Source organism: Hippoglossus hippoglossus, chromosome 22, assembly GCF_009819705.1.
Source record: "Hippoglossus hippoglossus isolate fHipHip1 chromosome 22, fHipHip1.pri, whole genome shotgun sequence".
Classification (NCBI taxonomy): Eukaryota; Metazoa; Chordata; class Actinopteri; order Pleuronectiformes; family Pleuronectidae; genus Hippoglossus; species Hippoglossus hippoglossus.
In genome coordinates this window covers 7,800,891-7,872,979 of record NC_047172.1, presented here as the reverse complement: position 1 = coordinate 7,872,979, position 72,089 = coordinate 7,800,891, and the positions used below count along the sequence as shown (strand labels likewise).

The following is a 72,089-nucleotide window of genomic DNA, read 5'->3' as shown; positions in this document are numbered from 1 at the left end:
GAGGGAGACAAATGAAGAGCGCTGACAAAGACCTCACACGTCCGTGGGAGCTCCGCCGGTTTCCAAAAAGACGCCGGCAGAGCAGGTGAAAAGAGTTGTTGCTCGCTGCTCCACCGCCAGGGCCCATATAATGTTTTAACACACTGACCTTAACCCTGCAGGGACCTAACTACAATAATGCTGTCATCACCTGGTTTGAGAGTTGAGGCTTGATGGTGTGACACAAGCGTCCAGTGTCCATGGGAGAGTGACCAAAGCAAACACCAGGCAGAGAACATTCAGACTCATTATTAACTGGTACCTCTGGATTTCCTGGTCCATTGTCTGACTTTTTATCACTTCATGGAGTTGTCACAGTGAACATGTTAGCAGAGAGTTACTTATTTGCACACAGTGACATCCAGTGGTCACAGAAGTTAGGACCCCAGACATGTTATAACAATAACATATATTTGGAGTTAAAAACTCAGCTCTTGTGGTTAATTTCCAGCAAATTCTAAGGAAATGCATATGTCGTTAGCTGCTGGATGTTTTACGTCCTTGGCTTTGCTTGTTGCTTACTCTGTCTGTCTGGAAACAGCTGGCTGCTGCAGCTGGAAACAAAGCGTGTATTTTCAGATTTCGGCAAAGCAAACAAACTATAAGCTATAAGAGGAGAAGCCGTGCAGAGCCGAGGGGAACTGAAGTTAGAATCTGTGGGTTCTTCACTAAGAGAAAAATCTTTACGTCAAAATGTTTTCTCACATGCAGAACTGAAGATGTAAGAAGATGACTTAGCGATAGATTTATCACAATCTGCACAAATAAAACCAGAAGAATGTACAGCAGTGGCAAAGTAATTGGCCATTTTATTTCTTTAAAAGTACAAACAAAAAGACAAAAGATATACTCAAGTAAAAGTAAAAGTAAGTATTACATCATTAACTGTACCTACTATATATTTTGTTTAATAAGAATGATATGAACTATGTCATATTAATACAAAATGCTGTAGATGATGCTACTGAAAACACTTTGGCTTCTTCTGATTCATTTCAGGTGATTCTTCTTCTTCAGTGAGGGTGACTGCTGCAGGAGGCGGGGTCTAATGTTACCTGCCTGCTCTGATTGGATCAATGGACCAATGCCCCTCTCGTTATTGATTACTTAAAAAAAATGTTGTGGGGTAGAAAGTACAGATATTTGCTGATAGTGAAGATAAAGTGAAAAGTAATAATTCTAATTAAGTAAAATACAAATACATGATAATGGTACTATAGAACCGTAGTGGAGTAAATGTGCATTGTTACATCCCACCCCTGATGTGATGGTTCTGTTTGACCTTTACTCCCTCACATTATTTGACGTCATACTTATTCCCACTGACACTGGGGCAAAGGGGAAAGTGGTCGTCTCAATAAAAAAGGAAAATACAAATAACTTCTCAGTCTGTGCGAGCTCATGGCTATTTTGGATATGAGTAAACAGCCGTGTTTTGGAAGCAATCATATGGCAAACACATTTGCAACTAGTTGGAGGATGAAGGAGGACTGAGGCTTAGGCAAGAGTTTAAGTGACAGACTTTAAAAAGCCACATTTCTGCAAGTGGCCTCATGTGTTTCTCTGCATCTGGATTTGAAAGACATAATAAAACTGAGTTAATGTATGTTTAATCAACACATTGTTTCCGACAGCAGGAATGACTAATATTGGACCAATATAAATATTTTAACATTTGTGGTTTCCATCAGGCAGGTTGTAATGTTCTGACAGTTGTTTGCGAGCTGCAGCCTTGGTGTGAAAACCGAGCTGTGATTAATCCTGGAAGCAGCGACTGCCGAAGCCTCGTTTTGAGCCGTAATGACTTTAAACACTAAAGGGTAGCCTATCCAAGTTTTCCACTTTCCAGCGAGATAAAATAACCCTGGCCCACTAAATATTTCTATAGCACGGAGATAGGGCCATTAAAATACCTTTCAAAGGTCACAGAGAGCCAACTTCAAGGTTTGTTGTCTCACCAGTTCTGAGTTACACTGGGAGGCGGCGGGGATGTCTTATGGGCTTTGCAAAGAGGGGGGGGGGGGTCCTGCCATTCTACAGGTTCACAGGAAAGATGGCCAAACATGTTTGCTCATGCCATGGGACACAATGTTTTCAGAGGAACAGCAGGAGCGGTGGAGGAGGCTGAAGGGTGTGTGGGGGGGGGGGGAGTTTGGGAAGGCAGAGGGAGGGAGGAGAAGAAGGTCTGAAGGGGTCTGGCGGCCACATGTCGCAGTTGCCGCTCGGCGCTGCAGATACTGCGGGACTTTCGTGCTAAACGTCGATGCAGAGGCTGAAAATAAACCCTGTCCAAATACAGGGGGTTGGGTGGTGGGCCGGTGAGGACAGGCCCCAGACGAAACTTCCACCTCCTCCTCCTGAGCTTCAGCTTCGGTCCCGTCAGGGCCAAACATCGACCCTGACCTTTGGCCCCCCGACTCCCAACTTCTAACACAACCAGCTAAGGGGCCGTATGAAAATTTGTGTTAGCCTATGTAGAGATTGGATTGAGTCCTATATTGTGAAAAAAGCAAGACCCTTTATGCGGTTTGAGTGTTATCAACATTTTCTTTGGACCCTTGACAGCAGTATCTCAGAATAATATATATGTGGGAAACACAACCAAATGGTGAATAAAGAGCTGCTAAGTAAACAGTTATTAGAGCCACAAAAAAAACGAAGGATCCCTCCCCTTCTCTGACAGCCTGTCCTCCCCTAATAATTTTTCCACGGCCCCTAAGGCTGTGTGAATTATTTCTCTGTTCTTGTTGTGTTTCTGTTTCAAAAAGTTCCTCCACTGTAGCTGCACTGCAATCGAATCATTATCTGTTTTTAAAAACTGCATCAGCAACAATACCCATCCTCTCAGACATGTCTATATTAGAGCCACTGCAGGGGTAGACGTCACATTACAACACAGTAAACCAGGTTAAACACGACCTTAATTGCTTTGTTTGCTGCCTTTTGAAAAGCTCGCTTGTCCTTGGAAGAAGAAAAAAAAAAAACCTTACAAAAGCAGACGAGCTGAGGTCAAAGCAGAAGGAGAGAGCCACATCAAAAGAGGAGTGTGCGTGAACCTGTCAGCAATGAAGGGCCATTACTACAGTAGCAGCACCCTGCCTCAGGAAACATGCTGTCAGCTTTCTCATTAAAAAACACTGACCTGGGCAGGAGCCTCGGGTTAGCTCACATCTTCAGGTTGAAACTGTTGCTGTTTTTCCACTAATTTCTTTAAAAAAAGAAATCTACTCAATACAATAGAAAAAGTAGATAACACAGGATTTTGATATATAGTGCAATGCTGTTCTAAGACTACATCCATGCTATTACGTTTCTATTTAAAAACTGAATTTTAGCTCTGTATCAGTTTTACTCCTTGTCCATATTAACATGACTGAAATCGCATGTCACGTGACCACTCTGACAAAACATAGTTTTTTGTTGTTGTACCGATGTAGCCTCAGGACCCTGAACTGGAGAATTGCTGTTGCCGTTGTCATGAACGTGTCACATACGTTGTTGAGTCCAAAGTCAAAGTTTAAAAATATTGAATGTATCTCCATTTTGCACCAAATTGGACACTGCACTTCCTGTGGCCCTTAACAATACACATGTCAAGTATGAAGGTGATAAAAAGGACGGTTGTTGATATATGGGAACCACATACAGATTTTGTTTAATTTCAAGCAGAATGTTTACACGTGTGTGTGCGTGTGGCGGAGGGAGGGAGAGAGGCCAGGAGTGTGATAAACTGTGTGTGTGTGTGTGTGTGTGTGTGTGTGTGTGTGTGTGTGTGTGTGTGTGTGTGTGTGTGCATCCTGTCTGTGAAATTAGAAACACAAACACATTAGATCCTAAACAAGCTCACCACATCCAACTTCTGTGAGCAATTAGAAAAGCATCAGCACCATTACACAGGGACTCTGACATGCTATACCCAAACCCTTCACCTTAACCCGATGAGTAAACACACACATCGGTGATGAAGCTAATGGAGAGAGAGAGAGCGAGAGAGAGAGAGAGAGCGAGAGAGAGAGAGAGAGAGAGAGAGAGAGAGAGAGAGAGAGAGAGAGAGAGAGAGAGAGATCCATCTCCATAGTGGGAAACCATCACCTGAGTCTGGCCCCGGAGACAGAAGAACGCACCACACAAGGTTGTGCGGTAGTTAGTGAACCTGTCTGTCTCCTGTCAGACGGCTGTGACACACACATCGAACCGCAGGCATCAATACACACCGGCCTCCCCCCCCCCCCCTTTTGGTTTTCCAGGTCTATATGCACTGAACGCACATGTTTTGATGGCTGACGGCCATGTCAGGAGTCAAGTAGAGCCTCTTAAAATGTGGCCTGGGGGCAAGGGTCATCCACTAATGAGTAAAAGCTTTTTTTCCCCCCCTTTGTTGGCAGGCAGGGAGCAAGGAAATGTGCTCACTAGGTGGTAGGGAGGTGAGTAGGGGGAGGCAGTTGGGGGGGAGAACGTGTGAAGGGATGGGCAGTGGCAGGGGAGAGGAAGGGTGAAAGGGCCGGGGGGGTGGCGGGAGGGGGTGTCAGGAAGTGGAGCGAGAGGGGAGCCAAGGGGTGAGGTCTCAGGTGAGAGGGGGTGATAAACGGCGTCTGACAGAGGAACAGAGATGGCGAGAGAGTGAAACTGAAAGAAGAAGAGAAGGACAGGAGGGAGATTGAGTCGACTAATGCAAGTGACTTTATTATTAAGAATTTACATGTGCAGCTTATGTCGTGTTTGCACTTTGCTCACACACATATCACAGACCTGACAAAATCAAATCCTTCTGTACTCAGTGGTTTTAGGAATCAGGAAAGGTCAATATTTACGTCTGAATAATTCATTTAGAGTAAAGGTTCTGTCTCCTCTTCGAGGTCTTTGATGCACATTTCTGCCTCGAGATTTTTACCTGCAAAGATAAGTTGATTTGACAAATTTAATGGCCGTTACAATGTTGCAGAATGTAAAAGAGTAATATACGTTATTTAACAATCAGGGGTCTTTACCTCTGGATTTGGGTTTTTAAAAAACTGGCAATTTGTTTATAATAATTTTCTATATTTGTTCAAATTTGCTGAGCAGTGACCAGAAATTCCAATTTGCGATACAACCAACCTTTATTTACAGCTTCATAGTGGATGAATCAAATCCCAGAAATGGAATAATATCACCTGCAGTGTGTATGCATGAGGTACATTTTCTATACTTGTATAGATTTTCCCCTGAAATTCAGTCAAGCTGCACCAAATTGCACACACTATACATCAGCTGTCTAAACATGCCCGATTTTTAAAATGAAATCCATCAGTTAATATAGAAGAAAACTATCTATCTCGCAATGTTAAAGAAAGTGATGGAAGAAAATCCTGGATCTGCAATCCTGTATTTTTCCCTGCTGATATTAAACCATGAGACATTTTTAAATCCCTTCACTTTGGTGTTTAAAAAACAAAAGATTTATAGCCTTGGATTTTAAGTTTTTTTGGGAAAATCTATTTTCTTCTCTGTCTGTGGGTTTGTCAGTAGCTGCATCATGTCTTTGAAACACCTGAGTTTCACATAGATCCCCATGCAGTGTATTGGTTTTCCCTCCCTGTTGCACTCTGGGTGTCGTAGGAGCTTGTCAGGGGCCAGACGGCCTGACCCTTACATGCTGAAATTATTTCACAAGGAGTAACTTATGGCCCCTGGCTTTCTCTGTGTCCTGGTGGGCCCCGGGCCCCTGGCAGCGCGGTACACACACGAGAAAGTGCAGATGAGACACTGGCAGAGAAGAAAGCGAGCCCTTGTGTTCGGAGAGTTAACCTTAAACGATGCAATAACGGCGAGCGCAAAGAGACGCTCTTTGTTCCCTCGGCTCATCTGATCTTGGCCTTTACCTCGTGTGGCCAAGAGGTGTGTGTGTGTGTTTGCGTTAGACGTGGCGGGCTGTTTGAAGCCGCTCTGATGGTTCTTTTGGTTCTCTCCAGGAAACATTTGTCTGTGCATTGGATGAGCTCCTCCAGATGTTCCCATAATTCCTCTGGATGTGTACGTGCATGCCGGGCTGTGTGTCTGAATGTGTGAGCGTACATGCGTGTGCGCGTGCAGGCCTATGTGTTTAGATAGAAAGAGGAGGGGAGGGGGGCATGTTCCAATTAGAGATGGGTAAACTGTTGATGTAAAAGAAACTAAAGCTAACATTTACAGGCCGTGACTCTGTGATGTCTCCCATTGTGACTTCAATGCGCGCTGTGGCATTGAGCCTAGAGCGCTGTCCGGACGAGCGGGAGAGCGGCCTGGAGGATTGTTTTAAATTCCACATTATAGTTTCCAAAGTGCACTCCACTGCTCTAAACACATTTTAATGTACAATCACTGTAGAAAACACTTAAAGGGTAGTATTTTTCCTGTGTGAACTTCAGCTGCCCTGCTGAAGTTTCAATGAGCAAGACACAAAAGTCCCATCCAGCTCGAGGCACGCTGATCTGTGGCTGACCTGGGACTTTAACCTCCCCGTGGATGGGAGAGCGAGTTAATATATGATTTTCCTTTGTGAAAACAGAGCGCTGCAAAACAGCCATAAAATCACTCACAGCTTAATGGCCAATAGGAGACGAACCTGAAAGCACAGAAGGTGCACAGAGACGGCCTCGGAGGCGAGAGGGACAGTGAGAAACCTCGCTTCTGGAGTACGTTAAGTGTAAAAAACACTGTGGATGAAGGTGGAAAAAAATTCTCATGAATGTCACTTTAGCAGAATACAAATTTATCAACATGAAGTATGCATGGAGCGTTGTTTCTGAGCTTGAAAACAGCAGCTGACAAAACAATCTAAACTCCAGACCCACTTAAGCTGCTTTCAGCCGGCCCTGAACTCCGAGTCCGAGTGAGAGCCTGCAGACTTTCTGAAGAGTTTCTCCGTTCAGCTCCCTGGTAATAAGGAGAATGTCCGAGAATGTTTTTAACAAGTGACAGAAGTAAAAAAAAAAAAAGAAGCTGTTCCACACCTCGCCTGAGTGATCCAGAGATTTCTGAGCGTAGAACCTCCTGCTGCGTTGTTCATGTGTGAAAGACAAACTCGGGAGAGGGTCGGGACCCAATTCTGCGGACATTCTCCGGAGTTCATTTCTGAAAAGGGTTTTACAGACTTGTTCCCTCCTGATTTTATTAACACATGTTTCTCTTACTACTCATTTCAGTTGGGTTTCTTTCATTATATATATATATATATATATATATATATATATATATATATTGAAATCAGAGCTGGGTCAATGGGACGTGTTTTCTTTTTTTGGACAATAATATGGGGAAATGTACATTTTTGTAAGACAATGAAATTTCCTATGTTTTGAGTTGACCTTGAACGTTTCAGGTGCGTTTGTCTTCCTGTATTGGTCAGACAGGTGTCAATCAGTCAGTGTCCGTCAATCAGGGTCACGGTGGGATGGATTTTGTAACCTATCACGTCCTGAGAGGGGCGGAGCAGAGAAGCAGGTGCGACGAGAGACGCGGGTGAAGACTGAGATGTGATGCTTTGTTAAATGAGTTCATGAAACCCTGTTCATTCACTGTATTTAGTTCAACTTGAGAACCGGAAGTTTTACAAAACAGGAAGTGTAGCAAGTTTTTTTCGTCAGTAATATTTTTAAATTAGAACAAACCCCATAACCACATGTGGACTGTCATGGCTGTTGTCTGCTAGCTCACCTCTGGTCCTGGTCCTGGTCCTACTGGAGCAAAAGCTGTGTCTCAATTCAGCAGCTGTTTACTTATGAGGCTGCATTTGAAGACTGATTACGTCACTGTGCTGTGTCCGGTCTGTCCCATTTCGAAAGCTCCTTAAAAGGTGGGTGGCAAATGCATCCTTCCATCCCTGAGAAAAGAAGGCTCCCAACATGTGGATACATCCTGGATGAATGTATCCCAGGATTCATTGCGCTTCAGTGACGCACCTTTAATGGCAATATGGCTCTGGCAGGTATTGTGCTGCAACTCACACGAATATCAAACTAACAACTTTCTCATCGTTTAGGCAACAGCAATAAGGGCGGTACGAGCTGGTGAAGCCGATCACGGAAATCTTCAGTTGACCATATACTGTCTCCATCCATGCGGCCCACAAAGACCGCCTCATTCATGGGCCGTGTAGACTGCATCCTCCAAAGTCTCCAGCCCCTGAGCTGAGATACAGCTCAAGTCACGGGTACATATCCCAGGACTTGTAGCTGACGGCGAGGCCTGCTTTCTGGCCAAGGAACAAGCCTCAGGACAGGTTTCTCTAAACCGCTGAACAGAGCGTCCTGTCTTTTTCAAGCACCGGTGAGTAATGATATATTTGTTTGAGGTTTCAAAATGGGCTCCTACATGCGCACCGACCTTATTGTAGCACCCTGGGCATTTTAATGCCGTTGCAAAGTTCTTGTTTATTATTTTTTGTTATTACCGTATTTTTGTGGTCCCCCACCACTATTATTATGTCATGCTTGTGTCACTGTGAACAGGAGAACGCTCACCTGCTGTCACCTTCTGCACCTGCAGGGCAATACTTATTCCCGCCAGTAGATGGTAGTAGCGGGTAGCGTATCTTGAGTGACTGTCAGCTGTAATCCTTTTACGTAAATAAACTGGGTCGTAAAGCAGTTAGCATGCTAGTGGTAGGAGCTGGCAGTAACATGACTGACATGATTGTATATCTGCAGTGTTCTTATGTAAGCTGTTGTATGGGGAAAATACTGGGTTTAACAGCTGGTTGAAACCGTTCTTTGTAAATGAACAGGCTGCATAGTTTGTATTGATGATGACTTTATTTTATAACCACTTTCGTAACATTGTTTACTTAATGACTGTCGGCTGCAATCATTCACGGTGGACGTTTAATCTCAAATATAAAGCGGGACAGTCGTTAAAACTTCGCGTTTCTGATGTGTTTAGTGCAATTAAAGTCAACTTGCACCTGGACAGAGAGCGTCTTCATTCAGTCGGTAACGTTATGGTGCCTTAAACTCTGAGGTAAAATCCTGGGTATTAGTATTCCAATTATATCTCACATTGGGATAAATAAACCGGTTCCATTCGTTGCATTGAATCCCTGTGTTTTGACATTTGTTCCTGTTTAAAAGTTGGGTAATTTCATGCGATATGATGATTTATGGTTGAAATAAGTGCTATAGTTGATTTAAGACTAATGCATGGGAGTTAAAGCTCACTCTAACAGTATAGCTTCTAAATGAGCCACTTCGGAGTCATGCACCTGAAGTTATAAGAGAAGACACATCCTGATTCATGCGTTTTTGTGGCTCTCACCAATTCCCCTCCCATGCAAAACAGTGTATCAAGTATACGGTGTGTATAACAGCATCCTGAATCTAAAATTGAGTGAGTGAGTGTGCTATACTTAGTTATGATGGTATTGTATATGTTAAAGATATCCATTGTTCTGAGCACTTTTAAGAACTTGGCAGTTTATTCTTGACCATAGAATATGCAATGTTTTTATTATATCTTATTTGATTGAATTTCTCTTTGTTTTTATTTATTGTACTGCACTTTGGTCCAAGTTCACCTGTTCTCCATCCATTCGATTCATCTCCAAAATGCATTTTGTTCCAATGACAATATTCCTGTTACTGAAAAATCCACAGACTTCCCAGTGACACATCGGTTTTCTTTGGAACCAACTTCTACTGAAGAAAATCGGATTATTATTTTGATTGTATTATTTTTATAATTTTAAGCAAAATTAGCGGAGAAAACCATCCAACTTCTTCAGAGAAACAACACACTTTCTCGCAATTACTGTGAAAACCTTTCAGTTGTTGCAGCTTGTTGTTGAGTAAAAAACGTGACGTGACTGTAAATACCCACAGATGGAATAAAAAGGGGGATTTCAAGCAGCTTTCAGTGGAGGACGGACACAATCAGTGATTCAAAAGCACAGGAAATATCATAAGGAAAATACCTGCATGAGACTAACAAAAGAACAGTGACAGTAGTGGAGGGGCTTATCTTGCTGTGTGTTCATCTTTCAGTGAGCGTATTTGTGCATCTGTGTGGCTCGTACATACACTATGTTTTGCCACTTCATGCTGCTGGTGGCCATCCTCTTGTTTAATGTAGTGAATACGAATTTTTCACCGTGCATTTGTTCCATTAGGCTTCAAGAGGTCAGTGAAGAAGCAGGTTTTGTTTACTTCTAAAAGGAAGCGCTGCAAACAAACACTTGACATTTTTATTCCTCATTGCTGCTAAAGTTTAGCCAGTGGCTCTGATGCCTTATAATCCAAAACCCTTCATGTCTTACTGAGATTATAAAATCTCAACGTTTGTGCTACTTCCTCCTTTTCATTCCCTTAACACCTTCAAATTCAGATTTGAAGGTGACTTCAAAACTGTTTTAATTAATAGGCAACTCAATCCCAAGTGAGAGCACTTGTACAGATGTTCCCACTAACTGTTCACACGGCGAACTTCACTTTCATCAAACGATACAACTTTCTTTGTCTTTGTTGTGCATTTGTTCACATGTAAAAACCCAGTTAAATCCATTTCCCCCAGGTTTTGGGGATTTTATTTTTCCTGGAAGTTTTAAAAAACAATTTTGGCCAAAAAACAAGTTCAAACATGTTGAATTTGAAACCTTTTTAAACAAATGAGTGTATTTTTTAAAAACGCTTCACATTTGCCACATTTATGCCGTCCACATTCCTTTCGGAGCTCCCTGATTGGTTCTTAATAGTCACAACTTGACTACCAGCAAACCATTGTCAACACTTATTTTCAGAAACATTTCCACCTCATTGTCGGCCCAAGAAAAGAATCCCAGGTCTTACTCTCCACCATTGTTGTTGCTCTTTCCTGGTATTTTCTGTGACTAAGCAACAGACTGCAGAGTAGACAATCTGCTTCCTGTTTACACCTGCACACACATGCCCAATGTACATGAATGCTCACATGATATGCATTTTCAGGTGTGTTATCATGGGCGGGGATTTTGTTTAAAACGCCGCTGTAAAATGAAAACATCTTGGTATGGATGTAGTGTGTGGCAGTACATGTAATTCATTTCAATGTCATACATCGGCTATGACACGTTGTTCTGACTGCATTTAGTTTGCATCTAGTTAAACATTACCAACCTTCATTGACGTGTGCATGGTTGCATGTGTGTGTGTGTTTGTTTCTCATCTGATAGATCACAGACAAAAAAACAAATTCCAACCTTCCTCCATTTCTGAAGAGCCACACTTGAGCTGTGACCTCATTTGGACACCGAGCACCTGCGGAGCGCAAACAATTATCCCATTAGTGCTAAGAGGGGGCTGCTCCCGCTCACCTTCAGGAGCCCTTCATCCCCACCCACAACTGCTGCACCTATACTGCATCGCCCTCCTCCTCCGCCGCTACCCCTCCGCTCGCCACACAGCTTTGGTTTCTCGCAGCTCCCACATCTGAGGCCGGGGAGTATCTCGGAGGTGTGGTAGCACTCTAAGGAGGGGAGGTGGGGGGGTTGGGGGGGGGTCACGGGGATCAGCGGTGTTCTCCTGGTTGACAAAGCTCAGACAAAAAGGGCCTTCTCTCGCTGAGACAGACGGGGCCAGCCCACACACACCTGGATGGCCAGGGGAATTATAAGAAGGCTCGCAGTGCTTCAAAGGCACTCTGCCACCTGTGCTCATTGCTGGGAATAAGGATGGGTGTGTGTGTGTGTGTGTCTGTGTGTGTGTGTGTGTGTGTGTGTGTGTGTGTCACATCCTCACATGCACACACACACACCAAAGGGTTTAAATGTTAAGTCTCAGCGACTGAAGTCCTACTTATCTCAAAGTGATAGATACACACAGACACCGATACAAGCACCCATGCATCCACATGTACAGACCAAACAAACTCTCAGCCACCCTCACACACACACACACACACACACACATTTATATATATATATATATATATATATATATATATATAGAACCATCCGCACGCACACACAGATACAAACACACACACAGCTCCATGGTGAGGCTGGGAACCTGGGTGCAGGGCTGCTGTAGGAGCTGTTTGAAGCCAGCTGTCACAACCTGACAGCCTGTTGTTTTAGAGGCCTTTGGTATGGCCGAGGGGCCGAGGGGAGAAAAACAACACCAGGAATGTGTACAAGTCAGGACCCAACAGTAAATCCTTCGTCCGTTTCCTTTCTCCCAACGCAGACAGAGGGGAGCAGGGTCGTCCAAAGGAGAGAGCGGAGGGACGTGGGAGCGCCTCGAGTCTCTCAGACGAGCCACTGTAGTGATCTGCGTCTTTCCTTCATGTACCCTGCTTCCTCTCCAACGCTTTTCCACTCGCTTTTTGTCATCTCTCGTTGTGTCTTTTCTCTCGGCCTCTCTCCGCTCTCCATCTCTTGCCTCGCTCTCTGCCCTATGCATCACATATGTGCCCCGACCGTAATTGTTTTATCGTGCAGCTGTTTATCCCGTGGCTGTGTTCATTAAGAGCAGACACACACACACAACCGCTTAAAAGAAGAAAGAAAGAAAAGTGTGTGGGGGGGATTTAGAGACACACAAATGCATTCAACACATATTCTTTGAGTAATGGAAGCGAAACCCGTGAAACTTCAGCCAGAGCAATAGAGAACACAAAAACATACGTAGCGGTCGCTCACAGATGTGCACGCATGACCTGCCACTTTCTCATATGGGGAAAAACAGTTCCTGCTGCAGTGGCACTCAAAAATAAGGCAATAACATGCGTGGTCACAACACACAAGAGCATGCACACACACGACTCGGCACAACAAAAGGACCACGTCTCATGAAAGCGTCCTGGGAATTGGAGAGTGATGTTCTCAAGGTTGACGTTCCCTGAAATGGTTGTTTACAGACACCATTTGGAGGAAAAGTTGAAATGCTGCAGTGGTTTTGAACTCCGCAGAGAAGCTTCTCCATTCCTCTTGTGGTGCGTCTTCGTGCAAACGCCTCATGATATATTCAAGCCTCGTATCCTGGTTTGATTTTACGAGACAGACCTCATATCCTAAAATCTTTCTTCACTCAGTGTTGTTGTTCTGCTCTCAGTTTTTGGTCACTGCTTTTATCTCGGGTATTACCGTAGTCTCTTAATGCACCCCCGCTGGTGTATAGTGTAAATAAATAAACAAAGCCACAGTGAGTGTAGACAAAGTTTCACATGACACCCAGTTTCTGTTTTGGTCAAGTTGAAGAACAGCTTCCTGAAAAAAGCCCTCAACCACATTTTACACATGAATTTTATTTAACTTGTGTTACTCAGCCAGTGAAAACAGGTGAATAATATCAAGTGTGGCTGTGGTGGGGATTTCCAAGTCTGAAGAATTCACACTGGTGTCACTAGAGTTATGTTTGAGATATGAACAATTTAACAGGAAGTCTGGGTCACAAACTAGGGGCCACGAAAAAAAATTAAGATAAACAAAATAGTTTATATTATATGTTGATCAATTATGTTAGATGACAAATATGTCATTTAAAGGTGAAGCCTGGTGTCATAAGCCATTATGAAACGTCAACTCCGGAAATTGGGTCCAGACATTTTCTGGCGTTTACCTTTCACAGAAGAAGATCTCAGCAGAACATTGTTCGGGTCAGACACGTTCACAACAACAGGAACATCTCTGAAGCGTTCTGACGAGAGCTATCGAATATCGTTGTCTTGCCAATTTCACACCTTCATGCATCTTCTTCGTGCATGGCTCCTTGTTTTCATCCTGAGATATTTGGATTCTTTTAGTTTTTCTCGTGTGTTAGAAACATCAACCCGCCCACTCGCTCGTGGTGAATCTTCTGGACATTTTCCTGCCATATTCTCATTGGCTCACTCCGATATATTCTGGATATTTGACTCGAGGCCTGGCAGGAAAAGTTCAGGGAAACGTTCGTAGCAACTGACTCAGACATTTGCCTTCTCACATACAGCCCCTTGAAGATTTTCATGAGAATGTACAGACTTCAGTGCTTGTATGAAAGCGGCTATATAGAGAGGCATTATAACTGATTAACTAACTTACAGACTTTTGGACAGTCAAGGCGTTTCTGCTTACACTAAAAAACAAAACACTTGAGTGATAAATTCTGAACTGATACATCAATGTAATTTTGCATGAATGTCAGGTTGTCAATTTTGAAAAGTTACAGAAATTGTTGTACAAAATTGTTAAATACAATCCCCCTAATTCCTACTACCTCTGCATGTATGTGTGTGTGCGTATGTGTCAGTTTTGTGAGTTAATACTGCTGTTATACTGCTCACACACACACACACACACACACACACACACACACACACACACACACACACACACAGAGAGAGAAGGGGTACACCAAAGCCCTGACCCTGGTGGTCCAGTCTGCTATACATCATCGTCCTCAACACTCCTCGAACTCCTCTCTGCGCTTTGAACTGAACACGGTTCACTGAACAAGCTGCTGCCTCCCTATAGGGACACACAGAGCGACCCAGAAAATAACCACTAAACTCTGAGGTGAAATTTTATGGGGCTCTCAAAGGAGAGTCCAACAGATGTTCAAAAGAAGCTCTTTTTTTTTTTTTTTTCTGATATGCACTGTCCAGGAAGGTTTCTAGTTTCGGCCGTATACATCTGACCTGCCTTACATGCCTTATATGTTGTATTTTAAAAACAGCCCCAGCTTTGTTTTGTGAAAATAATCGTGGTTGTCATTAGCATTCATTAAATGAGAGCAGATAGAATTGTGGTTCAGCCTCACAGAGTGGTAAATCTCATTTTGGAGCTGCGTCCTCTTCCAACTCTCTCAATGACTAATTAAGTGCCTTGGTAATTACATCATCGCCATGAGAGAGAGAGAGAGGGGAGTGGAGGCGGGGTGGAAGGTCTGAAAGTAATATTGCTGTTTACACAATTAGAGTGATACATCTTGGTTATGTGTGTATGCTGTGTTGTGCTGTGCCGAGTGCGTGTGTGTGGTCGGGCGAACATTTGTTTCCTCCCCAACCCTACATGTAAATACAGTGTAAGTGAGTGTTCTGACAATCAAGCACCTGAGCCAACATTACTCCCTTTTTCTCTCCTCCCGCACTGACTGGACAGAATGAGATATTGAGACAAAGACAGGAGGAGAGTGGGAAGTTGGAAAAAAGAAAGAAAGAGAGGAGGCAGGAGAATTGGTGACAGCTCATTTTCTTACAACATATGAAAGAGGAGATGGAAAGAGATAAAATTATTTTCGGAATTCTCAGGGTACGTTCTTTATTATGCTTATACAGTACTGCGCAATACACAGAATTTCTTATAAGTATTTGTATTTTTCATGTTATATCTACAAACATTGTCTGTCTGTATGTGAAATGCATATCTCGCAAACTGTTCATCTTATTGGCTTTAAACTTGGCATGTGTATTGTTAACGGCCTGAGCAAGTGCAGAGTTTGGTGCGATTTGGACACGTGATACATTCAATATAAATAAAATGTGAATAAACAGGCAACCAGTGCTGCAGTTAGCGGGGGCGTGGCAAAACAGGCATTCTGCAAACCAACTGGAACATGTCTTCTTCTATGTCCTCGGATAAATTACAATTGGCTTTCCTTGGATCAAATCTGTCCCACTAGCAATAATAGACAAAATACCTGTCATCTCGCAATGATAAAGAAAGTAGAAAATCCCATGATCCGCCCCCTGATCCACCGAGTTTCCTGGTAATCCTACTAGTCGACAAGTTTTTGCATAATCCTGCTAACAAACCAAAAAACTAACAAAGATAAAAACATAATCTCATTGGCGGAGGTAAATATATCAATATGCAAACAAAACTCTGTGTGATTACTTTCCGACTGAAATGTTGCTCGAATAGACGCCGGAGTAACTGAAACCAAAGATCTCACAGAAAACTCCTGTCATGAAAAACTTCCACTGAGGAATATTTGTGAATAAATGTAATTCCCAGCCTCCCCTCAAAATGCCAACGACCTGTCTGCAATCTGACCTACATACAAAATGTATTTATTTACAAAGAGCAGGTAGCCAACTATTCCGCAGCCACATTCTTAACCATGATGTCAATCCCTCTGCAGGGACATCGATAATAAACATGTACCACTAGGACGCTGCATACTCTCCTGACAGCTGCTATCGCTTGTTTATGTGCAGCCTGTACATAAATGCGAACACGGGGGTCTCCAAGTTTCCAGTCCCATATCAGAGCCTGACCCTAAATCTGAACCCCCTTCCCCGGCTGCTGCACCGGGCTCGGTCCTGGGAGACGGCCGCTGGCCTTGGGGGCTGCCCCCTGGCCCGAGGTGCACCCCCTCCTCCGCAGGCCTCTACGTTGTCTGGTGCGGCTTCAGTCCTCGGGGAGCCATGTTGACCAACCCCCCTCGTCTGTGGCTCTCTCACCACCAGGAAACAGGGGCCTTCTTCTGCACCTCTTGGCTGCAGCGTTTGACAGCTAATATTTTTCTGCCGAATCCGCGTCTGTAATCCGCACTTCCATGTAGGGATCCCGTTACGACCTGTCTCGAGTAGGCCAGCTGTTCAAACAGGGTGATTAATTAAAGGAATTCTGTTTGTAAAACAATCCCTGACCTTACTCTCTCGTACTCTCTCCTCCTCCATCCCCTCACTCTCTCGCTCTCTCTTCATCATCACTCATTCACACTCTCTCTTTCTCCCTCACCCTCTCTCTCTCTCTCTCTCTCTGGTTTTCTCCCCTCAGACTCTCGATCCAGCCCTGGCCAAGCTCGGCAAGTGGTTAGTCCTTATTAAGACCACAGAGCGCAGAGTTTGTGGTCTCCTTGCATTAAGTCTGATTCTCCCTGTGGTGCTGCACATTAGCAAGACAAACATCTCAAATACAGCGGGCTGAGCTAGCATACGTGTGTGAGCGCGTGTTTGCATGTGTCTGTGTGTATGATAGTGGTGGTTCGGGGGGGTGTATGAGGTGGGTCTGGAGCTCTAATGGAGGCAGGGGGGGTTTAGCAGGGAGGCTGTTTTTTATTGCTCTGCCTTGTAGCAGGTGAGGTCTCTTGTTGCCAATTTCAGAGCCGCACACTCTCTCTCTTTCCTCCTTTCCATCTCTCAATCTCACTGGTTTCCGTGCGTTCTGCAGGTGCCTGCTATTCATCACGGCCCAGACAGATGCCTAAACTCCCATCAGGCCGCGGCGTATGGTGACCTCGCTCGTTCACACCATGCCGCAGCATCGGGGTGAAGGGTCACGTGGTGCTACGAGCAACACCGAGGCGGCTGCTCGTACGTGCACATGTTTTCATAAATGTACAAACACTTCTCTTAGACAGCTGCCTCATCACAGGGTCCCCGGAGCACATAAGCCCCTGACTAAAGCGCTAAACTGGAGAGGCCGGAGTGCTCACAGGACATGTACTATTCTGGTGAAAGCACAGACTGTAAACAGCCTGGGCCGCACCAAGTACACGCGAGACATATATGCACCCGGTGCTCTCAACTGTAGTCTGTCCGCGAATGTGCACAGATGTTTCATCACAAGACACGAAAGAGGCCATAAAACCAATTGGACCAAAACCCCACAGCACACACGACCTTACACATGCCTCACAATTGGTTCTCTCCCTAAAAAGCCAACAGGGAGTATTTGAAACTATTTCTATGAGGAGTCTGGTTTTTTTTGTTCTGTCTAGCAACATCTGTTGTTAAAAAAAAAAAAGGACTTGGTGAAAGAATTAACGCAAGGCCTAGGATGAGGGTCCTCACTACCAGGGTTATTAAACTATCCTGCTTATGAGTGGTGACTGGGTAACTCAGGTCTCTCACACATCAAGCACATGCACAGACTGGGGTTGAGTGTCCGCACCTTCACACCATGTCCCAGTCTTAGGCTACATCCACCCCACTAACGTAATATGGCCTTAGCTGCAAGGCTTGTTTTAATTTACAGCTACATCCACACGACTACATCTTTGTTTAATAACGCATCAACTTTGCTACGGAAACGTCTGCTGTCCACAGTACTCCAGAGTTTTAGAGCTGCTAAACTAGAATGAATGAATTAATTTGAAAACTCCAGGGCTGCATTTCAGTCTGGAGATGTTGGGAAACAATGACGGAGACACTCACAGCCGCTTGCGAATCAATTACTAGCATTGCTGACCCTGTTGTCTTTAGCTAGCCTCGCTCTTTCTGCAACAAAAAAAAGGCCATTTTAAAAACAAAAATGCAGTAGTTTGTATGTAGCGTGAGATTCTGCACCGTACATGCTTCACACCATGTCTCAGTCTGACGACCCGAGGCTGTGCCAAGCGCTTGCTCTAAATTCTTGCATCCGGCCTGTAGTAGAAAAAAAAAAGCTAAAACTTGCTACAAATGAGGATCAAACATGGGAAAAGTATGAATTAAAATGAGGAAGTGCGGAAGTCATATGCTTTGGGATTTTGCTGATTTGTTAAACTGGATAACTCACTTGATCTTTTTATTGTCAGTGAAATCCACTGTTATTTCCTTCATCTAAGCTAAACTGGCAGAGAGAGGGAGAGTTGGAGTCTGAGGCTAAGCTGGCAGAGTTTAATAAGGAGAGATGAAACTTAAAAGTAGAATTACATGGCTGCTGTGTGGCTTATACCAACCAGAGCTCTTCCACAACTCTGGATTCCAAAGCTCTGAGATTCCAGGGAGGTATTAGGTGACTCTAACCGGAAATCCCCTCTCTGTGACCGCTGGCATTTGTTTTCCTTAGCTGAGCTCCGAGATGGGTGGCATTGTGGGCCTCGCTCATTCTCTCTCTCCCACTTCCAGATGCCCAGGAGGGAATCGTTAGAGCTGCCTTCATGCCCAGCCGGCATTGTGTGGACCGGGTCCAGCTTCTAACATGCTGCGCTGCCTGGTTACAGTTTACACTCCTCCCTCTCTGCCTCCCTTCCTTCATCCCTCCCTCTCTCTTTTCCATTTGGCCCCGCGGCCAAGGCTGTACCACCAGAAAGGAGGCTCACCATTCTCTGTGGCCGAGGAGCTGAAAACCTTCCTGCGTAATTACAAACAGACACATATTCACAATTTTGGCAAATTGGTGATCTCACACCTTTGCGTTGCCGACTGCATGACTGTTGCTCGAGAGTGAGCCAAAGGGCAGGCATCATCGAGAGGCTGTGAGTGATAGTTTTGGCAGAGTTTGGGCAGTTGAAGGGGACAGAGTCCTGTTTTGATCAAGGCTATGGACAAACCCTGTGTGGTGGCAGGGAAGGGTGACCTGTTTTTCTCTTTTAAAAAAAAACAAAGCCAGATTTTTCCAGACAAGAAGAAGATATGCAGAATATAGAAATAAATGGGTTAGTATAGAGGAAACATACGTGAAAAATGTGCAACATACATAAGGAAAACAAGGAATTAGAGGATACGAGACGAAAAGGGGAAACAAGAAAGGAGAGGGACGGAGCTGGTTGAGGAAAAAAGAAAAGAGAGGGGAAAAACATCTTGAGCTGGAAGCGTTCCTTTATCCTGGCCAATCTCGGCTGCACCTGTGATGACAACCCCTTGTGTGCAGCGCAGTGATTGTGTAACCTGGAATGAAAGGAAGGGGGAGGCTGTGGATGGTGTAAGGGGCTACAGAGGGGGGAGAAAATGACATAAAGTGTTCCCCCAACTTGTAAATCCATGACAAGACCCAGACAGTCACCCTGAAACCCCCACCCAGTGTCCCCCTGCAGGGCAAAGATGGGAGAACGAAGGGAGGGTACCGGGGCACAAGTCCAACATGCTCCCTCCCTACTCCTGTTACCCATACCCCCCCCCTCCAGCCCTTTTCTTACCCTCCAACACACACACACAAACACACACACATTCTGCGGGGCAGTGCGTTTCTTCTATTCCGCTCAAGCTGTTGTTTTAAATCATAATAGTAACCAGACTGTAATCACATTATTGCACACATGGTGATTTTGACAAGTGGTGGGAGTCATGTGCTGAGGCTTTGGCAGGGTTAGCACACCATTCTCCCAGCTGTGAGCTCAGCCCCAGCCCACCCCCCTACACACTAACACACACACACACACGCACACACACTCCATTACTCTCTACCCCCTCTCAGGCAATATGTTTCTCTGCTCCGTTCCACTGTAACCTGCATGCATTAGTGCAGCCTAATCTAAATCAGATTTCTGTAAATTGTAGTTACACATGTGCCTTGAGACGTCCTCTCCAGAAAAACACGAGAATGTTGTTATGCTTGTGCTCATGTTATGCTTTTTTTCTTATAAGAGTCCTCTTGTGATACCGATAAAAAATACGCTCTTTTAGACGCAAAGGCAGTAATGTGATAACAATGGTATAAAAACAAGTTTTATTTAATACTTGGGTTTTATTTTCATAACTAGGACCACTGGTCATATTGATAATGATAAAACTGCACTCTGTAAAGTAATTGCTGGTTTTCAGATGCAGATCATCACACGTAACATCCCTCGGTTAGCTAATAAGGCTAAACTCTTGGCTCTTCCACAACCCATATGATCATCTAGTGTTTGTTAGAGAAATTGAAACAGTATAGACTGTTTAAAGATGAAGGACACATCTCCACTTTCTAGAAATTAAGTCAAAATATCCCACTTATGAACGCTTCCATCGTGGGCTAATTACTTGTGATCAGAGGATGGGCTCCCACACAAACCACTAATCATGAGTCACTCTCCACTCTCAATCATGAAGTTTCTATAGAATCAAATAAGAACTACCTAAAATGACAGAAACCATATTTGAGAAACATTTATTTGAAGTGTATGTTGACATTTCTGGCTTGATCCATGTCCAATCCCCAACACGGAGGAGGCAGGGTTTATGATCTATAACACAGCCAGCCACCAGGGGAGCTGTCATGGCGTTAATCTTTATATAAAGTCTATAACAGGAAATATGAAAATAAAACCCATTGTAATGACACAACATGACCTGTAGCCTCTATTACTACAACATACACTGTTATAACACACTAACATTTTCTTGTCTCTGTTTTGCATCACGTACTTGAACGTGTTGTGAGTGAACTCGCAGAAAGACCAGAGTTAACTTTGCTCTTAATTGCCACAACAAGTGTGCGTCAGTGGGGGCATGTGAGGATCTGATCTAAAAGAGCTGCTCGAGCGTTGAGGCGTGTTAACAGTCCGACAGAGAATGACACTTCAAGATTCCAACGTTGTGTGGCCTTGCATGAAAAGTCCTTTTGTTTTGACATGCATTACAATACCAACAATGCGTGTTATGTTTACGAAAACAAGGGTTTGACTTTGACACTGATGACCACGGTTCACATCCCATTTCTTACCAACAAGAAATGTTTGTTTCTTTTAATCATGTGCACAATTTTCCAGTAATTTCACCCGAGTAGTTTTAGTTGCCTCAAACTAATCAAACCATAATCATGGGAGTGGTGGATCAGAAAAGACTGATCGTCTGTGTACCTCTCGTATAAACTGTTTTGCACAACATACAAACACTGTTGTTCTGCTGGTAGGAGCGCCAGAAGTGTTTGGGAAAGCAAAGACAACCTTTTTAATCACTTACAATTGATAACGGCTTATTTGGGGACTTTTATGAATAACACGTTTTTTTTGTAAACAAGACGTTCGCTGTTATAATGTTGACAGATTAAGACCTCATTTGATCAAGCGGCAACCTCTGTGCAGATGCATCCTAGGGAACGTGTGTTTGTGCCCACACACGCGGCAAAATGAATAACCGCCGTCACTCTGGACCACAGAGCAGCCGGGTCCAAGTCTCAAGATAACGTGAGAGAGACGAGGGGTCGATCCCAGAGCACTGCTCTCTCTCTCTGTCCCCATCTTTTCCTTCGTTTCTTCTGAGGTGTGGCCGCGCTCTGCACCGCTAACTAGATCAGGCTGCAGGGTGGGCCTCATCCAGCTGGCTCTTTATGTACGTGTGTGTGTGTGTGTGTGTGTGTGTGTGTGTGTGTGTGTGTGTGTGTGTGTGTGTGTGTGTGTGTGTGTGTGTGTGTGTGTGTGTGTGTGTGTGTGTGTGTGTGTGTGTGTGTGTGTGTGTGTGTGTGTGTGTGTGTGTGTGTGTGTTTTGAATAGACTTAGTTATTGAAAATAGTTGTAAGAGAAACTATACTGAAAACAGCATGGTGTGTGTGTGTGAGTGAGAGAGAGAGGGGGGGAAAAGGGGAACTGCCAGCGTAATAGCTTACCCAATCTTTCCACAGTTTTAATACCAATCAGGCAGTGCATGGGAAAACGCTTCAAAGTTAGAGAGAAGGAATGGGAAAGAGTAAATTGATGATATCCACCGCAATTTCCCCAAAACATTTGAGGGTGGATTTAATCATTTATTCTAACAAGGACATGCTAATACTCTTCATCCCTCTTCAGTGGGCTCTTCCTGATGATAAAGACGACCTCAAATGATGGACAGCTGAGGCTGACAGACAGACAGACAAGGATTCATCCGTGTATGAGAGCATAAACACAGACGTTGCTCTCGCTAGTGAGATGTACAACAGAGCTGTGCTTGTCCCTGACTTTTATTCATCGTGCCATTGTGGTCTCTGATTTATAGCGGAAGAAAAAGATGAGAGAGAGAACATTTCTCTTTATAAAAAAAACAAAGAAAGCAGATGTACTTTATAAACCCACAGCACTAAAAAACATACCGTTCCCTAACTTGTTAAGGGTTGTTGCTTGACACGTCAAACACATTTTGTGCAGCTCCAACTGCTTAGATGTTCAGACCCCATCTTTAAAAGATTGAAGGTCGCCTCCTTTCCTTTCCACTCATGGACGGTGGTCCAAGCAGCAGATAATACTCAGAGCCCAGGAATCCCTGGAATGGTTTTGTTTAACTTCGCCTCCAGGGAGAAATCCTATTGTGACGATCCTTAGAAATATGATTCCCACATTTGCCCAAAGTGAAACAATCACTCCATCAAAATTTAAGAACCAAAACGAGATAGTGACGGTTTGTGTGTAGCCGTTAACACTTTGAACTCTCACAGGCTGTTATCTGGTCGCCTGCATGCAAGAATGGCAATGTGCATGTTGAGGGGAAAAGAGCGTGACGGAAGGAACATCTTCTCATCTGCACATGTGGGTATCTTATCCCAGCACAACATTGTGAGCATAATCTGAAATTATCTATCTAATAACTCCAGAAATCTTTTGTCTGTGTCTACGTGGAATGCATATCTCAAGAGAACCGTTCATCTTATCGCCTTCACACTATTTTTAAGAGCCCAATGAAGTGCAGTGTCGAATTAAGTGCGATTTGGACATGAAATATGTTCAATATTAATAAAAATGTGAATAAACAGAGGACCAGCACTCAGTAGCAACAGCAGCTGGGACTCATCAACATAAGTGACGTTGTTGACTGCAACAAACAGCGCGTTCACGCCAACAACAAGTGATTCTCTGGGGTTCTTCACGGTTCCGCGTAATGAGTCGAGCTTCACTGCACTTTGAATAAACAGGTGAACAGCTCTTTGTGCAGCGGCGGCGGCGCGGCTTCAGGGTTCTGCAGACTCAGTCCCACTGTCGGTCTTTACTCGCCACGGCTCAATTACCACAGGTCACATACAGTTTCAGAAAGAAGGCTGCAACCGGCTGCACCACAGGCCAAACAAACAGCCCCATTCCAAACAGGCAGGTTTTGAACAGGCACTGCACCAGTACATAAAACTGCAACAAGCGTGTACAGCACTAATGAGAAAAAGGCTTGCGCATTCTACGGCCATAGCGATATTTCACCAAAGATTTGCCTCAGATATGAAAGAAGAAAAGAAAACAATGGCTACGGACTGCAAGAAAAACATGTGTTTCATCGGTTTTCGTATTTGCCTGTTTTGTATTTGTGGGTGTATTTATTTCAGATGAAGGAGAACCAAGGAGAGAGCCAAGCCGAGTATGCCAGGCCCCAGTTAGTACGCAGGCTATAATTTCTGCTCCCTTTGAAGTCTATGTATGTGTGTGTGGTGTGTGTGTGTGTGTCCATTGTGGTGTTGTTGTATGTCGCGTAGCTGCTCTAAAATATAGTTTCCTTACATTAGCGTAGCGTGCGTTCTGCTTCACTTATTTGAGTTCGACAAATTGTGCTGTTGTCAATTTAACTTTCGGCGACTTTGTAGCTACGCAGGGATGATAATGTAAAAGTTCACCTGTAACACAATCTAATACAACAGCAGACGGTGGCCTCAAACGTTACCATAGCGACAGAGTATCAGCATCACAAGCTTCACAGAGGGGGTAGTCGAGGTGGATCGCATTAGATTGTACAGGTGGTCATGATTTTGCGTCCACCCCACTGTGTGTTTACCCATATTCTGTCCAATTTATCATATCAATAAAGCACACACAGAACTGAACTGTGGTGAATTGACAAACCGGCTGTTATTAATATTAAATAACAAAAACAGCCCCGAAAGAAAACAACTCACGTCCTCTAGTCAGCACCAGCAGCAAAACTACTTTAGCAGATGGGCCAGTTCTTCCTGTCTGCAGCCACTCCGCCTGCGATGATGGAACCAAAATCTCTGCTCTCAGCACCTCGGAGATAGAGGTGCACGAAGGGGACGGAGTTGTGTGTGTGTGTGTGTGTGTGTGTGTGTGTGTGTGTGTGTGTGTGTGTGTGTGTGTGTGTGTGTGTGTGTGTGTGTGTGTGTGTGTGTGTGTGTGTGTGTGTGTGTGTGTGTGTGTTTTGAATAGACTTAGTTATTGAAAATAGTTGTAAGAGAAACTTGTGTGTGTGTGTGTGTGAGGGTACAACTATGGATGACTCAGGCCGTGTCCTCAGTAACCTGACTACATTTTGAGAACTCATGTTTTCCCCCCTCTGTTTTCGGGCTTCAATCCACATTAGGCAACCACTCTTCACACCCAATAAAAGAGTTAGTCCGAAACACTGGAGTGGATACAGTTTGGTGATCATATTACTATTTTGTACTTGTTCAGTTGAAAAACATGAGTGAGAACATATAAACTACTAAAACTCATAAAAAGGGGGATTATGCACAGTGTCGTTCGGCGCCTGTTCAGATGAAGGTTATATCAGTCAGTGAGTAGATAACACTGTTTTGGCAGTAATTCATATCAAAGTGACTGTTTTCGACAGCATACAAACACTTTTTTCAGTAATGAAGTTGAATCATTGTTGAATTGAAATTCAGTTATTAATTTATAAGTACTAATCTGACAACGCTCCATCTGGGTGTCGGCTTGTTCCATCTCTTACCAGGAGTTTGATGGAGGGGTGGAATCAGTTTGGTTCCGTGGACAGTGGATATACCAAAAGAGGAGAAACATGGCTCCTTCAAAGTTTGCACATTCACTCAGGAGTCAACCCCTTTTCAGAGCTTGGAGAGCATATGACCTTGCTTCTGAGGTAGGGCCTTTCAGGTTCAATTTTCTGTCTCTGTTTTTTGTTTACAAAAGAAGCTACATGTGGGTGTGGAGAATTTGAAGTTGCTTAAAGGCACATTTAAAAGGGCTGACAGCTGAGTAACAGAAGTAACGTAACAAGTAATCTGAAGCAGTATACACTTTCTGCTGAATTAGTGACGTAAAGTAATAATCTTTAATGGCTAATGTGTAAGTCTGATGTAACTGGTGAATATGTGCCCAATATTCATCCATCCGTCCATCATCTATGCTTATCCTTTAAGGGTTGCAGGCAGGCTGGAGCTAATCCCAGTTGACACTGGATGAGATGCACTCAGGAAAGTTCACCATCACGTCTCAGCTCTGACATCTAGAGACAAACAACCATTAGCACTTAATCTCGCACCCACGGGCAAACTCCACATACAAAGGCCCTGGTTCGAAATCCAGAACATGGTAAATGGGCAATATTTATACGCCAATATTCTAGACTTATTGACCAGTCAAACTGCTTCACACACTGCAAGTCACATTCACCCATTCACACACTGCTGGAACGTGAGGAGCAATTTGGGGTATTAGCTTTGCCCAAGGATGCTTTGGCATACAGACTGGGGGAGCTGGGGATGGGACCATGGAACCATTGGTTTATGGACAACCCCCCTGCACCACCATGCCGCCCCCATTCAACATACGTTCTTTAATTAAAGACAACTCAATAAGTACATTTCTAGAGTTTAGGCAGGGAACCTTTAAAAAAAACACATTGACAACATGGGATGGAAATAATTTCCTCTCTGAAACAAGGTTTCCAGATTTATCCACCTTGGTGTGGATGTGGCCTTAGTGACTGTTTACTTACTCACTTGGCTTACTAACAGGCCCTGGAGCACTCATCCAATGAATGTTGTGACTTTGTCCCTGTGGCTTTGGGATCCCATAAGATTTGTTTTTTAAAAAGGGTAGCACTTGTATTGAGGAGAACACCACCCCCATCAGGAGTGAGAGAGATTGTCATTAGTTCATGTCGCCTGCTGAGTGACGCAACACAGACTAAACCTTTAACTGCAAACATGAAAGAGGGGTCAATTAGGGGAGTTATTCTGTCCAAACAGTGGGTGCATAAAATAAGAAGAAACCCAGCGAGAAAGTCACTTTGCGGGAAATGTAATGGTTTGTCCCGGTGACTCACGGAGAACAAGGACCCATAAAGTGAGTCACAAACACTTATTGACTCACAATTGAAATTGACTCAGCCTCTAAGGACCCTGAGAGGGAAACTACTGCTGCAAGCCAGTGTTGCATAGTAATTCGGTTGAAAGCTGTTATTAAATGAAGACAGGTTTTTTTGTAAATATCATACCAGATCCGTGACACATTTATTGCACGAAAACAGATAGTGATGGTGTAACAGTTCTTTCGTTTGGATCTAAATTGCTAACACAAGCCAGGGGTCAGGAAAAGGATTTAAAGGCAATTTATTCTAAGACATTTGCAGATGGGATTGGTGGCTCAGCTGGCAGGTTCTCAGAGTCCGATTTGGTTGAGGGAGCGTAATGGTGGAACAGAGCAGAGCGGTGGGTCGGCGCAGCCCATGGGACCTGAGACTGGACCGGGTGTACAAGGAAACTGATATCCAAACAGGCTGTTTGTAGACAGACTGGATGCCAGAGTATGGGATGAGCGAACAGTAGAAAACAAACTTTCCAAAAAGGAGAGAACTTGACGTCTGCACCACACAGGTTACTGAATCGTCTCGAGATCTTAGCGAACTGACTCTTCACACTGCTCGAGCTTAAGAGTAGGAAAATGTCCAGGCCAACGTCTATATGCGTTCTGGAGTTCACGTCTGAAAACGGCTTATGAGACGCAATCCATTTGGGAGAAACTCATTTGAAATAGGAAAATCTCAGCACAAAGTCCACTTACCTGCTTTTTCTTAAGCTTTCGGACATATCTCATAATTTTCCTCAGCAGATGTAGATTTGAATTCCTCTCAAGATATTACTAAAATGTAGAAAAAGACAACATGTTTGTAAAGTATATATAATGAGACAAATGAGAGTTAGTGACCAGCTGGTAAATATGTTGGTGTGTCTAGCCACTACAGAGCCAAATATTTGTCTTGGGAGTTGGTGGAGACCAAAAATAGAGCTGAAAGATAGTGAATATGGGTTTTACATTCACCAGGTGGCCAGAAACATGAGTCCAACAACAAGAACAAAACTCAGGCATTCCTGCTGTTTTATATGCGATTCTCTACATAACATGTCATAGGTTGAATGATTTTATCTGCTTGTGTTTGGTGTTTTCAGGATCTGGAATTTTAAACAGGTCATAAAGTAAAATCATCTTTTCTCAAGTACTCTGAAAACATGAGGTGTTAAAAACCCAAATATGTTCTGCGTCAAAGCAAAACGTCTCGATTTCATTTTGTTTTGCCTCCCTCCTCTGCCTCAGAGCGATGCCTGCCTGCTTCCTCACATGTTCCATATCTCCAATCTGCTCATCTGTAATCTCCTGAGGTTTGCAACATCGCCTTAGACGAGGGGCATCGTGGTGTTGCTCAGCGCTGTCTGATCTTGCGAGCTGTGGACATGTCCGCCCTCTGGCCCACATGTGAAGATAGCTGCTCAGCTCCAGTCCAGATAGTGGCCCCTGAGCTGTGAAACCCCACGCTTGGCAGGATGCGCAGGCTGCTGCGATAACTCACCTGGGTACTGATAGAAGGGAGAGACAATGTCCCAAACAGATTAAAAGCAAAGATGATTGCAAAACAAGATGCATAGTTTTGCTGCAGGGATAAACACGAGATGGAAAAACCCTAAACAAACCAGATGAAAGAGGCAGTTGGAAGTTTTTATCTCGATGCCTTGATTCATTACAGGATTTGCGTGACCATGAGCGCATGCACATGCTTGTCATTTATACAGAATATCAGGGACCATTCATGTTTGGTTTGAAAATCCTGAGCAACTGAAAAAAGAAACACATTCAGATCTGTTTTCCACAGCTCGGCTTCAGAACCACAATGTCGGTGGGACATTTTCAAAACCGCATTCGGACATGATATAAAACACTTGACAAAATGTCAACACTGATAGAAGATGGGAGCAGAGCAGCTGCACGTCTGATCTCAATCTCCTCTCCTCTCTCCTCCCCGCCTGCTCCAGCCTTCGGGAGATGCTCTGTTGTCACGTAAAGGTCTTTACAGTCTGCTGGCAAAAATGTCATTTCCAAAGACCTATCTCCCTCGTCTTGTCAGAGCAGGCAGGAGATAGTCTGGCTAATCTCTGACACCGGGGAGCGTGTGATGTGTTTACCAGTTTTTGGGCAGGACGATGTGTGAATATTTGTGTTTATCTCACTGATAAATTCCAGGTGTTGCGAGTCAGATAGCATCACTGGAGGTTTCTGACGTTCCTCTGTCACGATCAAGTCCAAGTTAGTGTCTACAGAGATTTTGTCAGCTTAAGTGGTAGATACATCTGCTGATATTCCGTATAGTTGTTATTGTGAATTTAAATCAAATTACAAACCTAAACCAACAGTAACTTGATTCTACTGACAAAATATTTGTTCTGAAACCTTTAACCCTGTAGAATAAAAACATCTACTGTAAGTTCTAGATTTTACAATAGTTATTAATGCACACTGTGCCTGAACATGTGCATGTAATCATGATCAAACACAAATTATGCACACTGTATATATTGTATACAGACACAAATAGACAGACATGCATAATCTTGGCCTCTGTCTCCTGGTGGCATTCTCTTCCCAGACCTGCCATTCTCCCTCCGGCCACTAGAGGTTTTTTGATAGGATTGGTTGTTAATGACAAAAGTATTGTCAATCAGATCATTCTGATTTATTGTACCTATAACTGAAATCTTTATTTCGAGGTGAAATGCAAAGTGAGCGTACCTGACTTGTGGTTAATTGCACAAGAGCACTTCGGCAAGTACAATAGGTCAAAATTGAACTAGTAAATTAATCTATGACCTGATTTTAATCTGATACTACCCCTGCTGAGTTAAAATCTGAGATAAGCGATAACTTTGAAGTTAAATTAATCTTTGATGCCCAGAACTCTATTTTAGTTGTTACCAATTGGCCAGGAGCTATAGGCCAAGGCACCATCTACTATCCAATGCTCCTAATTTACAAAAACACGTAATATTTTCAGTAGATATCCGAACATTGTTTTTCTTTCTAAGGCTGTTGCACTGAGTTTGCATAATAATTTTACAAGAAACTTTTATCTAGTATTGTTTAACTTCCTGAAAGATTTATATAAAAACTTAATGATTAAAAATGACTCGTGTCTCTTGCCCTTTCTAACCACTTGTAGGACATTGTATTCACAGATCTCTGTAATTAAATGGGTGAGTACAACCTTATTTTTACCCGTAGAAACTCCTCTAAAACTACAAGGTAAGATCCAAGCAGTGCATTATCCCTAAAGTGCTGGTCACATAATGGTTTAACTGTCAGAATGTGTTCATCGTTTTATTATTCATTCCTCAGTTTAATGTTCGCTCACATTAAAAGTGACATCAGTGAGAACACAAACAAATAACACGGAGCACTCTGACATTTGTAATCACACAACATCCTCTTCAGAGTCGTACTCAACCAATCGCTGTGTTGCACTGCAGTCAAATTAGCTTGAGGTCATTCAATGAGTTAAAGGAATATGTCAGCTCCACCCTTGCAGTGTACATGAGTTTTATGGTATTTAACATAACGCACAACATAATCGCACAAGATTGCGTGACATCATTGTCCAGAGGCGTGGGACTTGTAGCTTTGGAGATCGTACAAACTCATGAAGCCGTCCTGACGGGCAAACTCTTCACGGAGGTAAAGCTCACCGCAGGTCTAACCACTGCCGGAAAACTCGACGAGTTACAGTAAAAAGCTTCAGGTTTAATACGTGAATGTTGCCACACACACATGATGTTAGCACGGCTCCTAGGGTGGCTCGAAAAGACTTAGCTAAATCTCATAAAACGGGCAGCCAAATAAACAGCACTGAACCAATGCGTAAACAAACAAACAGATTCCTATTAAGACGGGAATTAAGGAAACTAGCTAAGTGACTGCAGCCTCTGCGGAGGAGAAATCATGCAGCCGACCAGCCTGAGCTCTGAGAGTGTGTCTCTGTGCATCTGAGAGTGTTTATGGACTGGCTCTAAGTGGAAGTCATTATGGGACGTTTGAGTACACTTGTGCTGATAGCAATGGGTTCTGGATCCACCCAAGGCTTCTAACGTAGGTGGTCCGGGCCTGGGTGGAAGATGAGCGACAGAAGGAAGGAGTGGAAGAGAGAGAGAGAGAGAGAGAGATAGAGAGAAAGAGGGAGAGCAGATGTAAAAAGGAAGAGAAAGATCCAGAGAGAGGAGAAAGAGAGAGAACCAGAAAGTTTGGCCTCCACCCTTCCTCGACTATTTGCCTCTGCTGCAGATGTGGTCGTTAGGAAGGGAGGGAAAAAATCTCCATAAAGTTATAATTATCCACATGAATGCAGACCAAATTCTGGAAAACTGCATACACACACACTCAGGCAGGTCACACACTCAATCCCCGCTCATTATACACTGTTTTGCAAAGAATGGTTTCACCCTTGCACATCTTGAAGAAATACAAAAAAAATCCCTTATTTCTATAAAAATTAAGGAATTGTGCATTATATAACAAGTCTTGTCATAAAGGTACAATGGGTTTGGGAGAATTGTTACACACAAAAAGCAGAGAACCTGTAAAAGCTCAGATCCCACATGCCTGGAGGCAAAAGCCAATCTAAAGTTCTTGAGCATTATGAGAAAAACCTGCTGTTTCTGATGTTGCACAGTGGAGGCAGACAGTGTGCAGCACACCACTCCGATGCAAGCAGCGACCATTTCATGAGCCGGTTACAATATGTTTACTATTGCATGCCTACAACTGGTTTGCATCAGCTAAGTTTACTCAACAGTATATTTCACCTCAGGACATTTGAAGAGATAACCAAATAAACCTTTCAAGGCAGGAATATTCCCCCGAGCTGCCAGGTTCAAAGCGAGGCCCTCTGCCGCCCCTGAGCAGCGCGCGGTGGGTGCCTGCACTCAGGGTGGACATGTTTTACTGAGGTCTCACTGGTCACTGAGACGCGGCGGTGTAACGTGGAACAGGAAGTACATTTACCATTGAAAGAAGTGCATGAGGGTGGTGGGATGGAGGGGAGGCAGCAGCAGCAGCAGCCACCCCGGCTTTGACACTTCGCCCAGAAGAGCACACTGAGAATTCAAACATGGTCTCTCAGATGTTCCACTTCCTCTTGTAAATTGCAGGAATTCTTTCATGTTACAAGTGCTTTTGTTTTATGGCCACGGCCCTGGAGAGTGGCTCTGCAGAGCCCCACAGCTCGCAAATTTCTCCACCCGGATGGCCACCGCAGGTTTTTGAGTCCAGTGTGTGTGTGTGCGCGTGTGTGTGTGTGTGTCTGTGTGCGTGTGTGTGTGTGTGTGTGTGTGTGTGTGTGTGTGTGTGTGTGTGTGTGTGTGTGTGTGTGTGTGTGTGTGTGTGTGTGTGTGTGTGTGTGTGTGTGTGTGTGTGTGTGTGTGTGTACTGACTGAGGGCATGAAGGGAAAGAGTGCAGAGGAGGAGGTGAGTGTGTGGGCATATCCCTTCCTCACTAGCCGCCCCATTCATCACTTTGTTATCCCAGCTGCAGACTCGACCGCAGTGTGGTGCATCCCTTTTGAAAAGTCAACATGATAAGAATTCCAGGATTGAAGTGGCACAGCCCACGTTTCCTTGGCACATGAGCGACTTCCTCCTGAGGCTGGTCTGCGTGGCGGACTGGGACCGTAACAGGACTCTTGAGGTCGGCTCAGTCACTCCCCGAGCACATCAGCTCCTGCACGATCATGTCAGTGATAGGGTGTCCTGGCACCCAGACTGTGATGTCATACTGTGACACACAGGAAAAAGGGAAGAACCCTGTCTGGCCTTGGCAAACGGTCGTCTGGGTCCCCAAAACATCTAATTAGGAGAGCGTATACATGCGTCAACGTGACGATAGCCATGAACCACCAGAATGGGCGGAGATGATACCAGCTGGTGGGGCTGCAATCAAAAGAGACAAAAAAATACACAAACCTCTTGAAAAATAAGTGAATGTCAAATATGAAATACCAACTTGTACAGCATCCAAATCCACATCAGGGGAACTTTCTCTAGCATATAAACAACAAGAATCTGCAGCCGTCTCCCACTTTTGGGATTTCCTAAACTTACTGACCTCAGCCATTTTGTGTTTTGGCATCTTTTCCCCGATAGAATCCATCATATGTCCCACAGACGGCTAAGGCCAGACAACTGCCAGATGGCATATCTATTTGCTCCTCTTTAACTCGAGTCTTTACACCAGATAGATAGATGCAGGCCGGCGGAGAGAGGAGCTTTGGCACAGCACGAAAAAGCCTGCGCAGTGAATTTGCTCTCTGAGTTTTTATGCACTGGAGTTCAGAGAAATGGGGGCTTGATTCAGCTCCAGGCTAACAGGTGGGACCGTGTCAAAGGTGATCTCAGGGCAGACTGACATATGGTCCGCTCTCTCTCTCTTGCTATTCTTTTCTCTGTTGGACTCTGCTGTTCGCTCTTGTTTCTTCTTCTGTGTGCCAGTGCACCTGTGCTCAGCAGGGGGAGGTTCAGAAACGAAAGGCATTAACACAGACTTCCAGAAACTCTGCTTTCATGATTGATCTTTCAACCAAGTCATTTGTAAAACTTGTAAAGTACAGCGCGTGTGTGTGTGTGTGTGTGTGTGTGTGTGTGTGTCTGTGAGAGAGAGAGACAGACTTGTGTGATGCGGACATGCTTGTCTTCTTGGCAGTGCATGTAAAAAAGCTGGGCGCTGGAATCCATCCACTGCCAACTACCCAAACACAATAAATCAAAACAGGTGTTTCAATATGTCGACTGCTGTAACATGAAGGCCAGACGCTTGCCAGGCCATTCCTTTCCTCTTCGGTCTCTAAATCAAAAAACCAGAGGACCGGGGATGAAGTTATGATTTCAAAGACGATGCCTTAAATGGCGGCTCCCAGCTCTGATTCTCTCATAAGTTTTAACTACAGAGTGGAAATGCAAAAAGTGAACAGATAAATCGAGAGAGCTCTCGGTGAACGGAGAAGCTACAACAACATTTGACAGCTGGCTGTACTTCTGAAAAAGGCTTGAATCTCTGCAGATCTATTCACCAAACTCACCGAGCAACAAAATCTGCTTGTATTTTTGTGGTTGAATGATGCACAGCGATGACTCATATGATTATTTTTTTCTTCTTCAGACCCAAAAAGCAACACTACAGATTTGTTTTACTGGGGACAGAGACCAATGAATTAAAGGACACAAATGCTGGCCTGGAAAAGTTCGCCTTGTGGGAGGGCCATGGGTGTGAACTGTGACCTCCCAGCTGTGCTGTGTGGAAGTTTACTTATTGAGTTGGATGAATAAGCATGACACAGTCTTTTATATGGAATCATTCTGGGGTTTAAAACATGTCTGCAGTGGTGCATGTCCACGGTGCCTCCTCTGAACTTCATGGAAACAGCACCTCCCAACGAGTTCCTCTGCCTACTCACCTACTTTTACACGACCACTGAAGTTTTATGATCGTATATTTTTGTAGAAAAACAGTTTCCATGTGTCGTCTGCATTATTATACGAGTCACTATCTTACATTTAGCTTTCCCCTTTGAGACTTCACATACATCTACGCATTGACAGATTCCGACTCCTACTGACGTAAACGTGGTGGTGGGGATCAACTCTGAAGATACCAGTTATTTTAAGGTGTTCCTGTTTACTGACAACTCAATTCTGTGTGGTGCTGGATGCCGGAGATGCTGTTTGATGAGGTCCTCGGAGGAATAGAATTTCAAAGTGGTAATTATACTATGTTTTGACGAGGTGTGTTAAAGGTGTCTGAACCTGCAGAGAGTAACCACTTTGACTTTGCTGCTCCTCTTGGCTTTACGGAGCTTTAAAATGGAGTTTCAGCACATAGTTTATCGGTCTGACCCGCAGCTTTACTGTTTTGGTCCATTCTCCTGGCTCTCATAGTGTCATTTCTGGCCATGGCAAGCCAGCTGTTCTCAAAAGCTGTGAAAATCCACTGCACACCAGCTGCTCAGCACCAAAACAGCAGGCAAATAAGAGTTAGAGACCAGCAGGTAAATACGGTGGAGTATATAGCCACCGCAGAGCCAAATATTGGCCTTGGGAGTTGGTGGAGACCAAAAATAGAGCTCAAAGAGTGAATATTGGCTTAACATTCACCAGGTGGCTAGAAACATGACTCCAAATAAATAATAATATTGCTCTGTAACTGCTGGATGTGTAAATAAGCAGCTGTTTAAGTTCATCATATTAAGTCAGTCTTGTCTATGTCATGTTTTATTGTGTTGAAGACATGACAAGCTGTGATTTAGAAATTGTCACCAAACAGCTATTGGGCGTAAGTGTGGCAAGCGATGGCCGACTTGGAGAACTCTGCACTATGATCATGCATTACAGCGTGTCTGCCCACAGCCCTGCAGAAGGAAAACGGCCAACAAATACCCTAGGTCAGATATTTACTGCTCGTCTTGCACAACAATTTATCAACCACTGAGACCTGCTAGCTCAACATTCAACAAGACCTTCTGTTAGATCTAATTTGGAGGTGCTCAGCAGGTGCCTTTCAACAAAGCCTTGTATATTTACTTGTGTTTATGTCAGTTTAACTCTGGTCTTTCTTCCTCGTGTCTTTCAGCCCTCGAGTCTCTTGCCTGCATGGAACACCATACATCATTTTATTTAATTTTCCTTCGTGTTTCACTCTCTTTGTATGATCTGGACTGAATAATGTCCATCTGATGAAAGCTACATAAAACCACTGGAAGCACTAATTTGACATAAAGCGCCAGAACCTGTCAAATTGTTGAGACCTGTTGTCAAAACCTCAGCTGTTGCGTACGTCAGCACAGCACTGATTCATCCTGGAAACTGTCTCATGATCCTTTTGTCCAAGCAACATCCCATACATCTATCCACACATCCAGTCCCATGCTCTGCTCCTCAGCTCTCCTTTGTCTTTTACTTGGGTTTCTCTCCATCCATTGTTTTTCTTGTCCACATGCAAATCTTAGAGCATGTTGTTGGGCACGTTTACACCCACCTTGTTTGGCCCGGACGTTCAGGCCTTCCAGTTTAGTCCGAATCAACGGAAACGCCCTTAACCTTGTTTGACAGGACAGTTTTCCACAACTGATATTCAAACAGTTTTCAGCAAATCTGTAAAATGTTTTACTTCTGCATATGTCTAACTATTATGAAGCTGCCACAGTTACTTATATCTATTATCAGACACAGGTATAATCAGCGCCACTACCCCCCATCTCTCTCTCTTGGTCTCTCAATCCCTCCTTCTTCCACTCATCCCTGATTTGATAGCAGCCTGTGCTTGTAAGAGTTACAGTACCCAGCCCATAATGCACTCCAGACGGCCTGACTTCCTAATGACTGGTTGTGCTCCAAGCCTTTCCGGGCACGGCTGTGGCCGCGAGCCTCACACAAACACACATGCAGACATATACACATGTACACACACACACGTTCACCTCACGTGTTGACCAGTCAAACGGAGTGCCTTCGTCATGGGTCTGTCTTTCAACTTTTGTTATCCTGTCCCCATGTGTTGTACCTGTCCCCTTCAGAGCAAACTCACCACATCGCCCAATAACCGTCATCTGTTTTCTCCGACTTCTCTTACATACTATTAAAGTATCTCGGATGGTAGGCTGCCAACATGTGGCAGGAACTTGTGTGAACCCCAGGCAACATGTGCAGCGTGTACCCAAACATAAAGGACAAATTAATGCGAGTGCCTTGGAAACGTTGTGTCCAATAGAACAGACCATTCTCAGGGATAGCCTGGTCTTCATTAGGATGCTGTTCTTCTTCTACCTTTTCCTGGGTATTGTCAGGATAATAAAAAGAAACGCATTCTCAGTCCTCTCGTTTCTAGATATAACACCACCTCTGCATGGAGTTTGTCCATTACCAAGGCAACATGACTGCTTCTGTTGGTGTGACTCTTCCATTCCTATTTTTGGCTAAAATGTTTTATTGAGCAGTTTCACCCTTTTTCCTCTCTTCCATGTCCCCACAGGGTCCAGTCCGGACATTTTCTTGAAACTTTCCAGCGGGGCTGTTTGTGAGAACGCAAATGTCCGAGTCAGTTGCTCCATTGACATTTTACCGAACTTAACACAGACAATTTCCTGCTGTCTTCTTCATATGTGAATAACGAACTCTGGAAAATGTCCGGACCCAATTTTCCAGAGATTTTTTAAGTTCTTGTCTGAAATCAATAAGAGTCACAAGGTTATAACCAAAGACAAGTACACATCGAAGAACAAAATGTTGGTCCACTGGATAGAGCCTGAGGTCTTATTCTCCTAAAACTCCTAATAATACAAATGCATGTTGCCTGATGTGTTTGCTTGCCTATCACCAGCTTAGTTTCTGGTTGAAATGCTTAGTGAACAAGTTTTTTCCACACAGGGAGAGGTAATAATATCTGAAGTATATAATCAGTATTCACTTACACAGCCGGGCCGTCCCCTAGGGCACATGGCTGCAGGCTTTGCTGCCATATGTTAATGATCTCACTCTCGAATGCCCCAGCGTCCACAGCTAAATGTATACAGTTGTGTATGTTCATGCCAAGAGCAACAAACAGCCTCTTGACAATCACTCGCAAAGGAGGGAGTGTCAGGGTTTATTCATGCTTAGGCCTAAATCTGGGGGAAAGAACTGGCTTATTTTCTTTCTGCACTAGCTTGGATGTTCAAATACACACACAGATTCACCGGTGGTGGATACAGTGCTGCTCCATTATTTGAAAATCCATCTTGGATTAGAAAAAGTCTGGCTGCATAAGATATTATAATAATAATGGTCTTGCCACATGTTGATGAATTTGTTGTTTCAGTGACAGTTTCTCTCTGATATTAATGATGTAACAGAATCTCTTCTTTCTTAAATTGACTTAATTCAAAAAACATACAAACGTATAATATGTAATTTTGGCCGCTAGGGGTCTCTCAACTAAAAAGATGACAAAAGACCAATTCCCTCATTTGACGTGAACATGGAAGAGGATGAATTGTAACAATAGTGGAAAGTACAGATGTTTGCCGATACCTGAAAATGATCTGGAAATAAATCTATTTAAGTAAAGATACATGTACAATGTACTCAAGTAGACTAACCAAGTAGATGTACTTTGTTCCATCCCACCACTGCCCTTTATGTCCAGGTGGCTCAGGACCTGTTGAGGGCTCCCGCTCGTCCACTAAAATGAGCAGTGTTGCTTTTGGCCAAAACAAAAACCTCTAACCCTCGTAACCCAGATCTTTTATCGTAGATATGCGAGTGATGCTGGGTGGCCTCCCCACACCAATATACAGTGCTGGGCTCCCACCTGAGGAAGCAAGTTGTTTTACTGTCTCCAGATTGACGCATAGACACACACACACACACACACACACACACACACACACACAAAGGGCAGGTTGTGCTGTTGCATCCTGCCACCAGAGGGTGCAGACAATGTGCCCCCATCACCCCCTGGCTTCAGCCCGAGATTCCACCAGGGACTAAAGAAAGAGCCTCCGGAGGTCGGATCGGCAAAATGAGCCAACGAGACAACAATGATCTGTGTCAGGAAACACACATTCATCTTCCTCTCACACACAATCACATGTTCAAAGATATGACTCTATACTGTATATCTGTGTGAAGATGTGCTGGAAGATATGATCCTTTTCAAACAAGCTCTTCCTGTTTTTCTTTTTCTCGCTGTTTTTTTCTCTCTTGCTATCTCACACACACATGTTCACAGACAAATAACACACGCAAACACACACACACACACACACACACACACAAGTTTACAGAGAATATATTTAACACAAAATCGTGTGGTTGATACTAGTGTATATATAGGATAGTAGGATATTAAATGGCATATTTTACAAGTGATATAAGTTCAGTTGCAAGTTATTCATTTATTTCATTAAAGCTGAACGTATTTGCCCTTCTGTCCTATTAAGCGTCTTTTTCCAATTATCTCCTCTCATCACTCTTTCTTAAGGCCTCTGTTCCCTCTTATCTTTTACTCTATAAACTCCCTATTGCAGTGTTCTGTTGCAATCCCAGGCCCATTTCTGTTGACAATTATGTTTGTTTGCCAAAGCTATTCTGTTTAAAAACAGGGTTTTAATGGTCACACATTAATAATAACAAGAAGAAATTGTGCCTGTAACCTTTTTACACAATGTTCTTTACAATGTCACAACCGGGACCTTTAAAATCATATCTGTACTTTCAATACTAATTAAATGACATTCTGCCAAAAGCCTTAAGAGGTCACTTTAAATGAATATGGAAAATTCATGAGAACAGTTACTACAAGGTCAACTGGAAGTACTGTGTGCTTTAGAGCAGACCACGGGTCATTCTAGCTTGTCTTCTGTTGGATTATTTAAAGCTGCATATAAATATAAAAACTTCCACCAGTGCAGTGAGGACAAAAAAAAATGTTAAACCAACACTCTTCACTTTGGAGAGATGAACAATGTTTTGTCTTTTTTATCTCAAGTTTAAATTCTTGCTCCCTTGGTGAAAGAAAATATCCTCCACAATAACTGAAGAAAGTTAATGAGCCGTAGCCAACGCGTCTGACAGGAGGAGCAGCGGTGGCATTAGCTCAAGACTAACAACCGCAATGGCACAAAATAATACTGACCCTGTCTCAGTATGTTTTCAGGGGCCTTTCAGTGTTGAAAGTAGCTTATCTTGTGACTTTTTAACGTAATCTGCTCGAGGTGAATTTCCTCTGTTTAGCCAAGAGGCTTTGCAGAACATTTTTGTGGAAATTAACTCATGGCCTTGGTAAAGGTTCAGGGCTTAGGTGTCAATTGAATCTTGACCATAGATGGACGGCATGTTTCCACTTCCTCCTGTTGTTAAAACAAATTTTGAAAAGCCAAATTTTTCCGGATACAGGTGCCGCCATTTTGGGCTTTAAACATCATCTAGAGCCACAGTCTGCGCAGTATGATTGGGATGTGGAGCCTCAGGTTTAGGTCGATACATTCGCTTGAACAATCGCGATACAGTCCCGTGACATTTCACCCCATTTTTAAAGCATCAAATAATAAATTAAAACCAAACCTAATAAAGAGAAATGAACACTTGAGCAGACATCAGTGTGATAAGAAATACTTGAAATGACAGAAACCATACTTTGACGTTAGTTTGGTCCCATGTCCCATCTGATAAAATGGAGGAAGCGGGATTATTGACCTATACTGCAGCCAGCCACCAGGGGGGGATTAAGAGTATTTGGCTTCACTTTTGGTAGCTAGTATGTCGTCCATGATTATATACAGTCGATGATCCTGGCCAACACTGCCAGGAAGGCAATTCCCCTGAAAATGGGTTTCAGGACCGTGTAGATATCTGTGACTTATGCCCATGAGATTTGAATAACCTGCAACAGAAACTTCCCAAAACTTCCCAGACTCAGTTGTGCGACGTGGTCCCTGGTATTTGATTTGCCCCGTGTTCCTGTTTTGATGTTTTTCACACAGTGTACACTCTTTCTGTGACATTTCCAACATTTGTTTCACATTTGACTGTCTGTGAACCGTGCGAACATCTGCTCATTGCCTGAGAGAAAGTTTGTGAGCACCGATGTGTCAGCAGCTCTGAATTTTCACCCCCCCGAGTACAGTCATGCAAAACACACACGTATAATTACAGACACAGGAACACGTTACCGTTGCACATTACTCCTGCCCTGCAGCACGTACGCACACTCTTGCATACGCAGGAACGTTCACACACATGCATGCAGCCACACACACACACACCGTCTCTTTGCACATAAGTCTGCAAAGCCACGAGAGACACGTCCTAAGACAACAACACCGACCCATTCCAGTGGTCCCCTCCACCGTCGAATCTTGATAACCTCTGAGGCCCTTGTTAGCTCAGAGCAGAACCAGACAGCCACTTTGAACACACACACACACATGCATGCATGCACACACCACAAATATCCCACCCCCAGCGTCCCTAACTGTGGCTGACACATCAAAGGGCCGTGTCCGAGGAGGGAAGTCGGGGAGGGTCTGGGGAATCATGGGAGACAAAGGAAGCGATTAAGAGATAAGGATCAGTCTAAGATATGACATTTCATCCTGGGCAGATCCGGTAGACACACTCCATTCAGGGAAGGGTATATAGCAACGGAAGGGGAGGAGGGAGAGATGGAGGAGGGTAGGAGCTGCGGGGGTCTCTCTGTTCCAGCCCGCCTTGCACCTTTTTCCCACTTCTTTGCGGTGACAAACCCCCACCGCCCCCCCCCCCAAAAAATGGAGTCCGTTAACTTTGCATCCTCCAGTCCAAGTCCCCTCCCTGCAGGGTAGGACGACGTCAAAGCCGAGGCATGCGTTAGACAAACGTACGACAAACAGACATAATTCAGGCACGAGAATCTGTACCTCTCCGTTATGCTATGTGGTCGTATATTCTCCTCAGCGTCTCTGCCAAAGCAACGAAGGTTCCTCATTTTTATTTGCTCTTAAATAGTATTTAGCGACACAAAAGAAGCGAATGCGAAAAAACGTCTTCATTGTGGGCCTAATTGCCTCGGGGTCGCGTTACCTCTCCGGTTTCACGTTGTTGCTTTCAAACTGTAGCCCGCAGGCCCGAGGCACAATCCACCTGCCTCTCAGAGAGCCGCACAAAGGGTCAGCGTATGAACACAGAGGGAGTCTGTTAGCAAATAAACACTGAGATCTAACTCCGGCCGCTTCTCCAGCCAAACACCAGCTCTCTCCTCTCAGATATTTATGCACCTGAATGGGAGACGCAGCCGGTAGCCGCAAACGGCTTCTGTAACTAACCCCGGGCAAAACAATGAGCTGTCACCAGACGACACCAAACTGTATATCAGCTATTATCGCGCTGAAAGACAAATTGCTTTGTCATCGGGGAGGGAGCCGGAGAATGAGATTGAGCAGTTGTACACAAACAGCTTTGTCTAATTACAGGAGGCTTTTTAACAATGTCTCCGTTTGCCAGGAGCCTCAGAGCAGGATTGTTAAACGAACTAAGTGATACTCGCTCCGCTCACTGTCTTTAATTTCCTGCCATATGTGTAAATAAAGACAAGGGTGTAAAAAACAATATGTGGCCATTTATCTTGCCACTTTTAATTTTACTACAGGCCAGGAAACAAACTGCCTGCAGGGCAATGTCCATTCAGAATTATCGAACTGCTGCTTCCATATGTTTCCTTTTATTCTCAAGTTTGTACATTTGAGTGGATTGATTTCTGTGAATTTCTGTCTCATGAAAAAGTGTTTAAACTTTAGATGAGCTGATTCCAAACCCACAAATTTATTACATCCGCCACACCTATGTTTTCGCTCCTGACTGTTTGTTGGTTGGTTGGTTTTTTTGCTTGTTTGTAAGCAAGATTACACAATAACAACAGATTTCCACAAACCTTGGTAGAAGGATGTGGTATGAGTTAGGGAAGAACTCAATAAACTTTGGTGCAGATCGGAATCAGGGGTGAATCCAGGACAATTTCTTTTTCTTTTTTTAATGTTGTGAGAGAGTATTTTTCAACATTTTCACCATTTTCCCAGGAAAAATTAATCAATCTTGATGAAAAAGAGGCAAATTTTGGGAACTGATATCTATGAGTGCTGCTGCTTGATTGAATTTAAGCGGACTGCTGGGCGTTGGTGGAGGTATGCGCTCGACTGAGTGACATTCTAGTTTAAATATCTAAGATTTCCTCAACTGTTTTAAAACTGTTGCCAAGGTGTTAAAAAGTAGTTACACCCATACAGGCTGATTGCTGGTCAATAATCCAACAAGCTAATATTTAATAAACATGTCAAATTATAAAATACATCAAAAATTCAGGTGGTATAAAATAAAAACTCACTCAGAATGAAAGTGCAAAGTCAATAATACAACACAAATAGCAAATATCTCAAAAATAGCAAAAACATTTTCATAAAAAGTTTCTAAACCTGTACCAAACACAAAAAGGTGAGAAAAACAACTCCCCTCATACTGTATGATAGATAATGAACTAAATTAATGAACAATAAGCTTTACCATAAACACATGTTTTATTTATTATTGCTTCAGACCTTGTATCAATATGAGGAGCAATTAAGTAACGGCACTAAAAGGAATCAGAAGTTGGCACCTGCTTTGTGTTTAGAAAAGAAACAGTTCAGCAGTAGTAAAAAAAATGCTGCCTTATAATAAAAACAATGTTGTAAAAGGATCTGAGCTCTGTTGAGGAGAAGTGTTTTCAGGGAGTTGGTGCCGGCACACCTGTTCGGTGGGAGCTGTGAGGCAGGGGCTCTAAATACAGGCCAGAGGAGCATCAGGGGGCCGGGCCGTCCAGCAGCCATCTTTTCATTAGCCGTATCTAATGAAACTGCACAGGGCCCGAGGAAGAAAGGCCTACTGCAGGGACACCCTGCCCTGCCCGAAATTACACCAGAGACTCGCCCACAAAAGAAGCATTCCGTCCACACAGCGACAGTGGCACTTGACACCAAATTTTAAACCCGCAGGTTGTTTCGCCGACAAGTGGAAATTTCCACTGCGATCCCTCTCCCAGTCGGAGAGGCTTGGTGAGAGAAACGACTGTCGGGGGGGGTTTTAATCACACAGTGAGTGAGCGAGTAACCCCCCACTACATACTCACACACCCTGTGCCCCCGACCCTCCATTCTGGGACTCTTTGTTTGGGAACAGTTGTCAAGATGGAAATATCTGATACTCTTTCTAATCACTCAGGCAGCAATTACTGTTATTAAGCTTTCTTTGAGAGGCCTTCATTGTTTTTCTTCTAACACCACTGACAGACACCAGGGGTGTTAACAGCCTGAACGCAGCGAGCAACTGCACATTTGTGACTGTGCACATGTACTTAAATGTGCATGTGAAGGCAAGCACACACACTTTACACTGTGAGTTAAAGAAAGCTGACATAGGGCGATAATGACCAAATCCCTAACAACTGTCACTCAAAATCACAGTTTACTTGTTTAGGTTGGCAACAACAAAGTCACATGAAGAAGCAATGGAGGGCCGCACATAAAAGTATTTATTATCAACTAATCACCTATAGGCTGTGTAGTTACAATATAGTTCAAATGAAATCTTAGTTTGGATGTTTTCAGACATCAATCAATCAGTCAAACTTTATTTGTACAGCACCTTTCATACAGGCTAGTGCAGTTCAAAGTGCTTCACAACTGATGAGCCAAGAATAAGACAAAAGAATTTAAAATGCCGACGATGATGTAAAATAAAATAGATTTTAAAAGCTAGAATAACAATAAAAACAATAAAGATAATAGAATAGAAAATAAATTGATGCGATGAAAACACAGTTATTGGACAGATAAGATAGAATACAATTTTAAATATAGATACTATAAAATAACCTCTTCGTATATTTAATCAAAAGCCAGACTAAAGAGGTTTTAAGCTTGAGGTCAAAGATTCCATTGGAAAAGAGTCAAAAAACTGAAGATATTCAATTCAGCTGATGCCATTGAATTTTGTCATTTAAATAACATAAACAACTGTAATAAGCAGAAGGTTTTAAAAAAATAGTTTTTCTGAATTTATGATCCTCAGTTTATTATCTCTTGCCTATTTTATATTTATTTACCTCACTGTTGATTTTCTGACCTTAAAATGGTTCACACATTCAAGTTGTGGAGGTTTTGTGCTTTAAAATAGTCCGAGGATCAAAAAAGCAATTATGAGCTCTGCACTTGTTTTTATGTGGAGTTCACCTGTGTCTGAACCCTCAAAGCTAACTCCTGCACTGTTACCTGCACTGTATACAGTGTGTGTGTGTGTGTGTGTGTGTGTGTGTTCTGTGCCACTGACCCGGGGTCAAAGTATTCCATCGATGACAGCCTTATCCCCTTAAACGCACGGTGCAGCATCCCGGCTGCCATGTGCCAGTGCAGAGGTGTGTGTGATGAGTGGAGATGAGTCACAGGCCGGGTTGAGAGGAGGTGTCACACAGATAACCCTTACAGATGGACAGCGGGGAGGGTTTAAGGTTTCAGACCTGTGTGTGTGTGTGTGTGTGTGTGTGTGTGTGTGTGTGTGTGTGTGTGTGTGTGTGTGTGTGTGTGTGTGTGTGTGTGTGTGTGTGTGTGTGTGTGTGTGTGTGTGTGTGTGTGTGTGTGTGTGTGTGTGTGTGTGTGTGTAAAAATGATATACCCTGGACAAAAAAAGAGTATAAGAAAGAATGTGTGTGTGTATATGAGTGGGAGAGTGAAACGAGAGGCCCTGACCTCCAGCAGCATTGACATGAGCTATCATCACGATAGCCCCGACCGATTCTCCACCAAAGAGAGGGAACACACATACTGACGTTTTGTTTTCCTCTCAGGGGTCAGATCCTCCACACCACAAATGGACCTCTCACCGTGCAGTTAGCTTTGGTCTCATTTGCAGAGGTTCACCACTCGTACTTCAGCCAGAACCCCAATAAAACACAAGTGCATGGAATTTATTTTGTGGTGTTCAAGTGACGCATGTTTGCAGAGATGAGGCCTCAGTTACTCTTTCTGGACTTTTGAACTTCTTCAATGTGTATCTCAAAACTTGTGTATTGTTATTATTGTCTGCTGTGGATCTCCAGTGAATGGATGGAATAATAATTACTGCAGTATATTCAGCAGGTCACAGTAGATTACACCTCTTTTCTGCTGTTCCTCCAACAAGGAGGTTATGTCTTCTCCACTGTCAACTGGTTTGTTTGTTTGCTTTTCAGCAGGATTGCACAAAAACTACTGAACAGATTTGAAAGGATGGAAAATGGGCAAAGACAGAACCTGTTAAACCTTTTTTTAAACTTCCTTTAATATGGCGAGATAGGCGGCTTTTTGACATTTTCACCAATCTCCCTGGAAGTAATTCATGGATCTTGATGAAAGAAACATGGCATCTTCAGGGGAATGATATTTATGAGTGTGAAATTTGGTGCAGATCCAAATTAATATCTGAATCTGGCGGATTTAAATGTCATTTCATAAATCGACCTTTGCAGAGGTATGTGCTCTACTGACATTCTAGTTTAGATATCTTTTGGTTTATGTTGTCAGATGGCTGCACATATGAAACTGTGATTTTCCACTCAATCAGATGCATTGCATGTACAAAATGTTCCCAAAAACATTGGGGGTGAAGCTTTATAAATGTTTTTTAAAACTTGGTTTCCTTATGCACACCCCAGCCTGAGATAGTTTGTGGTGATAGTGTGAAGTGTGTGAGCTCCAGTTTAGAGTCATAAATATCATGTTTTATTGTGTATGAGAACAAAAGAGAAAAGGAAGCATTCCCCAATATCTCTTCATTAGTGGAATAATTGGTTCAGTAATTGATTTGTGGATCATGGGAACTTTTTTAAGGCAACGATGCTGATTATAAATTGTTTTGAGCAAGAAAATAATCCAAACGTTTGCTCTTTCCAGCCCCTTAAATGTAATTGTTGCTTGTTTTTATTTTATGGCATTTTAAAATTAGTATCACACAAAACAAGGAACTTAACACACTGGGTTTAGGAACTTGTTTACATTTAATAGACTAAAATGGTCAATTCAGGCACAAACCGCAGTGAAAAACCTGTGAAAGTTTAACTCAACGGAAACTTTTATGGATATTTGTGTTTCTGAGATGTTTTTGTGTCACGTGACTTACCTGAAAACCTGAGATGCAAAACACAAACACACATTCAGCTCTCTAACGTCCGAGGTTAACAAATAAAAGAGGGAAAGATTTCAGCTCCCACTCACACACGCGCGGCAAAAGCAAGCGAGGATCATCTTCCTTTGTTCCTGCGGAGAGGTTTACTGTCTATAAACACTCGGCTTTTACGGCGGAACGTCCAAATAAAAAGCTTTTTGAAGAACTTCACCCAGTCAATTAGTCGAGCAGTGTCAATAGACCTGCCGCATAATGACTCACCTGTAATTGCGTGAGAACGAGCACTTACAGGAGACTGAGTGGCACGTCACATAGGCATGACAAAGCCCTCAATCTGTTTTTTAAGCACCCATTCTGTAATTGACCCCCACCCCTCCCTCCCTGCTCCCTTCACACACCCACACACACACACACACACACACACATTTGAGTTCTGAAGTTGTTAACAATCACGTGGCTGATGACACTGGGTGGAGGATTTGAGGCTGTCGAAGGCTTCTCCTCCGTCTTGAAGCATGGCCGGTGGGAAGCTGAAATGACACTCGCTGGGCAAGCCGAGCTTATATTAACGTCCTTCTCCGGGCCTTTTCATTAACATGCGTCCTTTCTTTGTGCGGGGCAGTGGGATAGTGATCGGACAATTACCATAACTGGCTGATGTTATCTCAGCTCGGTTCAGAGGGGAAGATCAGCTGAACTGTTGAAACTGCTGAGAAGACACCCCCCCCCCCCCCTCACACACACACACACACACCTATTTCTTCCTGCAGCTCCTGCTCCTCTGCCTTCAGCCACTTCAAAATTAAATTCTTCTTCGTCTTCTACTTATTAAGCACCTCTCCCTAATTTCTGACGCTGATAAGTGGGCATCAAAGAGAAGCCCAGCGGCCATCAGGCAGCCTGAGGGAGCCGCACATGCTCCTGCAGAAAACCTGACCTTTGCATTTAGGAAATCAACTTGTCATTCATAATTTATTTGAGACAACATACTACTTAAATATCTTTGGAGTTGAGCTTTACCATTTAAAAAAAATTCCTGAGAAAAACACCAATTTGGGTTTAAAAGTTGGGTTCATGCGTAAAAACTAGCAGATAAAAGATTCTTTAGAATTGTGATCATATTATGATTTGTTTATATTTTAATAACGTCCAGTTGTTTACCCCCGAGACACGATGATGTACAGGGCACCCTCTGCAGAACAAACAATGCAACGCAAAGCTCCCCTCCCTCTCGGCAGTTCAAAGTAGTCGCTCTCTCCAAACATTATCATATAATTTGGGCCAGCCGTCAGCTTGTAAATAAGTGATGTAGAAGCCCATTGTGTGGTGGGGCACAGGTTGGAGACAGGCGTCTTTGCTCTGCCGGCATGAGCCGCCGAAGACAAAGGCAGGAGACAGAGCGTCTAACCTTTGATTCTTCTGAGGACTCAGCCGTCTTGTGTCAGGGCAGGACGCATCGGCCACAATCATGCCCCCGATGTGGGGGACGTCAAGAACAATAGAGTCACTCTCCCACAGTCAGGCTCAACAGCCCGCCCCGGCTGCAATTGGATTAGCGAGTGTCCAACCACCACATGTTAGTCAGGTTGACATAAAAGTGAAATATGAGAACAATAAGGCCTTCGCTCTAACGGGGGCACACGCTTTGAAATGGCATTGCATTTCTGTGACAGCTTCTGTAACCGAAAACTGAGAAAATCCATCACAGGACGATAATTTCCAATATTCATCTTTCTTTGGTGAAATGTGAATCGTGGAATGGTGTTGAAATGGTGAATAATAAGCCAGAGCATCAGAAAGATTCCTCTGCTTTTATCTTGTGTTTTAGATGAAAGTTGATTGAAACACATTAAAAGGCCAAAAGATAACTATGATAAAGGTGTAGAATTTAAATCCAAATTCATGTTGAAACCAAAACTGAAATGTACTGCCAACTTGTTTACACACACCCTTATATCTGATACATAAAATGATCAAATTCATTCTGTCTCAAGGGATGGATTCAAATGAATCAGTGCAGATTTCAGATCATTTCCCCTGTTTCCTTTAAAAAGTGACAGTTTTACACAGTGCTCTAATTTAGGCAAATACACAAAGCATGTATCTTGTGCTTGGTTTGAATGTATTATTGGAAGCAAGTCATGTTTTTATTTTTTTTTCTCCAAAAATGTATATAATATGAAAGCAATAAATATTACAAGTAAATAAACTTTACTTTTTAGATTGTTTTTACTATTTTCTCAATAAAAAAACTTATACAATCTAATGTACATTATGAAAAGTTGTACAGCTTTTTATGTTTAAAATAAGGACTCAATTTATTTTTAATATGTAGATATAAATATATATATATATATATTTTGTCAAAATATATGATCATATTGTCAAAGAAACAAAAAAAAAAAGTGAGACAAACATACACCTCAACATAAACGTTATAAATAAGGGTCCAAGTGAACTTTTTTTTTTTTTTTTGGAGTAAAGACCTTCTGATTTGTTTGAGCGTCCATGTTGCTTTTTTCAAGTCTCTAGTCCAAGTCCATGTTGCAGATAGTCTGTGTGTTAGCGGCAGCCGCAGCCCTCCACTACCATTTCCTGATAGTTTTTTAGGACCACCTTGTCGTGTTCGTCTAGGTAGAGCATGGAGATGGCGCTGAGCTCTGTTGGCACGCAGCAGGCCTTGGGAATGTTGTTGTTCACAGAGTTCACCAGTGTCTGAACAATGGCATGGTTGGTTGAGTTCAGATGATCTGCCAGAGGAAAGGGGCATTCCCCGTGGCAGTAATAAGCCTGGTAACCAGGGGGCGCCACTATCCAGTCATTCCAGCCTACGTCGCTAAAGTCCACGTAGAGTGCGTGGCGCCGGCAGTTGCGGTTGCGTTTGCGGCCCCGTTGCTTGGGGCTGCGCTTGGTCCGGCGGGTCAGTGGGTGACCCTTCCCGTCGTGGCCAAAGGTAACCAGGAGGGGGCGCAGCTGCTCCCAGTCCTCACCAGGCTCCTGGTGTAGCGAGCGGCTGATGCGGACGTGTCGGCCCTGTTGACGCGGCGTTTGGTTGAGGTGCTGCACCTCCACAGCCAGCCCGTAATTTGGGAGGCGCTCACGAGTCCAGCGCAGCACGGCAGGGCTGACGTCGAAGCTCTCCCATTGTGACGCATTTTGCCGCACGAGCCGCGTATCCAAGAGCTGCGTGATGAGCTGCCCGGGCCGCGGGGGCTTCAGCACCTCATACACGTTTATCCGGTGAAGCCCCTGCTCGTCTGAGAGGGCGTTAGCGACGACCTCGTCAATCTGATGACGGTAGAGCCTAAGTTCGGCTGAAGAGAGCAGCTCGTCCTCCGGGATGCTGCTGAGGTTGAACAGGAAGCGAAAGGGCGTGGTCTCGCCAACGTCCAGATCGTGCACCTTTTCCATGTGCTCTGAAAATGAGGAGGAGGAGAAATGTTAGCGCAAGTGAAAAATTCCATAATGTTCAGTGTTGGTAATATCAACGAATACAATGTGTAAAAAAACCTCACAACTTTCCCATTAAGACTTTAAAGTTTCCATGACGACATTGACAGAACCAGCAGATAAAACAATTAAACGCGGCTTTAAGTTGTGCTAACCTCACATTTTCACACTTCCTACACGTTTTTACCTGACACAAAAAGGACGTGCAGCATACGCGCACTTTTCCCGGCTTCTGCAGTACTCAACAATATAAATATACAGCGTCCACGCTTCCTTATCTATCTCCACGGATTATCCAGCCCTTCTCTCAATGCCTTTCTCCGAGCACTTTGCTGAAACACGCATTACAAGGAGGGTGGTGATTAACGTACCACAGCTACAGTATAAACACAGTGGAGGCTCCCTGTTCCACGCTCAGTCTGCAGATTTCTGGCAAGATCACCATTGTTGGGGAAAGGAATGTTGTGTCTACTATTTTCCTGCTCAATCCACCCCTGTTATTTCACACCCAGGCTCTAATCTTACCCAGGTGGTTCTCATTATTAAAACCTGCTGTGTTTTTGATTAGCTCCGCAGTTTGTTCACTTAAGACATTTATCATATTCATCATGAATAATCATTAAGGGGTCAGACAATACAGTAGAATCTCATTTATCCGAAGCCCATGGAGGGGGGGGGGGGGGGTGTTCGGCTGATTCAAACATTTTTGTACGCGTTAACCTTCTCATGTGCTTCGTCGTTTAATTCATAAATTTGACAAACGAGGACACGTCTCCTGTTACACCCAGCGAATAAAAAGACACACTTTTCTTGCAGAATTCTGAATTAGTAGTTGCATGCTTTACCGTCCCTGTAAACACGTCTCCTCACCAAAACCGTCCGTCTGCTGCAGACTGTAATACCTCACCATGTTTTGGACAGATCAGCCAACTGAATCACACTATCGCACAATGGTGCTCCCATGAAAGCAAGCACTCCTACTCAAAAGACCTCAAAGCGTATTATTAACATAGTTTAGCAGAGGAGAAGGAGGGTAAATGCCTGTAGAGAGCAGTCGGAACACGCACACACACACACACATTCTCACACACACACGCACACGCACGCATGCATGCATGCACGTACACATTGCATCACAGGCACAAGTTCCTCCTCCAGCGGCGGTGCTCTTTCTTCCTCTCCTGCCTTGGTACGTTGCCGTGTTGGTGTGTGTTGGCGTGTGTTGCCACGAGCAGTGTGTTTGACAAGCCCCATTAAGGCTGACTCATCCCTCCTTCCTCACTCCTCCCCCTAAGGGTGGACATGTTCTGGAGCCCTAAAGCCCCCCGGTTCTCTCAGTTCACTACGCCACAAGGTCACTCGCTAACTCTCAGCTCCGGTTCTCTCTGCCGACGGTTTTTTAAGCGTTTAACCAACGCACTCCAGTCTGGCTTTCCAGCCTCAACGTACATTTAGCAGATCAGTCAACCTGGAGTTTCTCCTGGTCTAATTGAAACGTCTGCAGCTGTCGCTAAAACTAAGCAGATCCAAGTCACAATAAACAGAAACCCTTCTAACATTCCAGCCTTTCTATCGCACCAGCTCCTGAGACTGTTTTTCCATCTCTCCCGAGAGCTGCAGCGTCTGCTCTCAGCACCCACATTGTTGGCAGTAGGGGCTTTATTTAGAAGGCTGCAAGAGTAGCATTAAAGATAATTGCACGTTGAGGAAGGTCCCTCTAAAAGAGCCCTCCATATAAACTGGAGACATGAGACATGAGAGAGGAGCACACTCCAATTCCAGGCCAAGACTGCAGCTTTTTTAAGCCGTGTTCTGTTGGGTGGGGTGAGAAGTGCAAGTCAGTAATATGGAGGCATGCTTTTCTTTCAGCTGCTAACCAAACACACAGAGTTTTGTCAAATGAGGCTCTTGAGAGCTTGTCTGGCAGATTTTTTTGACCCTCTTTAGACAGTGTTCTGTGACCACATCCTTAGATTCCTTGGTTATGGTGTGATGGGTGGAGCTGCCTCACAGTCGTGATTCAAGGGATGTAGGAAATGTTTTTTTAATCCTGAAAACTTACCAGTTGTCAACCATGCTGATGGAGTATAATACCACTAAACTTATAAGAATGCCCGGAAACTGTGACCTTGGTTATGGTGAATAGTTTCTGCCACATGATGCAAACATCCTCCTTTTCTTTTCTCCTTACCTTCATGGTGGAAGCCCCTCACAGTGTTGGCCCGGCTGGCTGACCTCTCTGGGTACTCAAAAGCGATGTCATGCCCCCCAGCCTCCTCGGCCTCCCCCGACTGCAGGCGGTAGAGGTCCAGCAGGTAGCGGGGCACCGTGGTGGAGCGGCTGGGCCGCGGCCGCCTCTTGAGGCCGAACATGTGCAGCAGCGTGGCCTCGAAGTCCCGCAGCAGTTCATGGCTCTGAGCGGCCGAACGACCCTGCAGGCCCGGTACTTTCTTTTTCCCTTCTTCAGGTATCAGACTAGCATGGTTGCTCTCTCCCAGCAGGACTTGGCATATTAAAATGACCATCAGCATTCGATTACCAGGAATCATGATGTCTCTGGGGGGAGCAGCAGATGGCACAGGGAATTATTAGGAGAGAGCTGGAAAGAGCAAAGAGCAAGAAAACACAACAAGGGACAAGGAAAGGAGAGAAAGGCCTTGGTTTTAACTGTCAGGAAATATTAGTTTTTTGGCTTTTTCCTCCCTGTCTTCGCCATCCCCTCTGTCCCCAGCTCTGACTGGTTTTCATAGTCCGGTCTGCCTTGTTTAAACTGTCCCTGATCAGATCGGCTACTTGCCGTTTACCTTTGGCGACATCCTTCACAGGTAAACAGCCAGTTCAAGAACCCAACTTTTTTCGAATTTAAGCCGTTCCTATCCACTCCCTCCCTTCCCCCCCTCATCTCCTCCCTCCTCCACCATGATTAGACAAATAAAAGCGGCAGCCCTGGGGTCAGAGAAAATTCTTAGCTCGATAAGGAGCCTCGTCCCCTCTGAGTCTGCTCCAGCAAGCCATGGGGCAAACCTTGGGCTATTTAACCGAAAAAGCTCTTCCTCATGCGTATACATTATTAAAGTGCTGTTGAACGCCACATAAATCAATTACTAGTTGAATGGAGGGAGAGAGGGGAAAACGTGAGATACTGAAATTGAAATGAAAAGGTCCACTTACTTACCGACAGAAAATAAAGCATGGGAAAACAGTCCATGTTTGTTGGGAGCGGGCGATGGACACGTTTTTCCAGGAAATGTTAGGTGGTGTTGGGCGGCTGCAGGAGAACGTTGGAGTGACCCTGTTCCTGAAAGACACAGACGAAAACATACATGAGGCGAAGGCAATTGCAAACACGTCAGGCGAGAAGTCGGAGAAATGCACGTATGTCAGTGTGTGTTTAAGTGGGCAAGAGAGAGACCCGGTGTCTCTTTAAAGCTTATCATTTTGGCTCATGGGCTAAGCTAGCTATTTACTGTAGCTGGAATGTAAGGAGGTATGTGCCACAACACAGAGAGCAGATCCCCAACGCCTCCAGAAAACACACCTCGACTATTTCACAAATTAAGCAGAAACCTTCAATGAGAGAGCGAGAGACAGAGAAAAAAACAAAACATCAGATAACAGCCGGATTCAACTGAGAAAAAAAAACCTGAAGCAACCCTCTCATGTTCACACACAAAGACCAAAGAGCTGATAACACCACTTTGATCAGGAGTGGTAAAAATCCATACCCAAAACAAGAGGGCGGCGAGCGTTCAAGAACCCCAACTCCAAGTGAACTCGCCAAACCTTCATCCGTCCAAACAAATGAGATCAGCTTTTTTCCGTTTAAATAGATGCATCTCGAAAGGGCCTCATCTCTTAGTAACGCTCCCCTACTTGAGGGATCAAACAGGTTGTAGTGACGCTGATGACAGGCCTCCTGCTCTTTGACACCACTGTCATCAGTGGGAGAGTCGTACGCTCAGCGCTGGAGTATGTGCGGCGTGTTGCAAGGGGGAAATGTGTCTCTAATGAAGCCACACCATCGAGGTTTAAGCACCAGAAGAAAACACACGTTGGTTTTCGAGGAGCAGCATCTCCAAATAAAAACCTGAAAATCATTCTGTATAAACGAAAAAAGATTATTCAACAGCTTTAACAGTTCCCCCCGCTCCTCTCTCGAATTTAACAAGCGCTGCAGTGTGGCTGCAATGATTCAATTCTTTTACACGTCATTTAAACGTGTTAAACGCTGCTGACTCACACTAATAAAATTACCAAATTTCTGACACCAGTCACCACCACCACAACAACGGCACCACGGAGCAGACATTTTAACTCTGGAGCGATGCAGGGCTTTGGTCATCATTTGGAGCCGGTTCCTGCTGGAGAGCGCCCAAGCATTACTACACAGTGAGGATGCACATGAACGCTGTGTGTGCGTGTGAGAGTGTGTGAGTGTGTTTAATATACGTTTTGTGTATTTGAGTGTGTGCGAGCAATGTCGGGCTTGGTATCTTTGTGAATATCTTGGCCCCTGCATGGCTCACTGTACATGCAATCAAGGATCTTTTCCCTAACAGCATTAGACTTTGACCTCCGATTGACCCCCCACCCCCCTTTTTCCCCTCCTCGGTCATGACACTAGATCCCAGTGTGTGCGAGGAGAAGGTGATGTGCAGTGCGTGTGTGCATGAGCTAAACGACGTGCACGCGCGGGTGTCTGTATGCACGCACAAGTGTGTGCTACCGCTTGCATGTTTGTGAGAACTGTGGCAAAGAGAGAGAGGAGGGTTCAGAACATGATCAGCTCTATTACCCAAGGGGTGGAGGGGGGGGTAATGTGTGTGTGTGTGTGTGTGTGTGTGTGTGTGTGTGTGTGTGTGTGTGTGTGTGTGTGTGTGTGTGTGTGTGTGTGTGTGTGTGTGTGTGTGTGTGTGTGTGTGAGAGTGTGTGAGAGTGTGTGAGAGGGAGAGAGTGAATGTGTGTGAGTGCACATCTCTGACAACAAATGTTCATTGTCCAGAGAGGGCCTCTCCCATGATTACAGGGATTCATAGTACTCAAAAACACTGACCATACAGAACATCTTGTAACTGTAACCAGCCACTGACAAAGCTGCGGGCTAAAACGGACAGACACTCAAAAGTGGTGCGATGATGATGAAAGAAAATGCAAGGCAGGCGGGGAGCGACTTTCAACTCTGGGAAAAAGTTATCGCGTTCATGTTCGAGTGGCCTGTTTCCACCAGGGGCGATTGGGAACAAAATATACTTTTTGCACCTAACTCAATGCGTTTTCCACCACAGAAGTTTGGATTCACATTTACTCCTCATTCAGCGAGAGCAACAAAAAAAATTTTCTTCAAGATTTTTACAACAATGTCCGAAGTTTCACATTCAGACAGACAGAAACATTTTCCAAAAACAAACGCAGGCCCAGGGAGCAATTAGGCCGCAGCAGTCAACTGCCCTTGGCTTTGCTCGGTCCCCCTTGGCCTCTCTCTCCCTCCCTGACCACAGATAATGTGATCAGACTCTGCACATGGCTCTTCAGATGTGTTTCATGAGGAATTTGACAGTGATGGTGGGAGGGAAGATGAGAGGGGGGGAGGAAGAGGAGGGAGGGCAACAGGTTACCGCTGGAACAGCCAAATCTATGGCCTGATTCTTTTTTTTTATCATTAAAACGACAGTAAATCAGTTCAGCAACCTGTTTATAGTCATGGGAGTTTTTCTGATCAATGCTAATGCTGCTTTAGATTGTTTACAATTCATTATAATATTGTGTATCTATGATTCTAACAGTGACTCCATATAAATGAAATGAGAAATAATATAATTTAAACACTATCCCTTTTAACAAATTCATTTGAATGGTCTTCCTGTTAATATCTGGCTTGTGACTGGAGGTTACAGGAGTTTAAATAATAACTAAGGCTTCACTCAATAGGATCCAACAAAGTGCAATATCCTCATGTCTGTTGAAAGAAATAAACCAGGGACCTGCAATGTGTGTTGTTGTTGAGTAGTGGTTTGGGGTTTTATTAGCTCCCAGTGAGCACTTCAGCAGGAAGAACATTCACAGTCAGTGAGATCACTGAGAGCAGGTTAATGGTTTTTGTTTAAGCTGTGGTGTTGTGTGAAAGAAAACATCTCTGATACAAATGTCGAGCTTCACGACTTTCATTACTTCAAGGAGAAATTAAAACACAACTGGAAAAAATATCAACTTCAAATGCTCCCAGATAATTTGCCTCACAAGTTGAAAGTGTTAAAAAAATACAGAAATCAGAAAATATCAGGTGACTTCATCAACAAAAAGTCAACTCCTGAGCCAATATTTTCCCGAAACCTCAAAAGCAAATTGTAGCCAACTCTTTGCCAGGCACATTAATGAAAAAGGGAATAAATACCTATTTGTAATTTTTTAAAAAAATGATACATAAATGCATTTCCATTCAAACTGTGTTAAGTCAGTTTCCCTGCACGATGGAGGAGAAATGTGAGATGAAAGGTAAAAGGTGTGTGCCAAGGACGCCATGCGCCCGCAGGCCGCAAAATGTTTTCTGTGCTGCTGCGCGACGGGATGAAATGACACAATTTCACTCCATAATCGTTTGTTACGAGCAGGTGTAAACATGTGAGACCTTGTTTTCCATTGTCGCTTCCCAATTATCAACCGGTTTCAACTCTACTGTAACGTTATACCTCTGTAATGTGTTGGCACTGGATGCTTCTTTTTTTTTTTTCTCGTTGGTGCAGACTTCGTCATACTTGGACCGAACTGTGGCTTTTTCAGTGACGCATGAATTGTTGTTGACCTGTTTGAGAAGCGGGATTTAATACCAATTTTAAAATAAACTTTAAAATAAAATAAAGTAATTTTTCTTTTTCACGTCCAGGCTGAAATTCCGGGCTGTGCCATCTCCCATCTTTTACTTTTTACGCGTAAAAAAACCGGCATGACGCGAAGCGGACACAGGTGTTAAATCCCGCAGAATCTCAGCAGAAAGTTCAGAAAAACGTTCAAATCTGCACAGTTGAAATATTTTAAAGGTATTTAAGGAAAAACAAACGCGGAGAAACCGAAAGCTCAGTTTGGAAATGACCTCACTTGCTGCTCAACTCTCCGGCACAAAAGGCTTTTAACCTGTTCGAGCTCCACCAGGATCGCTGCGCTATTCAACCCCCCCCCCACCCCCCCCTTCAAAATAAAATCCTTCCTTTCACTTTACCCCTCTCCCTCTGTCAGTGTGAGACTATTATGGGATTGTAAGCTTCTATATTTCTACAGCACTCGGTGAAGTCGCCAAAAACACCAAACCCAGTGGCACAGTCACAAACTGTCAACGGTGATTCCTCCTCCTCCTCCTCCTCCTCGTGTTATTCAACAGGTTCGGTTCCCATTTAAAAGCTCCGGTGTCTGGATCGTTGATGTGTGTGGGTGTGTAGAAGGGGGGTGGGGGGGGGGGGGGATGAGCGCTTACCATCAGTAAGAGGTCCAGGTATCCTCGAGCGGAGTGAATAATAACGAAAGGAGAGGTGGAGAAAAGCAGGCACGTCCAGGCGCAACGCCGAAAAATGAGCCTTAAATGAGAAGTTTGGTGCCTTTTTGGCTCATTAATCCTTTTTAAACGCACCGGAGCGGACCCGGGGTCGGAGCGTGAAGAGGCCGGGGCGCACGGGCTCTGCAGCGGGGAGTTTTCCTATCCGTCCTCCGGTACGGTTCGTGAGAGGGCCGGCGGTGCGCAGAGCGAGGGGGAAACTTTTCAAATGATCCAGCATCTATGGCTCCTTCCAGTTTTTATCCCTCCCTGCCTCCTCCCTCTCTCCATCCCTCCCTCCCTCCCTCCATCCCAGACCCCCACCTCCCTCATCTGTCTCAAACACCTTGGATAACCCCCCCCTGCCCGTCTCTCCTCCTCCACCTCCTCGTTGCGCGCTGCGTTTTTTTTTCTCTTTTGCATTATTATGTGAAACTTCGCCACTTTGCATTTAAATGCCGGGACGCAGACAGTAAACTGAATGAGAAGAAGACGCGTCTAGCTGCAGATGTAAACAATTGGTCTATAAGGAGAACTGGAGCAGGATTTATTGGCCACAGAGGTGATCGAAATGGAAGAAAGTCAACTTGTAAAGTTATTTCACTGATGAACAATGAAATCAGACTAATAAATATGTCAAATATCAAGTCAAACTAATGTTCCCTGTGCGGTTTGTTGTATTTCTTTCCCTTTTTTTTTGGGACATTAATCACACCCGCTCACACTTCTCTCTCAGACATTAATCCGTCCTCCCCCTGAAGTAAAACACAATCATAAATTAGTAATTTTTATCAGAATATGTTTTATTCTCCTTTAGCAGTTATATTGGAATTTATTTACCTCCATGTCCCATCGGGAGGCCACCAAGAGAGATAACAGAGCCCTTAATAGTTCCTACTGTCATTGATATAAATACAGAACACAATGAAGTTATTTGTACTTTAACTCAAAAATAATATAATCAAGTTTGTACACTTATTTTTTGGGAAGATATTGTGGATAAAGATGTAGACATTTGTTAGTTGACGTTATTTGTCCTTTTACTCAACAGCTTTTTTTTTATCAGCTTTATTTGGTTACACTTATTTTTAGGGCACATATATCGTTATATATTGTTAACAAATGGTTTCACAGAAGGTTTGTTATTTTATTTGTCTTTAAATATAACAGCTTCTTTTTTTAAATTCTACTTTACATGGTTACTCTGATGTTTGGGGAACGCATTGAAGATAAACACACGTAGACATAGTGTTAACAAAACTTCATAAAACAGTTTTGTAAAAGTCATATAAGGAGTTTTTTTGACAATTCAGTAGTGAGGAAAATAAATCTATAGAATATCCACCTAACATGTTGTGCTTAAAGTCTTTCATTATGTTTATTAGTGTGTAAAATAAAGGGTGAACAACGGATCTAGTGGATCCTCTTCAGTCGTGGAGTGTGAATCAATGTTCTGCAACCAAAGACCTCATTACAGCATCATCTGAGGAATCCTGAGACGAATCAGATCAAATGCTGCACTAAAGCACATGGATAGATTTATCCTCGTAATAAGCAGCTGCAATAAAGTCCACGTTTTATTATGACTTTCAAAATGTATTTATTTCATTCAATATAATCCCCACAGATGTTTACTCACTGCCTTTGCCAATGTAGTTTATCCAGTGCTGGCAACAGGTAACCGCTGTGGATTGCTGTTGTTTGAAGTAAGCAGCTTTTTCTTGTCTTTACGGGGCAAACTTCATCGAGCTTCAGGGTTCTTGGGAATTTCCGCACACTAACACTGAGACCAGTGCTGGGGACAAACTGCAGAGGTGGATTCACTCTCTGGTCCACTGCATATGTGTCATTGTCACAGTCCAGGGATTTAGCCTCAGGCAATGATTGAAAAGTCTGCAGGTTTTGGCACAGTGAGACAAGTAAAACACAGCGAAACTTGTCAATACATTTTAATTTCCATAGTAAAACAAATTAAATCCCAAACTCTACAACTAGAATAAGGGTTGCTAGTCTGAGATCTTCAGCACAGAGATTTAAAAAAAAAGGGTTAGAGTGATTCTTTAAAATCTGCTCGGGAGAGAATTTATTTTGTTAATCATTATTGATCTCCTCACTCACCCTGACATGCTTTGGTTGCACAGTCTTATGCCCCATTGAGCTCTTCACTGCTGAGCCTTAAGATAAGTACCCATGCAAAAAGGTGCAAATCATTGGCATGTGCGTGGTGTGTGTATCTGTGCGTTCATGTACATGTGTGTGCATGCATGCGTGTGTTTGTGCACTCGTCCATGTGTGTGGCTTTAGAAACGTGCTGTATGACTCAGGCCACTTCCCTGCACCTTCTCGCACATACCATCCGCATGACTCTCGTTGCTGGATCTCAAGCTGTGATTGTCTCATTTCAACACCATTACTAAAACCATTTGTGTTTTGGGGACCTTGTCATGCACAATTTATTTTTCGGTCAGACCTCTCAGGCCTCTCTTTTCATGTTTCATGTTTTCACTTTCGAGTTCTAATGACTGGGACTAATCATGCTGATGACCTAATGGTGTTTCAGGATATTAGTAATGATCCAACTTTCCTCTTTGCCAGCCAGCGCCTCATGAATTGATATTATTACATAATTGAAGCAGTGTTTATCTTGAATGCAGCTGAAGGTCCTTCAACAGCTCTGCAGGTAGACAGATCATATTTGCTCATGTACATTTCAATCCCATGAATCCAAAATAAAAACAACCACAATCCAAAATAAACAATCAGTTGAGTGCATACCTTCATCAAAATGTGTGTGTCTGATTTTTATTAATTTTTTAAAACCCGCCCTTTCTCACAATGTTAAAGAAAGTGAAAAAAAAGTCCCAAATCTGACCCCTGATCCGGATCCACACCAAAATGGGTTCTTCTCTGACACGTAGCGCATTCCTTTTGCCCAAATCCTTCCAGTTGTTTGTGTCTAATCGTGCTTACAAACAAACAAACAAACAAACAAACAAACTAAACAAACAACAAACAAATGGACTGGTTTTGAAAATATAACCTTCTTTGTGGTGGTAATAATACAAAAATAAAAGAAACTTAATATTTATTCTATAGTTGTGCAATATGTCAGTGAAATATGAAATGTGCACTTTGATTACAACACTGCTGCTTATTATTTTTCAGTTTTGTTAGTTGTTAGAGATCATATTACTTCATTTCATTGCACTTTGTTCCCCTATCCATAACATGTGTGACGAGACATTGGTGCAGTCTTACAGAAACATCACAACAGCACTGTCTGTTTCAGGTAAACTAACAAAGACCAAAGTCATTATACAACAAGATGCCTCTGTGACATTACTGAGACATGAGATACCCAGATGCCATGTCGGTGTGTAATCTGCAGATGTGTCAAAGACAATCAGACAAGGCCACACCGGCATTACCCGAGACCGCAAGATGCAAAACTGCAGATAAACTTCAAAACTGTCACGAAAACAGAGTTTAAAGACATTTCTTTTGCTCAGATAAGATAAAGATCAACCTGTGCAGTACCAGTGTACCAGTATAGTGGAAAAAGAGACATTTGTATAGTAACAGAACAGATCGTGCATCAAGTGCGTCATTTGTCAAACATACGGGGTGGAGTTAGGGGTGGAGTTCTTTCATGCAACTTATACTTCTGTACATAAATGACAGTACGCCACATACAAAGGGTATGTAAGTATCATACAAGTTTCTGCTTTAGTGTAAGAAATATCATGTTTGATTCAACAAAAAATAGGTTGTAACCCCTTGGGACAAACTGCACCAACACATTTGTTTAAAGTTAATGTCCCGATACACATTACTTAACAGAAACTCATACAAATTTTAATGACTCTAGCAGATGTCATTGTTTCTCTGGACCCTGCTGATGGCAGCAGTATCACGTTATGTGGTCGATGTTATAAATATTATATGTAATATTTATATTTCAGTGGTAAATGATCATTATTGAGGCTCATGAATATGTTTTAATAACAGTGTAGCAGCTTGGTTATTTCATGTAAACGAGTCAGGAGTTGAGAAGATTCCTGTGTCACCTCTTAGATATATTTGAATGCATGTAGTAGTTTTTTGAAGAACCATAGGTCACTTTGTTTCTCTACTGAATTGTTCTTAATAGTTAGTAATGATCTTGTTAGTAATTTCGTGGTTGTTACACTGTCTTCTATTATTTTAAAAACTCTGGGGCTGCGTTGTGGTCTGTACGGGCAGAAACCGAGATATTTGGAAACTCACAACCACTTGCTGATTTGGTCTTTTTAGTCTGGACGTAGCCTTCGCTATTATTAGCCTAACTTTTCCTTAACTGACAAACAACCGCAGAGTAGATTGGCTTCCTGCCTTCACTGACACGCGTACACCTACATACAGAAAACGCTGGGCTGGACGGAGATCGTTTTTGTTAAACGTAGAAGTGTGGATCCAGCCCCTCCATTGCACGTTCCTGCCTTTAATACTGCGGTGTAATAAAGGCGTAACATTCCCACCTTTAACAATAACGGCTGTATATAACGGGCTAGTGTTGCTGATATATATTTATTTCATTAATAATAAAGCTAGAGCTGGAGCACTTGAAGTTAGGATGTCCTGTCGTAGGTGTTGACCAGGCTTAGCCCCTTTGAGCCCCTCCAGTTCCGAAGGAGATTACCGACTGCGGGTGGCTTAGACCAACAGGCAGCGACTGACTGACTTATTTCCCTAATTATGATATGAACGTACGATCCAACTGTCCGAGTGTGTGGGCATGTGTCGACAAATAAATTATCTAAAAGTGCCCATTTTAAAATCGTAAAAAAAGGAAAGTATCTCATGCATCCAGCCAACTATAAAGTTATTTTCCACTTTTTTATTTTTTGTGTGTTGGAAAAGGGACTGCACAAACCTGTGGAAAGTTCACCTGCCCTCACTTTCCTTTGAGCAAGCTGAGCACATGAGTCACAGAGCTCCCTTATCTGCTGACATTTGCCTTTGGCCATTTAGGGGAGAGGTCGGCCGTTGCTTCGCTGTTTTCTCGTTAGTTTGGAGAGTGGGGTCATTTCACCTCTGTGCGCCCGTGTCACTAAATCCTGCTCGGAGCCGCTCACCTGTGAACGCCAGCCCTTAATCAGCAGCAGCTCAAAGGCGAGCCGGCCACGTAGACCCCAAGCCCAATGTCATAACACACCTCCATTTTCTCTTTCTTCTCTTTCAGACGCTCCGTGAAGTGTTCACTAGTGCCGACACGCGCCGCAGCCATTGATCAAACCTCAGCTTTCACTAATGCTCGGACTTCTCATTGGAACATTCTTCAACGCAGCCGCCTTGTGTTTCTTTGGGTGCTTGGGCCGCTTGTCCTGTAATCCCCTAAACCAGCCCTGGGACCTGAAAGCCTGTAAGTGGTGTGAGGGGTTAAGGGAGGGAGAAGGACGAGGGAAACAGAGTATGAGGATGATTGGACAAACTATTTTAATCCCTGTAATGGAATTGGCATGTAAACTCATGAACCTAGAAGTAAACAGAAAGAAAATGGAGAGGGGTTGGATGTTGAATTGAGCCTGGGGAGCCGGGGGAGCTGTGTTGAAACTCACATCTCCAAACTGCTCGCAACCCCCACCCCCCCTTCGGCAGAACAAAGATAGGGTCGAAGTCTTTTCCGGATCTTCTTCAACCGACATCACTGTTTAGATAAACACTATAAGTTTCCTTCTACAGGGAATGTTTAGGTTTGAAGTCAGCGATTTTGTTCTTGTGCTGTCGTCCAAATCAGAGAATAGAGAGTTTTGGCCTGAATAGCTAAGAGGGTATCAGCAGCCTGAGTTGTTTTAATGATAAGATAAAAAAGAATCTGGGGTCGGAAATAAAAAGTGGCCATGCCCAGCCATCATCTCATATCACACTCTTGCTGGAGAATATCATCAAACCCATTAGACACTCCAGCGTATGCGATTAAGGTTTAGTCTGCGGATGCTGTGGAGTTGCGGGCTGCCTTCCTGCCAAGTGAGTGGCAGGACTTTAATGTCCTTCCATCTCCTGCTGTCGCTGCTGCAAACCTGCCCCTGCCAGATGTTATCAAAGGCAGCTGGTCAAGTGAGTGGTGGAGGGGGCCTTTTTTTAGGCCTTTCCTTCCCTCTGTCAGGGTGCAAGGAGACACACTCTGGCTTCAACACTGTCCAGACGCAGCCTGAGTGGGGCAACGCCTGATGCCGGGACTCTGGGGGGTTGCGTTGGGAGAGTTTCTCAATGGATTAAAAAGCTTTTTTATCACCATTCGGACCGGCACTTGAAGATACTCCTTTAATCTGAGAGGGGAATTGACTTTGCCCACACCATAGTCCCTAAGAGGCCAAGCTAAGAGGCAGCTGGCCTTGTGATAGAGACCCTCACAAGTGTTGTGTTCTGGAGCGTGACACAGGAATTAATGGAAATTTACCAGAATAGAACTTAATTAAATAGCTTGAAACACATTAGACTGATAGAGTTCCATGAGAAGTGTGATTTGACCTGTCTCAAAATTGAAGATCTGGAATTCTTTGAAGGCCAAACTGCAATATCCTTAAAATGGTATTTTAATTTACTGTTCAAAGTTGCCATTCAATTCACACTTTCAAATGTTTCTACTCCAAATTTTCCAAAGGTCACCTTAACTGAAGGCAAAAAGGCAAAAGTCTCAAAAGTATTGATACAAATCAAACTGCACGTCAGCTACAGTTGTTAGTTCTATCACTGGTAAAAGGTCTAACCTCATAAATCAGAAATGGACCAGAGACCAGCCGCAGCCATCCCAATAAACCGCTTTGAAGTAAGACGTCAACACAAGACGTAACAGAGGTGGAGCACAGTCAAAACCTCTGCCCTCATTTCCAAACTCACCACCCCTCTATATTACAGTTTCACCGCATCCCCATCGCCTAAAGCCGTCTTAGCATTTAAGGCTACGAGGAAGCTCTTAAAGGGGCGAGTGTCAACATCGTCTTTTCGAACCATGACATTTAATACAGCATGTAAATCACTCCAGGGACCTGTTATTCCTGCAAGAATGTAATTGCATACTTTCAAATAAAACATGAAAGGGCCCAACAAGTTTTAAAACGCAGTGTGTGCTCTCAAGACGGCAGGAAGGAATTCCAAGCAGTTGGAAAATGCTAACATCCCTATGTGGGCGAACCGTGGGCAAGAGGAGAGTGTTGAAACTGGGAGATAGAAAGTGATATAGTGCTCAATTCAATGATATTATTTTTAATCTGGGTTGTATTTTACTGGTTTAGCCATTAATGTGATCAACTGGCCCTCCTGAGAGCGCCACACCAGTTACTGTTGCTACAGCTGTCAGGCTTTCTCTGCTCACATTACCCACAGTTTACTGTAATAACATCGGCAGATTTACTACTTGAAATCCGCCGTCGTTATTTAAACAATGGGTTTTCAGTTTCAGACAAAGACAGAGGAAACACAACCACCTCCTTTCTAACCAAATAAATGTCACTGACGACCTTTATCAGCTATAGTTTGCTGGCAGATTACGCTAACGTCAGCGCAACGTATTGGTTTGAAACTGTGTTTTCAGCTGTTGTTTCAACGTCTCTAGTTTTAAAATGAGAATCTAGTAAAAGATGATTTAATATGCACTGGGTAAGATTATACAGGTGCTAAAAAGACTAAAGCTAAAGCTGCACGTCTCAGGCCAAACAATAGCACCCCCACTTACTGATGAGACAAATGGGAAAAAACATGCTTGTTCTCGTATTGTAATGTGCAGTTTTTTATCCTTAACCTTTTAAAGTTCCACTCCAGTAGCTCATTACACTCCCTAAAACTTTTCCTTTCTTATTTCACAAATGGAATCTATGAATATGTTAATATGGCCCCGCCCTCAGCTACTGACCACACCCATACATTGACAGGATTTCTTTTTTGTGACATCACAAACCCTGGCTGTTTAAAATAAAAAAAATGTCAGACTGGCATTGTGCATTGCAGTGTGAAGGTGGAAATATTCAGCCATGGAGTTGAATTATGTTGTAATATAATTGTTATATAAAAGGAGCAAGGGTTTATTTTCACTGGATGGGGACTTTAAGACATTATGACTTTTTAACTTATACTTAATATGGCGATAAACTAGGAAAACTATACACACACCCCTGCCTAGCACATCATTCATTTAAGCTGTTCCAAGATGCACACATTCTTAGATATTAGTCCCCATATGCCTATTCTTCGAATGAAGACCCATGCAAGTTTCGTGGAAATCCTTTCTAAAGTTTTTGTGTTATCTAGCTGAACAGAACCAACCAACCAACCAACAAACAGAGAGATTTGAAAACATCACCTCCTTGGTGGAGATAATCAGGTAATGATGGTAAGGGTTCCAAGACAGAGCCAATGATGTGATTTAAACTCTGTTGAAGGTTAACTTTTTCCCTGTTAGCACCATTTAATTACATTACAGCAACACAAACAGAGCCCAGTTCTTATTACATATCTATATATCATATTTTTTATTTTGACTACAGGTCAATAGCTGTGGTCTTTTGTGAGTAATCTACATATGCTGTGCAATCACCTCACTGACTGATTATGTGCTTGACTCAAATGTCAAAACACTAATAAAAGCAACATGAATTGATTTATTAGGAGAGACTGATTTGTTTATCAAGCTCGGGGTCTCCAGCTTGGATATTTGTCAAAGTGAATTTTTTTGTAATGTCAACACTGCACAACAGCTGGACGCAGAACAGAGGGGAGGAGGAGACCTTTGTCAAAGAAATATACACTTGATTGACTGGAGAGCATCAGTTTGTCACTCCATAAAACACGTGACACTGATTTTCAATTACTCTCAGCAAAATTACATTTTGTCACAAGAGACTTTATTTAACCACAAACTTTTGCAGTTAAACTGTTGTGTGGTATTTCTTTCCCCTATGTGTGAAACAGCATCTCCATGGTAACTTTGAGCCTCTCAGCGTCCATTAAATGTACTGTAACAGTGTAAACTGAATTATACGGCTGCCAGAGATGACAAGTTTCCTCTCTTTGATACGGTTTACTCACCGGCCTAATCCAGTCTGAGCAAAGCTCCTGTGTTTGTGAGTATGTAAAGCTTTTCAGACCGTGGCTCAGTGTCCAGTGACTCATTCCTGACGTAATATTTCACGGTACAGTCGGATGTTACTCTCAGGGGTGTCTGGCTGCTGCTCGGGATTTGGCATGGAGCAGTAGGTGGTCAGGCGATTAGGTCACCACACAGCTCAGAGATCCAGGAATGCTGTAACCCAGGTTTTGCGATCTGCCATGCTTACGATCTCTCTGTGGGAACCGATATGTTGCATGCTTGTGCCATGGAAAATGCACTTAGGTCGGAGCAGAGAGGAGAGAGTAGCCTCCAGGTTCCACCCTGCACCACATAATTAAACTAGGAGGGAATTTTACACACTTTAAAGAGAGAACCTCTCCACTTTGCTTTGGGGGGGGAAGCAGCATGTAATTGCTTCTGCTGGAACGGTTGACGTTTTAGGAGTGGTCGGAATAGCTTGGTAGCAACAAAGCTCTCGTGCTTGGAAGTATGAACCTTTTGTGGTTGTTTTGGGAGGAAATTCTGCAGAAATGACCGTGATGTGACACACGCACACTCAACCACCACTTGTCAGTGTTCTTGGAAGCTTCATAAACCCTTTTACAAAAGCTGGGGGACGTATTTAAAAAGCAAGTCCCTTCAACAGCCGTGATGGTGTTTTAGGAAAAAAGGTACTGCAGGGTGGACTACTGAAGAATTCCCTTCTGCAGGATATCCTATGATCTTTTTCTGGATGGCTGACTGAAAACTTAATTTCTAGCTGGGCTTGTAATTGTAGGTCATTTCGCTCTATGAGTGCAATTGCAGATTTGATAAACAAGGTCCTCTGGCAGTGCACTGTTTACTTTCAGGACCTTGATTTGAGAGCTGAAGCTCAAGGGTGGGATACAGTTTACCCCACATACACTCACACAGACACGCTAACACAACATACTGTATGGGTGCACGCGCACAGTCATGCACAAATGCACATGAACCTTGGACCAGTGCTTGTTGAACCATGTTGTCCAGTCAAAAGGTCATTTCATATTATTTTATTCTAGATTTTTCTTATCGTCAACTAAATGAGATGAAAATATTGAAACCATCAAACTGATATTTCTTCTTTCACTATGATTTCCCTAGGCTGACGATGTCTACGACTGGATATAAATCTTTAAAAAGATTTGAAAAAAGGTCACATAGATGGTTCAAATGTTTCTAAATGCGTAATTTCCTAAAACAGCTGGGCATTGTAGGTTGTAGCAAACATTACTTAGACAGGAGCAAAAATGTTTTTACTCGGGTTTGTTTGTAAGCGAGACAAACAAGAACTACTGGACGGAATTTGGTGGAAGGATGTAGTATAGGTCAGGGTTGTATTCATTAAAATGGATCCGTGGGCAGATCCAGGAATTTTCTTTCACTTTCTTTGACATTGCGAGATAGGGAATTTTTCAACATTTTCCTTTCGAGAATATTCCATGGATCTTGATAAAATAAAATCTTGTCTTGTTTAGGAGACTGATATGATAGTGTGCAGTTTGGTGCTAATTCAAATAAAATTGTGTAGTTGAGTATTTAAGGCAGCAGTTGACTGAAAGCAACCTGCAATGTCCACGATCATCGTACTGAAGTAAGAGTAAAAGCAGTGGGACCCACTCACGGTTTGAATGGCTTTTGGACTAAAATGGAGGTCTATGGCACAGAGACTTGAAAATAGCATCTGTTGATTGTTAGTTCTGGTCTTTTCATGATTATAAGAAAAAGTTATTTTATCATATCATCACCAGATCTATTCTTTAAATTCATATCGGTGCTGAGCAGAATCCGATGCATGAAGAGTCATGGTCTGCACTTGTGGTGGTCTAGTGCAGATCCTAAGTCAGATAATTACGAGGCCGGACGTAACTGAAGTCGTCGACTGCTGGGAAGCTCTTAAAAGCCTGCTTAGTCATATTATCTGTAATTCCACGTCAAATCAAGCTTCTTGGTGAAAGCACATGCCTCACGCAGGGAAGTTTGGAATGCCAGCACGGCGGAATACGAGAGGAGGCTCGGTCGTGTCGTAAAAGATGCTTTAGTCTCTACAAACAAACACGGCTTCAGTACAAATAAAGCTAAAAAAAAAAACCAGGGGAGGGAAAGCGGGTCAGATTTATCCGCTGTAGTTTCGGAGACATGCTAATGGACGCAGCTAACTGGAGCCACATTTTTCTGCTCTCTGTGTGTGCTCCGACGCTGCATGGTCCCCGGGGCCGGGTTGAGATGACACAAATTTTCCGCTGACAATAAAATAAATAAATAAATAAATAAACAAAGGGCTTGGTGATTCCAATATGAGTCAGGAGCATTAAGACCGCCTGTGCTTTTTTTATTTTACTGCGTGAGCATACTTTGAGGCCTGCAGCTGGAGATCACACACAGGTTTAAGCGAAGACGGGGCCAAGGGCCTCCGAGGGCCTGCTGGGTTAAAGCAACAAATGAAACTGAAAAATGAGCATTTTGTTTTTCCAAATACCCTTCAACTCAAAGTCCTTTCCCCCAATAGTACAACCAAATGTACCATGATTGCGTGTTTATATGTCCATCAGTATCCGTTTATCATTCAGGAAATAAAAAATACGCCATTTCTGTGTTCGTGCTTGCAAACATCGTATCCCTTTTCACAGAAAACCCAAATATGCTCCCACCAAAGTCATGGAATAAAAGCTTACCGGAGAAAAATGTTAAATACAAAAATACCACAGTTTTAGTGATATTAGCCAGGATAATGATGCATGTGTTGTTATGAAATGTTATTCCAGTTTCGTGGTTTGGCTCACTTTAAATTGTATCTGAGGGCTCATTGAAATGTTTTGTTTATTTATACGAGCGCGGATATCCGGGAGCAGGATCTAAAAAAGATACACATAAACATATTACTCGAAATTTGATTTAACCAGAGCACAACTAAAAATCCCAGAAAAGAAACGGCGCATATGAGTAAACCTCCTTCCCTCGCTCCATCCTCTTTGGCCCTGCAGCCAACCTTCTCCCGCCCGAGCAGCGTCCTCTCCTCTGGAGCTGTAAGGTGAGAAAAAGGGGGAAGCCCGATCCGTGGCTTCGGGAGCTTGCAGGTCCCCGTGGCAAGCTGCTCAAACACGGCGGTGATTGGTGTTGGGTTAACTGCCAAATTTGTTGCGTTGCTCCAACGGTTTCCCTTCCAGTACCTCACCCCACCCACAGGGAGCCGTGGTCGCAGCAGGAGAGAGGAGGTGAGAACACGGGAGGAGGGAGGAAAGGAAGAAGAGGGGAAAGGGGGCAAAGTTCCCATCCACACTTCTCCCTGGCTTTCCTCTTCTCTGCTCCTATCACCGAACTTGTAGCTCTTTGTTATTGAATTATCATATATGCTGCACACATCTTGTGCCTCACGCCAAACATGTAGCGCAACACCACCCATGCTGTCGTATAACTTTAAGGTCACGTCCAGACCAAACACAGCCTCCACATTAATTCCAATGAGGAGAAAAATAGTTGAACTTGGAACACAGTACAACCTCGTCTGTATCGGCCAATCAAATACGTGTGAGCACATGTTCCTGGTGGCGGGGCGTAGCCAGAATTTTGGAAATAATGACGTAATGAGTCCGAATTCCTCAGACAGGATCGCCTCTGCACTGAGAAATGTTTGACCAGCAACCAACCAAAATAATCACCAAAATTCTCTGGATATTCAAAGAAAAATCCAAAGTTTCTTACTTTATTAATACATAGAACTGTATTGTTTCAAGTTTTCACTTCTAGTCGAGTCCAATAACAGTCAAGTTATTTAATATTGTATAATATATCTAATATAAAACATATCTCATGTCAGTCCTAATAAAACAATATTGTTATAGGTCTGTAACTTCAAACTCCTCCATGTTATCAAACTGTGCAATTCCAAAGAGATGTTTCCAAGCACATGACCTCAGTGTCCTCAGTGGCAGCTACAGCTGTGCATGGTAACTTGCTTTGTAATGTTAATAACATCCTTCTACTTCATGAGCAAAGTAATCAGCTGTCAGTGATCCTTTCCCAAAGTCAGTCAATCCTGTCACAGTATTATAAACTACTGTGAAGGTGATGAGCTTCCAAACTCATGAATGTATTGAATGGATGACAAAGCTCCCCAAAAGTGAAGCCAAAATCTCTCTCTCTCTCTGCAGTATAGGTCATAATGTTAGTTGATGGGACATAGACCACACTAAAAAGTTAAAGTACACATCAAATACATTTCGTTTTCAAGTGTTTAATTTATGTTCAAGTGCAATTTATTCCAGTGAGTTGGTTTTAATTAGTTATTTGATACTATAAAATGGGGTGAAAGATCATGATTGACAGCTGAGACTGACCTGTGATTGATTGTTTGGACTTCGAAGCTGTGGTTCCCTCCCTCGCAGACTCTGACGTCACTGGCGCAAGATGGCAGCTTTCGCATTCCAGGATATTTAGGCTTCATTTGTGGAAAGTGAGAATAAGTGGAGACGGGTCGTCCATCTTTATAAACAGTCTTTATGGTTTACAATCATTAATCTGGAGGCTGGAGAGGTTGTTTTCTAATGCCAGCCACTGAGCAATTATCAGTTAGTGTCTGTGTTTGCTGAGGGATTGGATGAATTGGGTTTTCCCAGGAAGCATTCAACACTGTGTAATCAGTATTACATACACTGAGGTGACTCACAGTCTGATTTAACTCATCCACCTTCGTGTCATTTTCGGCGTGATACCAAATTAGCCGGCAGGCTCCTCAAGAGGGGTTGTTGACAAAGGGACAACAAACATTTACAGAAGCTGCTGCACCCTTCTTGGCAAGACGAGCGGGAGATGACATCAGAGGAAATCACAGTAATTCACTGTTTACGTGGTTTATTTTGGGTCCCGATTCTGTGTAACTCCGCGGCTTTAAGAACACCTCCAACCATCGGGGGCCTCAGCCGTTGTTATTGTTTCCTGCATCTGTCGAAAACCAAATAATGGCGGGTGGTCACCTTTCATCAGGGAATGATGGGAATGGGTTCTGTGAGGTACAACCATGTGACACAGGCATGGCTGTGACATCATTGCTTTTGAAATTTGTTTTCTGTCTGTTGGCTAGCAGTGACAGGACTGGGCTGGTTGGAGAAGGCGGGGTGATCAAGGGAGTAGCTGTGTGTGTGTGTGTGTGTGTGTGTGTGTGTGTGTGTGTGTGTGTACTTGTGACTGCATGCGGTGCAGTATGTGTGATTTTGTCGATCCCAAATGTTTGTTTTTTGGGTTTCACCATCGTTTTTTAAGATGATCTCCACAAGGCTGTTTAACCCACTTTAGACTTTGAGCCTAGAGACACTTGCAGGAGAACGATGTGCAAGATCGCGAGGAATGTGAGGTTTCTGGGTAAATGTCGAGTTCACCCAGAAACAGAGATAAAGTAGGTCTGGGGCCGCTGAGCGCTGATCCACCTTAAAACTCTTTGACACTCTTCCGGCCTATTCCACTAAGCTTGTGCTATTTGTGCAAAACCCTGTCTGCATTAAATGCACGTATGACTGCACACACAAACACACACAGACACACTGCTACCCACTACCGCCACCCTGCCCACACTCTATTTCAGTCTGGACTTAACCGTTCCAGGGACCACAGGCCCCGCCACATAGAGAGGACTGTGTTGGGCTCTCTAACCCGAGTCAGACCAGGCTATTCGCAGGGTTGGGGTGGGGTGGTGGTGGTGGTGGGGTGACGCTGATGGTGGTGGGTGGCGGGGTTCAGTGCTATCTCGCAGCTGTTTCGCTAAGGACGGACGAGGTCT

The 72,089-nt window shown here is 43.6% G+C and overlaps 1 protein-coding gene across 2 annotated transcripts; it reads right to left on the bottom strand.

Annotated features, from left to right (window-relative positions):
• Positions 1–48,366: 48,366 nt before the first annotated feature.
• Positions 48,367–57,469, bottom strand: bmp4 (bone morphogenetic protein 4). 2 transcript variants are annotated; one of them, XM_034576743.1, is made up of 4 exons: positions 57,154–57,469; positions 52,860–52,986; positions 51,880–52,244; positions 48,367–49,654 (listed from the first exon to the last, which is right to left on the bottom strand). In XM_034576743.1, exons 3-4 carry the CDS (start codon positions 52,235–52,237, stop codon positions 48,801–48,803), a joined length of 1,212 nt encoding a protein of 403 aa, XP_034432634.1. In that variant the 5' UTR covers positions 52,238–52,244; positions 52,860–52,986; positions 57,154–57,469; the 3' UTR covers positions 48,367–48,800. The 2 variants fall into 2 exon arrangements, with proteins under 2 accessions (XP_034432634.1, XP_034432633.1); XM_034576742.1 differs by having other exon boundaries at positions 52,864–52,986; positions 57,154–57,466.
• Between the last annotated feature and the right edge of the window lie 14,620 nt (positions 57,470–72,089).

What these genes read in the sequence shown, in the direction of transcription:
- bmp4 (XM_034576743.1), bottom strand. Translation starts at nt 52,237, where the DNA reads ATGATTCCTGGTAATCGAATGCTGATGGTCATTTTAATATGCCAAGTC. An exon ending in GAGGGGCTTCCACCATGAAG is followed by an intron (nt 49,655 to 51,879) that starts GTAAGGAGAAAA and finishes CCTCATTTTCAG; the next exon opens with AGCACATGGAAAAGGTGCAC.